This window comes from Hibiscus syriacus, unplaced genomic scaffold (genome assembly GCF_006381635.1).
Source record: "Hibiscus syriacus cultivar Baekdansim isolate YM2019G1 unplaced genomic scaffold, ASM638163v2 tig00111208_pilon, whole genome shotgun sequence".
NCBI lineage: Eukaryota > Viridiplantae > Streptophyta > Magnoliopsida > Malvales > Malvaceae > Hibiscus > Hibiscus syriacus.
This window is the reverse complement of record NW_024063020.1, coordinates 3918-76006: the sequence shown is the minus strand read 5'-3', so window position 1 is coordinate 76006 and position 72089 is coordinate 3918. Positions and strand designations below refer to the sequence as shown.

The 72089-nt window shown below is 34.8% G+C and overlaps 1 protein-coding gene and 6 pseudogenes across 1 annotated transcript; 4 read left to right on the top strand and 3 right to left on the bottom strand.

Annotated features, from left to right (window-relative positions):
• Nucleotides 1-915, top strand: part of LOC120155820 — a 2912-nt pseudogene extending 1997 nt beyond the window's left edge.
• Nucleotides 916-3134: 2219 nt separating this feature from the next.
• Nucleotides 3135-5589, top strand: LOC120155843 (annotated as a pseudogene).
• A 14481-nt stretch (nucleotides 5590-20070) lies between these two features.
• Nucleotides 20071-23437, top strand: LOC120155839 (annotated as a pseudogene).
• Nucleotides 23438-24210: 773 nt separating this feature from the next.
• On the bottom strand, nucleotides 24211-26121 carry LOC120155781 (dynein light chain 1, cytoplasmic-like). The gene is made up of 3 exons (XM_039167243.1): nucleotides 25840-26121; nucleotides 25569-25674; nucleotides 24211-24478 (listed from the first exon to the last, which is right to left on the bottom strand). The coding sequence occupies exons 1-3, from the start codon at nucleotides 26023-26025 to the stop codon at nucleotides 24396-24398; spliced, it is 375 nt and encodes a 124-aa protein (XP_039023174.1). The 5' UTR covers nucleotides 26026-26121; the 3' UTR covers nucleotides 24211-24395.
• An 8360-nt stretch (nucleotides 26122-34481) lies between these two features.
• Nucleotides 34482-35887, bottom strand: LOC120155880 (annotated as a pseudogene).
• A 34791-nt stretch (nucleotides 35888-70678) lies between these two features.
• Nucleotides 70679-71822, top strand: LOC120155826 (annotated as a pseudogene).
• The window catches only part of LOC120155827, a 2706-nt pseudogene continuing 2430 nt past the window's right edge, over nucleotides 71814-72089 (bottom strand).

Sequence of the window (72089 nt, the reverse complement as noted above, 5' to 3'; positions counted from 1 at the left end):
GATCCTAGTGGGTTGCCATCAATACGACCGTAGTTGCTAGCTGGCAGGTGGTTTGCAATATTACACAGCCGAAGAATGAAAGCCCAAGTGCTGCGTATCCTTTCCGCATACTTCAACGAATCAGTCATCCCATGCCCGACTTGCGCATGTGGGTGCCCTAGCAACACTGGCAACACTTGTAGAACTAATGCAACGGCTGTTCTTGTTCCACCGGAGGCACTTCTTGTTCCATTTGAGAACCGAACTGCTATAACCAGGGCATGGGCCGATCTTAAACACCTAACAGTGCCGAATCCTATGCCGTGGTGACAACTGCGAGTCAACATAAACTGGCATGTTTACTTGGACTTCTCTCGAGGATGGAGTGCTAGGATCACAATCTTCAACTGGGACGAAATCGCCTTCCCAGATTGGTTTGCTGCGGTACAATTGGATAAAGCAACCCCGGTTTCAAAAGATGTATTCCTTCAATGGAACTGCCTGGAATTGGATGGTGTTACAATACTATATTCATGCAAGGACTTCCCGGATTAAACTATAGTTGCAGAAACCGACGGAGCGAACCCGGAGAGAGATCCTAGGGTGCCCGGAAAACAACAATCGGTTATCTCATTCACCAAGAAAATTACCCCTTCCATTAACATTGCTGCGAGGGATGGATTCCCCTCGAAAGTGTTCTTCAACGGCGAGGAGTTGCACTCCCTTTGATGTTTCCGACAAACGGCGGTCATCGGAAGGGTTCGACGGCGGTAATCTCAATCTTCCTAGCTGTTCTTGTGTTCATCTTGGTTTCAACAATAGAGAAATTAACCATTACTTGGTTTTTAGTTGTCCTTTTCTGCTGCTTCTTCTCTTTTGTTCATGTATGAATAGCTTGGACAACACGTGGATTTACATATAGGGCAATGTGGGTAAATTTTCCCCGGCTGATTTTTTTTTTGGTATTATGTAATTATTTACAACCGAATTTTTAATCTTTCTTGTTTAATTAATAATATTATTTTTATATAATTATATAATATGATCTATCGATTGATTAGTCTAAATTGAATATTATAGTAGTCTATCTTCTCAAGTATATTTTGCTTAAAACTGACAATTAATTATTTAATTAATATTATTTAAAATTGAAAATCAATTTAAAATTTAAATAATTAAGAAATAAATGATAGTGAATAAAATATATTTTTTAAAAATTTGAGTTTATAAAGAATTTGGTTTAATTAATTACATTTGCAGTGTTGAGTTTAAAATAGATTTTCTTTTATAAAATTCGTTTAAATTTTTTGCATGCTTTTGGGTTTTTTATAATATAGATAAGACTTATATATCATGCTTATGGTGTTCATTTTGGATACGGATGTTATCCTATTGAAATTTCAGATATCCGAAAAATTTTAGATTATTAAAATTGTAATCAAAAAAACCGTATTTTGAATATCCGAATCTAATCTGAATAAAAATTTTAATTATAAAAAATAAAAATAAAATTAATAATTTATAAATTTATACAACATATTAAATACCTTTATTATATTATTAAAATATATTTAAATAAATCTAAAACAAATTTTTAATAAAAAATAATAAATATTTACCAAAAATATTTATCAACCCACGTATACTTAGCAACCACAAGAAGAAAGTAAAGAAATATTAAAATTATTTGGAAAAATTAAAATTAAAAGCAGATTAAGGCTGCAAGGCAAAACAAAGGCTGGACTAGATCGAATTTTTTTACACACTTCTATGCTTACGTATATACATCTTATTAATATGATTATCCAAACCCAAATCTTTAGAAAGAATATTATTTTTTTAGAATTATATTACTAAACTCAATATTTTTAAAATCGGACCGAACATTGAACCGGTGAAAGTACTGATTCATTGGTTCAACCGCGGTTAAATCGGATTTTATATAGAATAATATTTTTTTAATTTTACATAATAATCAAAGTAATATATATATGTAACATTTTTTTTAAGTTTACAATATTAAAAGGTATAAAAATATCACAAGTCATACATATATAAATTAAAACCATAAAATCAAGTGAAACAAATGATTCAAATCAACTACAACATAATATTTAAGGTAAAACATTAAATAATAATATAATTATATAATAAAAAATAAAATTGGGGCTTAAAAAATCATAACAAATGATGTCATTTAGTTTAATTTTTTTTTTTTAAAAATAATCTCACATGGCTAAGAAACATAGAAGCATCCCAAAAGTTTAAAGAGTAAAAAATATGAGAACAAAATCCACATGGCTAAGAAACATATAAGAGCATCCCAACTTACTTCTATAAATAATAGAATAATTTGACATTCAAAATCATACATATTTTTGTGAGCACAAAGCGAACTATTCTTTCGCTTCAATTGAGCTCAAATTTTAGGCTTCAATCGAACTTCTAAATTTTTTTGAGTTCGAGCCTTTTCGAGTTCAAGTTTTAATATTATATTTCGAGTTCGAGTTGAACTTGATAAATTTTAGCTCGTGATTTTTTGAGTTGAGTTGAACTTACTTTTAAAGTTTTTGAGCTCGAGTCGAGCTCAGCAATACTCGAATTTGACTTGGCTCGTTGAACAAACCGTCGTTTGGCTTAATTTTTTTAAAAGAAAAAAAGTGAACCGGCGGTTTAAACCGTTGTCGATTTTCAACCGGTTCTATCGTTTTCAGCTGGTTCATTGTCAGGCCGGTTTTGTGAGGTAACCGGACCGGACAGATCACCGATTCACAGTTCAACCGGTTGAACCAACCGTTCCGGTACGATTTTGATAACCATGCTAAAACTATTTGATGAGTTGGTATTTTTAAGGTTACATAACATAAATTCATTCAATTATTCATTTCTTTCAAGAATTGTGTCATGGATGTTAAAACATGCCAAATTAGTCACCTTGAATTTCAACTAAAATACCTAATTGTGACAAATAATTAAAAATGAGCGGTACTATTTTGATATTAATCTTTAAAAATAATATATTGAGTAAAAATTCCGAAGAAGGGGAGGACCGTTTCCACAATTTAGGAATACTTAATGGTAAGTTTGTAAAAAAGCAAATAAAATAAAATAAAGTAAACAACGTGTTTATAAAAAAGCTGAACGCCTGCATGACTCTTATACCCGAAGTTCGGTGGAGAGTCTCTGCCCTATATTTTCTTCCTCTTCCTTCTCTCTTTTAATTTCTTCGCTTTTAGGGGTTTTTTTGACAATTAAACTACCAGTTTATGACTCTTTAGGGACTTGATTCAATAAATTCACAATCCGCAACTACTTGGATCGAAACTCTAACGAGGGGAAAACGTAGCGTTCTTTTCTCAACAAAAAGGGGGAAATGGAGTCAAGGTCTTGGAGATCTCGATTTTCCAATTCTCTTCTTCGTCTTCCTCTAGGCGTCATCAACCCCGATCTGGTTTGTATTTTTCTTGTATTTGGGGGAAAATAAGGAATTAAATGATTTTTTCGGAATTTTTTTATCAATTTTGATTTTGTTGTGTTTTAGATCGTTTCTGGGAGGAGGATATGAAGAATTTGATGGAGGAGGATTTCAAGGCGGAGTTTTTATGTCCTTTCTGCGCTGAGGATTTCGATATTGTTGGACTTTGTTGTCACATGGACGAGGAGCATCCCCTTGAAGTGAAAAATGGGGTAACCTTTTCCTACTTTCTCATGAGAGTTTATTTCTATTGATTAAATTTGTTTTTTCTCTTACTGAATTTGTCAGGAATCAATATGAACTATTTTTAGGTAGTTTGCATGTTGATGGAGGAGTATTTTTTAACTTTATACAAGTAATAGAAATGCGTATGTTGTTCATAATTGGGAAAAACGAATTGAAATGGGAATGGGTTTACAGCTGAGTTGATGTTGATGTTGTTGTTCATAATTTTGCTGATTATGTGTCTTTCATTGTGAATTTTACTGCTGCTAGAGCTACAGATGTTGCTTGCTATATCATTCTCATTTCTGGTGATTATGTGTCTTTCATTGTGAATTTTACTGCTGCTAGAGCTACAGATGTTGCTTGCTATATCATTCTCATTTCTGGTGTATAACGTGAAGCTGCTTAGGTTTAAACTCTAAAATCAATTGGATGAATTATGTGATTCTTCTTGCATTTGTACTTTCTTTGTTTTTTCACTTCGAAACTAAATGTGCTTTTGGTCTCTTAGACACTACATTGCTTGAGAGTTAAATTTGAATTTTTCTTTATGGGCGTTTGGTGGAATGTTACCTTTTCAGGTGTGCCCAGTTTGCGTGAAGAGGGTAGGGATGGTATTGTTAGCCACATTACCATGCAACATGGGAATTTTCTTAAGATATCCTTTTTAATATGCTTTGTCTGGGTTTAATTCGTTTTGACGTCAAGGCTGTTATATAATATGTGCTACTCTAAGAATGCTACCACTTCAATTTGATTTGATGTTTACCATGGTGTTTAACGACATTTTCCATGGCGATGCAATGCATGCAAAACTTGAATACATTTTGGCTCACAATTGCCAAGCTTATATTTTGGCTACGTAAAAGCCTCTTCTTTTTTATAGTTTGATTTTTTTGGTATGTTTAACACTCTTTGTTTGTTTGTGAGTTGGAATGTCTTGATGAAAGGTTCAGGTTATTCCTTGACTGGATTTACGTACAGCGCAGGCGAAGTTTACGAAAGGGTGGATCGAATTTGAAATTTTCTATGTTGAGAAAAACTACGAGAAGGAAACTTGCATGACCTTCTTGGGGGATCTTCGTGCAGTGTTTCTTCCTCCAATGTTGAAGCCGATCCATTATTGTCATCCTTTATGTTCAATCCACCCACAGCCGATGAGCCTTTATGTTTTTCAGTCTCTTTCAATTGCTGAACCAAGCACAGAGAAGGAAAGCTCAGATAAAGAATCTCTAGAAAGGTAAAATTACTGTCATTTATTCTTGTGATACGAGTCATTTTGTTTCTTTATCTGGTCCTGTAAAAACGACATAGCTGTTGGTAGTCCACTATGCCCTCGATATATGAATGACTTTGAGCAAGTAGCCAATGTTATGAATGTTGTGGCTTAGGCAAAAATTACTTTGCTTTTATAATTGGTCTCGCTGGCCCATAGGTAGATACGAGTACTTCAGTCTTACTAAGGTTGTTTGATTGTACTCGTACTTCCCTTGTTGGAAAGGCCTATGAAGGCAGCATTGTCGTTGATTGAGGAAATTTAAACAGCGGTGGATGTTCAGGGTTTGCATGCATTTCACTTTCCTGTCGATACATACTTGTGTTTCTAACAAATAGTTTATCATGACAGAAAACCTCAACAGCCACTGTCGGACAAGGAGCACGAGGAGAAGACTAGAAGGTGAATTCGTCCGAGGACTTTTGATATCGACTATACTCGAGAATTTTTAAGTTAATGAGGTATTTTAGTCTGGGAAAATATAATAATAGGTCTGAGATTAAAGCATGAAGAGGAAGATGTTCACTCTACCTCAGAATAGCAATCGGTTGGTTAAAGATCGAACAACACTTTGTATTCCTATTGGACGTAGGGCTTTTGTGCATTATGGAAAGATGGAATGACTTTTATCCTATATATATATGTATGCATGCTTGGAATTAGTTGCTTTATTAAGTATCTATTTTCGAAATAATTATATTTAAAATTTCAGTCTTTGTAGTTAGTGTTCAATAACAAATGAATTCACATGGCCACCTCTGCAGAAAAAAACATTGTTTCGAAGTTAGTTTAGCATTATTTTTTTGAGACATATACGAAAATGGATTAAGAATAAAAAGAAGTATATTGAAAATAATAAAAGTTCAGAAATGCGAGAATAATAACATTCATCTGATAAAGAAATGGTTGTTTGAAGTTTGTTTTGGAGTTTCATGGCACAAGATTTACCTGTAAATTGAAGATGTGGATAATAAAAGATGGCAATATAACCCAAGTCAGATGAGTTCCGGTCCGACACGATATCGGATTTTTTTTTTAAAAAAAAAATTAGATTCGGGTCGAGTCATATTTTTTAAGGGGTGAGATTAAGTCGGTTTCGGGTGGAGGGTAAAAATTTCGACCCGACTCGAGAATAATAATACAGTTTTCTTAATTTTTTATTATTTTAATTAAGTCCTTATTTATATCATGTTGGGTTGGATTTATTTTCTAAAAATTCGAATCAGGTCGAAGTCTGGTGGAAGGTATATATTTTTCGTGTCGAGTCGGGTGGAGGGTATAAAATTTTTGGGTCGGGTCGAGTTCGGGTGGATGGTGTATATTTTCGAGTCGGGTTTGATTGACAAAAAAAGACCTTAACCCGACCCGTTGCAATATCTAGATAATAGTCCCACATCCCACATTTGGAAGGCATAGTTTATTGGGCTAATTTTTACCCGAAACGTTGCACTAAAGCTTGGGGTGAAAAGGTTGGGCCTGGCGCACCCCACCCAATCTCAGTTTAAGTTGCTTCTTAAGTTGTTTGCTACTTTTCTATAACTTTACTAAATAATGAAAAGATATATGATGATTTTTCCTAATTATACTTGTAACTAGGTCTTTTATTAGTACTATTGTTTAATATTTCAAATCTATTAAATTATTTTGTATTATTTTTTTGCATTTTAATTTGTTTTACAAAATAAGTATTGATAAAATAATGTATGTGATTAATTATTTGACCCAATAGGCTAACGCAAACATTAATTTGTAATCTACGACATTTGCTACAAGTGTAGGGCTGTAGGGAAACCTCGGTGACAAGTTTACCCAGATAATATTTTTTAATGGACCTAGGTTTGTGGGTCCTGTCCGACCTAATTATTTAATATTTTTTCGAACTCGTCATGCCCACACGATGAATTACTTTAATATATATATATATTGAAATTAAAATAATATAATAATTATAAATTTTATTTTTTAAATCATAGAACTTGTCATGTGGCGTGACGAGTTTCGTTTAAATTTAAAAATTATAGTCTTTAACTAAATGTTAGACAATGAGCAGATTTTTTTTTGTTGAAAATTTCATTGGACCTCTTCATGTGGGGATAACGAGTTCCAACAGGCTTTTACTAATTAAAAATTATTTTATTTATTTTGTAAACATTTTCATGTTCATATCATTTAAAAAAATCATGTTCATCCTTTAAAATTTATTCATCGCCAGGAATGATTTTTTTATAAATAAATATTTTCATATTCATATCTTTTAAAAAATTCCTAAATAATAGTTAAAAATAAATATTAAGATTTGACAAATTTAATAATTTTATTTATCTTGTAAATATTTTATCACGAGTTAATATTTCAAATTTATTTTACTAAATACAATCACTAATAATAATAATAAAGTTTGCATATATTTTCTTAATTCTTGACATTGTCGAGGAATGGTTGACTTTGATTTTCATCTTCGGGTGATAATGATAGAGTATTTAAGGTATTTCACGCCATCATTAGCGTCATTGACTCAAAATGTACACCAAAATCACTAGATGATTGAGCATATAGAAAGTGATCCCATGGACTCGCAGCTTCTGTCGAAGGTGGTTGAAAGGGTGGCATTACATCCCATTTCGAATGGCTCTCCATTGAAGCATGATATGGAGGATATACACCATAACTTGCTTGGGATGCGAAATAATCCGTAGAAGCACAAGAAGAAGATGTTGATGCTACTGATGATTTATTGGCGTTTGCATATTTTGCCTTCATTTCGTTTCATTTGGTCCTATCTCCCGACGTTGTTAAATATGATTTCCTAATTGTTTCATAATTTTGGAGGTAGGGAGATATTGTGAAATTAAGATCATCTGGTACAAACTCAGAACTAATAGATACATATAAATGCCTCTCATTTCATTGTTGTATGTATGCAACATGCTTCCCAATATGAACATAGGGTCTCATGCTAACTAACTTTCCATGCTTGGAAACCCTAGTGGCCTCACTTATAACTATGTGAGCTTGGGTGAGGTTAACAATAGCGGTGGAACCATAGCCGGTGTTAGTAATGACATGATGATGGTGTTTTTGCATAACAACGATGGCGATAATGAAGAGATAATTGACAATGTTGCAATAATAACAACATCAGAAGTGACCGGCATGACATCGGACACGGTGTAGAATAAATATGTGATTCATTATTAATTTTCTAGTTATTTAGTTTTTTATTATCTCAAGGTATTTAACTTTTTTTTCTTTCTAAATAAATGCATTGTTAGACTGTTTAGTTTGTGTGAAAGATATTTTCAATTAGCTAAAAATAACCCCCAAGACAATGGGAGTAGAGAGTAAATCTCACCACTCATTTTTCAAGCAAAACCCAAAATTTTAGGTCGAAACCAAAGATCAACGCCGTTCAAGCCCAACTATTCACCGCCGGTGTGTTCTTACGTGGTACGGAGTGGGTCGAGACATCCGGGGTGCCTTATTGCTGGCATGATCCCCGGTCTATAGAGATTCCGAACAGAATACATATGAAAACAATTAATTATGCATCTACGTACTTGCAACGTTGGCGGATATTAAGATCAAACGTTGATTAGAAGAATGAGAATAAAAGGACAGTAAGGTTATTGTTTATAGACTAGAAAATGGATCTAAGTGTTAGGGTCTGGCTAAGTTCACTTAGTAGGTTAAGAAGAATAAACGTAGAAGATAGACAGGAATTTTGTGCACCTTTGGTAATTTTCATTGAACCAAAGTGTCGGATTCACCAAAGTGTCGGATTCCTAGAAAATTTACTGTTCTATTCTACAAAAATTTTGATTTTATTAAATTTAATTTTAATATATAAAGATAGAGAAAATAATCTCAGTGACCAAAAATCCCAGATAATATACGATTTTGACCAACTATTTTTGGATTTGCGAAAATGACCAACTATCGCAACGCGAAATGGAAAATCGCAACGCGATTTTCAACTATCGCAACGCGAAATGGAAAACGCAACGCGATTTTCAACTATCGCAATGCGAAATGCAACGTGAATTTGCGATAGTGGAGATCGCAATGCGAATTAGAGATCGCATTGCGATTTTGTTGGTCATTTTCGCAAATCTAAAAAAAGTTGGTCAAAATCGTATACTATCTAGGATTTTTGGTCACTGAGGTTATTTTCTCATAAAGATATTGTGTTAAACCCGATTTAAAACTTATTTGAGGAAGATGATGTAATAATATAATAAAAAGAATGATGAATTGAGGATTATCTCTTCACAATGGTGAATTGAGGATTACTTATAATTTTTTTTTATAGAAATAACTAATTTTATTCAAAATAGGAAGGCTTAATGCCCTAATAAGTGTCCAAATTATGTCTTTTTTGTCAAATAAGTGTATACAATTTTTTACACCCATCAGGGTGCCTAACGTTACAAACGTTTCCCTTTTAGGCACCCTAACGCTACAAACGTTATCCTTTTAGGTATTCAAGTCGTCAACGCCGTTAGTTTTTCCCGTTAAGTGCCATGTGTCAACACCTGATAATTTTGAAATTTATTTTTTTATAAAAAATATTAAAATTTTATTTAAAAACCCTAACTTTCTTATATTATAAAACAACCCCAAAATACTAAATCTTAACCTTAATCTGCCGCCAGCTTCTTCTCCGATCACCACCGCCTTCGCCAACGTAGTCTTTGACATCATCCTAGTTACATGTCGTCGTAGTTGTAACCGATTCACCGTCAAAATCGCGTGGGATCACGATTTTCATCCTAGGGTGTGAGATTTAAAACGACGATTTGGGTCGATTGATTTTCAACCTATCACAATTTCAGAGGGGTTACGGTCACCGGGGAGAGGGGAGGTCGGGTGGAGCTTATTCGATGGTAAAGGGCGGCGATCGATGTGGGTTTAGGGGTTGAAATGAAAGTTTTCAAAGTTTAGGGGTTATTTCAAAATTTTTGCTTTTTCTTTTTTTTAAACATATAATTTTATTTTTTAAAAATTTTATATATATTTTTTAAAATTACTAGGTGTTGACATGTGTCACATAATAGGGAAAACTAAAGGCGTTGACGACCTGGGCACCTAAAATTGTAATGTTTGGAACCCGGATGGGCCATAAAAAATTGTAGGCACTTATTTGACACAAAAGGGATAGTTTGGGCACCTATTTGGGAATTAACCCAAATAGGAAATATCCCAAATTATAATAAAGATTTACAATCACAATTGTAAATTAAGCACATAATTAGGAAAATTTCCTATAATCATTGAAACAAAACTAGCAATTTAAGATCATAATGACCATATAAGGAGAGATTAAAAATCCAACCAAGAAACTCGAACAAAGATAGATACAAACAGATCTGATCGTATCGATAAATGAACCACAAAATGAGATCAAGCTATTGAAAGACCATCGATAAACATGAAATCAGACACAAGTGACGTGAAAAGCTATCCACGAACGCAAATCGGGTATCCAATTCCAATACGATGGTCCAAAGCAATGAAGATCAACAAGATATCAGATAAGCGTCATCTTGATCAGTTGCGATAGAAAAAATATAAATGAAAAATGGTCAAACAACCCAAAAACATGCCAAAAACATTAAAATGTATTATAAAGGCAGATGAAAACGTGTCATACAGGCAGACTTATTGAAAATAAAAAAAGAAAAGAAAACAGAGATACAATATAGAAAAAAGACAATAAAAAATATTGGTAGTAGGCAACCAATATTAAAGTTGGTATTACTGTCGATCAACAAAGACAAAAAAAACGATATAGCGTCACACCAATAAAAGAAAACTATATTTTTTTCATCAACGTTATTTTTACTTATAAATAATTAATGAATAAAAATAAAGAAGTTATGTATTGATAATGAAACCCTAATTTATTTATATTGTTTATGATTATAAAATATATTAGATGATATTTAATTTTAGGTTGATGTATGATGACACATGTATAAAATATCACCAAAGTATCTTAACTAAAAGTCTTCTAATCACGCACGGATTAAGTGGTCTCCGTGGTAAAGGAATTGTTGTTATTCATTGAAGATCCTGGTTCGAGCACTGAGAATGTCAAGAGTGTTAGCTTTCAATATCAAAAGGTTGAGAGTTATCTTTGAGCAGATATTATATTGTATTTACCCCAAATTAATTTTAAAAAAAGTTTCCTAATCACTAAAGGGGTCGATCTTATAACACTTAGGTGGCGTTTGGTTTGCATGAATCCCTTGAAATTGGTGGGAATTGAAATTCAATTCCATCACTTTCCCATGTTTGGTTCAAGTTTTCCAAGGGAATTGGAATCCCTGAGGGAAAGTGAATTCCATCCAAGAATGGATGTAATTCAATTCTCTTGTTGAAGGGAATTGAAATTTGACCATACTACCCTCATCAATCTTTTGGTAATTTATTCATATATTGAATAAAAATATTTTTTTATTATTTCGGGTCGGGTCGGGTTTCTAATTCATATATTCGGGGCGGGGCGGGTGAAACTTTATTTTGGTTGGGTCAGGTTGGTTTTTTTAAGTGTGATATTCGGGTCGGGTCGAGTTCGGGTTTAGGGTGAAAAATACCCTACCCAAAAATATATATAATTTTACCTTATATATTTAGGAATAATTACAATAATACCCATCTATATATAATTTTTTTCAATTAAGTCACTGTTTTTATTGAATAAAAATATATTTTTTTTAATTTCGGGTCGGTCGAATTTCTAATTCATATATTCGGGTCGGGTGAAACTTTATTTTGTTCGGGTCGGGTCGGGTTTAAGTGTGATATTCGGGTCGAGCGGGTTGGGTTTTTTTAAGTGTGATATTCGGGTCGGGTTTTTTTAAGTGTGATATTCGGGTCGGGTCGGGTTTGGATTTAGGGTAAAAAATCGGACCCGACCCAAAATATATATATAATTTTACCTTATATATTTAGGAATAATTATAATAATACCCCTCTATATATAATTTTTTTCAATTAAGTCAATGTTTTTATTGAATAAAAATATTTTTTTTTATTATTTCGTGTCGTGTCGGGTTTCTAATTCATATATTGAATAAAAATAGTTTTTGGTAACTAATTAACATACTCTGATTGGAATGTATCGCAATATTTCTATATCTTTTGGTAACTTATTAACATATTTTGATTGCGATGATTTTAACTTATGATGTTTATTAGCATGATTTTTAAAATTTATTGAAATAAATAATCAATCAATAAAATAAAAATTTAATATTTTTTTAATTTTTTATAATATATTACTACATGTACCTTGTAAAACAAAAAACAAAAAAGGGCAATTCTTCATTTTACATTATTGAAATCAAATTCATCTGATATGTCTGCGAACCAAACCGAATATGAAATTGAATTTCAATTTCATTTCTAGCCAACCAAATAGAATATGGAAATGGATTCTAATTCATGACATATTCCAATTCCTTCACAGATTCAAATTCTCTCATAAACATTTCAGCGAACCAAACGCTACCTTAGGATGATAATTAAACACCTCATGTTAAATAATTTTATCCAAAAGTCTAAAAAACATTCATCTAGATCACAAAGAGATAAGAGAATGAGGGTCTCCTACTTCATCCCTTAGTACCCTTGAAGTAGCACACCAGCCCACTATTTACGGATAATGAGAATCTAGATTCTCATTATCCTACTTATTATCGCTTGTTTCAAAACATCCAAAATAGCAGGAATGGAATTTTCAATCGACAGAATCAAAAGCCTTTTGTAAATCAATCTTAAGAGTACATCTTAAAAAAGAGTAAAAACCTACCAAAAAATTTGCATGGTGTTTGTGTAAAAAAAATAGATTTTGAAAAATATTTTTTCGAAATAATATATAAAAGAATAAAAATAATTTAGACAATATCATCTTAACACTAAAAATATTTTCTTAAAAATATTTTTTTAAAAATAAAATTTATTTTCTAAAATTATTTTTGATGAAACAAATAAATCATAAATATAATTTTTTGTTGACGATTAAATTCAAATAACTACAAATTCTTATTTTAAAATATATATTACATTGATTACATTTTTGTAAAAAATATGAAAAATTTATTTATTTATTTTAAATTTATGAATTTTATTTTATAATAAATTAAAGAAAATTAAAAATTAGATCACATGTCAAATATTTATTAGTTGATTGATTTTTCATAAATTTTTTAATGATTGTGATAGGTGTCGGATTACACACTTAAAATGATAAAAAAAAGTTAACATTCCAATATTTCTAGGGGTTAAATTTAGAATATTTTGATGTTTTGGTATCATATTGTAAGCTCTTAAAGGTTAAGGGATTTTTCACATAATTTACCCATTAATGGTTTGAAAACCATTTTCCCTCATTTTCCCCTATACGTGCAAAAACTTTCCCCAACTTTTTCTCTTTTTTTTCCTTCTCTCCTAACCGTTCTTATGCTTTTTCTCCGTTTTGCCGCAATCCGTGCTGTCATGTCTCTCACCGTCGGCATCTTTATTTCCGCCTCATCGTCATCATTCACCTAGCACCTTCAGTTTGTTGTTTACCGTTACCGTTAGTGTCGGGTGAAGGAACTTGGTTTCAGGTTTCATTAAAAACCCATTTTCTGACGTTGTTTTCTTAAATCGACTCTGGTAAGTTATTCCCCGTTTTGACATCTGCATGGGATTAATTTCCCATTCTGACTTCTGTACGAAATAAATTTCCCGTTTTGACATTTGCATTAGATTAATTTCTCATTCTAACATCTGCATGGGATTGATTATACATTCTGACATCTGCATGAGATTATATCCTCGTTCTGTTTTGCTTGGGACTCTCATTTGATAGCTAAATCCCCATTCCGATTTCTGTTTTTGGTTGGGATCATCTTCAAAGGGAAAGTCCCCATTCTGTTTAACTGTACCAAAAGGTAAAGTAGTGTGCTATTGTTATTGTATTCTATTAATTTAATTCGGATTTAATGTTAAACTTTATTTTATTATTTTGTATATACTTGGATATCTGCTTTAATTTAGAGGACACACTGAGATTCATAGTTCACTTTCTAGTTTTTGTCTTTTCAGATTACTCAAACTTTTAGGATTTTTGATCGGTACTTGGAGGATCATTAGTAGCCATTTTCTTTCAGACATTGTATGAATGTTTTCTTTTTGGTCTTTTTATTATTTGTTTTCTGTTGATTATACATATATTTCTGTATTGTTTTTTATGGGAGTTGGGACATTAAAATAGTTTATTGGTTTTGGATTTAGAACTCGTGGAATATTTTAAGTATTATGAACTCCTGGATTTTGACAGTTTATTGACGATGCATGTTAAGATATGAGATTTTCTTGGTTGCTTTTAATCAAACGTTGTTGTGGTCTCTGAGATTCGACCGTAATATCTAGGCCATGTCTAGAGAGGTTACATTTAGTGGTATCAGAGCCAATGTTTAACTCTCGGACTGTGTTGCTCGTTAAATTTTATATTGTTCTGTAAAATGATTCTTACATGTATAAAAAAATTTGGGTACAAGAAATATTTTCTAAATTTTGTTTTGACCGTAAATTATGATTAATGATTTTAAACTTGTATATTCTTAATTATGAATATTTTATTTCGAGACTCCAGTACCATATCTGACTTTAGATTTTTTTACTCTTTTATTTCAGATATCTCACAGTAGTTAGTATGCATCCCCGTAAGAGTACATGTCATTCTGTAACTCCCCGCATATATGATAGTGCTTGAGGTCATGGAGGTTAGACGATTATTTCTGAAAGAGATCCTCTCATTCCTGAGGTCAAGTCGTCTGATGGGCGTACTCGAACATCTGATTCTTCTGACCTGACTAGACATACTCGAGTGTCTGATTCTTCTAATCCGACTGAGCGTACCAAGCATACTGAGCATACATCTGTCACTGGAGTCAGAGCTACTAATGAGTTAAATGATGTTGTTGATTGAGCAGTTTTGCATTTACTTTATAGATTTGCTGGGGTCTAGTCAGAGGATACTGCCACTACTGTCTTGTCGACGATATTACGTAATGGGGCAGAATTTTTCAAAGGGCTTTCTCGAGCATCCCGTCTGTTGAGGAATACTAGATTGAGGATATCGAGCATTTGTTGGATGAGATGGATTATCCGGTTGAACGAAGACTTCAGGCTGTTGTTTTACTACTGAAAGATGATGCCCGAAATTAGTGAAATTCTATGAAGATGATACTACGAGGGATAAGCTGACTTACGAGTTTTTATAGAGTTTTTCGAAGCCGATTTGTGGGTAGTCGTTATCTGAAAGAGTGAAAGCAAGAGTTATGTATCTGAAATTGGGTGATATAAATAATTTAGGAGTATGAGATGGAGTTTCTGCACCTCAGTAAGTATGCTCTGGACTTATCACTACCGAGGAAGATAAGTGCCTACTTTTTAATAGAGGTCTACGTATGGGGATTCGTAGCAAGATTGCTACCCTCCATGAAAGGGAATTTGTTAAGCTTCTGGACAAACTAAGACTGCTGAGGAGATGAACGATGTTAGTAGAGAGCATTACAATTGAAAATGAAACAATCAAGTTCTGAGGGTCCTTTTTGTTCTTCTGCTCATCTTGGAAAATGATTAAAAGATGATACAATGAGGGTTGATTTTGGGTTTTGATATGTTGCTTATTTTGGTCAGTCTGAGAGTAGGGGTGTTTCTTTTGCACAGCGGGTTGTTCCTACTTATACATTCTGTAGCAAGCAGTATGATGATGAGTACTTCAAGAAATAAGGAGCATGTTTCAGGTGTGGTTCCACTGAGCATTTTATGAGAGATTATCCGTAGTATACTTTGACTTATTAGACTCCTACTCAACTTATCAGACACATGTTCGTTCTTAGGGATCATCTCAGACCTCGAGGGGTCGAAGTCAAAACCGACATATCTCATCTAGTCATGCACCGGGTTCTTCAAGAAAGTGGAGATCTACCTGGGTAGAGGTTCTATGAGGTCCGAGTCTAGACAACATGCACTTGTTTATGCTATGCGGTGTCGTAAGGATCGGGATGAGCCATATGTTATTGCAGGTACTTTTACTGTTCATTATGCTTATTACTTTTCTTTTCTTGATGGTGGGTCTACCCAGTCTTATGTTGTGAGTTCCGTAGCCTATAATCTTGATATTCCAGTCTGGCACACTACCTGTCCTATTATCGTTCAGTTTTTTATTGGTCAATCTGTAGTAAATGACAAAATTACAGAAACTGTTCTCTCGAACTTTATGGAGAGACTTTCTGACAAATCTTATAAAATTTCCGTTTGATGAGTTTTATCTTATTTTAGGTATCAATTGGTTGAAGAAACATCGGTCGGATCTAAATTATGAACGCAAGAGAGCGGTTATGAGAACTCCTAATGATAAAGAGATTATTCTGATTCGTAAGTATCAGGGTTAACTTTCTAATGTTATACCAACCTTGACAATTGAGAAAATGATTCGGAAATATCTCGTGGCATGCGTTGCTTATGTTTTAGACTCGATAAAGTCTAATTCTGGAATTGATCAGATCCGCACTGTAAGAGACTTTCTGGAGGTATTCCCAGAAAAGTTACTAGTGTACCACCTGAGAAAGTAGTTGAGTTCAGAATTTAATTGTATCCGGGTACTGCACCGGTGTTCATGGCTTTTTATTGTATGTCACCTAAGGAATTGAGGGAACTCAAGGTTCACTTATATGAGATATTGGATCGGGGGGTTTATTCAGCCCAATACCTCTCCATGGGGAGCTCCCGTGCTCTTTGTTAAGAAAAAAGATGGACCATGCTTGTATATTGATTACAGGAAACTTAATAAGCTGACAGTTAAGAACAAATACCCGTTACCACGCATCGATGATTTGTTTGATCAATGGTATATTAATTTTTTTAAATCGATCTTTGGTATGGGTATTATCAGCTTCAGGTGAAAGATTTGGATGTTTTGAAAACGACTTCCATACTCAATATGGTAATTATGAGTTTTTAATGATGTCATTTGGATTGACTAATACTCTTGATGCTTTCATAGATATGAGGAATTGGGTCTTCCAACTGTATATGGATAAGTTTTTCGTTGTTTTCATTGACAATATCCTGATTTACTCAAAGTCTGAGAATGAACACGATGAGTATTTGAGGGTTGTTTTGTATACTTTGAAGGAAAACAACTCTATGCAAAGTTCAGTAAGTGTGAATTCTGGGTTAGCGATGTGATGTTCTTAGGTCACATTATTTCGGCTAAGGGTATTTCCGTTGATCCGAAAAAGATTGAGGATATTTTGAATTGGAAAAAATCAAAGAACGTGGTCGAGGTTCGTAGTTTTCTGGGCTTAGCGGATTATTTTCAGAGGTTCATTGAGGGGTTTTATATGATTTCAACTCCTTTGATAAAACTTCTGAGGAAGAATGTACCATTTTCCTATGATAAAGCTCAGCATACTACTTTCGAACAGTTGAAATTTGTTATTACCCAAGAACATGTTTTGATCCAACCCGAGTCTGGAAATGATTATACAATTTACAGTTATGTTTCACGTACTGGTTTGGGTTTTTTTTCCTGATACAGGATGATAAAGTGGTAGCTTATGCATATCGTCAGTTGATGTCATATAAGTGTAACTACCCTACGCATTATTTGGAGTTAGCTACAGTGGTCTTTGCATTGAAAATCTGGAGGCACTACCTTTATGGTGAAAAGTGTTATATCTACACCGATCACTAAATCCTAAAATATTTGTTGACTAAGAGGGATTTGAATTTGAGATAGCGTCGCTAGTTAGAGTTTCTGAAAGACTATGATTTTGAGATTAAGTATCACCCTGGGAATACTAATGTAGTTGCTAATGCTTTGAGTGTAAGGCGACTACTGATTTGAGGGCAATGTTCGTCAGTATGAGCCTATTTGATGATGGTACCATGTTAGTTGAACTCCAAATTAAACCTACTTTGGCAGTTGAGAATAATTCAAAATAATCTCTCGATGCATCTCTATTTCCATTTGCAAAACGAGTTGAGCAGGGTTCTGATTCTGAGTATACCTTCGATGAAGACGCTGTATTATGTTTTTGAGGACGTAACTGTGTTCCAAATAATCATGAATTATGGAATGCTATTTTATGAGAGGTTCACAATAGCCCCTATTATATGTATCCCGACAGTGTCAAGATGTATCATAATCTCAGAGAAAGGTATTTTTGGTCTAGTTTGGAAAGAGATGCCACTGAGGATGTGGCTAAGTGTCTGACCTGTCAGCAAGTAAAGGTTGAGCATCAGTTTTCATCTAGGTTACTTCAACTCATTCAAATTCCTGAGTGGAAATGGGAGCGAGTAACTATGGATTTTGTCAGTGGTGATACGATCCAAGAATGACTTGGTATGGGTTATTGTTGATCGTCTCACTAAATTTTCTCATTTTATTCCAGTTCAGACAGATTGCACTCTGGATAGATTAGCTCAGTTGTATTTTCTGATATTGTTCATCTTCATTGGGTTCCTTTATCTATTATTTCTGATCAAAATTTGAGGTTTACATCAATTCTAGAAGGCTCTTCATGGGGCCTTGGTTACCCGATTGAATTTCATTACGACTTATCAGTCGTAGTCTGATGGTCAGTATGAGCGGGTTATTCAGATTCTAGAGAGTATATTGAGAGGGTGTGTTATAGATTTTGGGGTAGTTGGGATATTCACTTGCCTTTGGCTGAGTTTGCCTACAACAATAGTTATCAGAATTGTATTCAGATGGTACCGTGTGAGGCTTTGTATGGTCATAGGTGTCTACATCGTTATGTTGGACTGAGTTATCAGAGAGGAGAATTGTAGGACCCGGTCTTATTAAGGAGACCGAGAGTACAATTAGATTGATTCAAGATAGGCTTAAGGTTACTTTTGATAGGCAAAACTCTTACACTGATCTAAAGAGATGGGATATTGAGTTCAGTGTAGGTGACATAGTCTTTTTGAAAGTATCTCCGTGGAAGAAGGTTATCAGGTTTGGTTGTAAAAGCAAGTTGAGTCTGAGGTTTATTGGACCTTATCATATTCTACGTCGAGTTGGTCCTGTTACTTATCAGGTTGAGTTACCACCTGAGCAAGAGTGCATCCATGTTATCTTCCATGTCTCTATGTTGAGACATTACCGTTCTAACCCGTCCGATATGATTTTTGTTGAGTATATCGTGTTGAGACCCGATTTGAGTTATGAGGAAGAGCATATTCAGATTCTTGCCTATGAGGATCGAGTTATGAGAAGTTGACGTATCTCGATGGTTAAGGTTCTTTGGAGTAACCGTGGTATTCTGGAGGCCACCTGGGAGACTGAGGAATCCATTCCAATTTCATCCTTATAACTCTCATTCTAAATTAGTCCTTATACTTTTGAACATTTCAATTTCACCCCAAACTATGAATCTCATTCTAAATTAGTCCCAAACTTTTGAATCTTCTAATTTCTTCCTGAAATTCATCCAAATGTATAGTCAATTCAACAATAGTTTAACCTATTTTTTTTAAAAAAAGCATATAATAATATAACTTGGCCTAACAATTTTATTAACAAGGGATTTGATTAATATATAGGTATAATTTGAGATGAAATTGAAATGTTCAAAAAGTTTGGGGGACTAATTTAGAATGAAGGTCATAGTTTGGTGATGAAAATAAATTATTCAAAAATTTGAAGACTAATGTATAATGATAGTTATAATTTAGATATGAAATTAAAATATTTAAAAGCTTAGGGAGAAATTTAAAATGTGGGTCATAATTGAAAGATGTGCGATGCAATTGACTCTTATTTATATTGTTTTAAATATATTTTTTATTATTTAGAAAAAACAATCAATATATATATATATAATTAAATTTAAATAAAAATTTTAATATTAAGTTATAACCCAAATCATACCGGTCCGCCATAGACACATCGCAAGTTTTACCCGGACCGGCCCGACCCAATTCTTACCATCTCTCACGAAACAGCGAAAGCAAACTTCTCGACTAAGCGGGAAAACATCCCTAGAAAGTTTTTGAAATCTCTCTCTCTCTTCTCCATATCCAGTGTTCTTTTGCTGTTCCAAAGTCCCAAACTTTCCTTCTGTTTCTCTCAAAATTTTCTCGGAAAACAAACAGGAGAAATCCCCCCCCCCCCCAAATTCGCCCACCCCTAAACTCCGGGTTTCCCCCCAGATGATTTCGACTCACGGTCAACGCCGAAACAAACCCTAACTACGGGCGAAATAAGATGACCGGCCACCAGAACAACCCCCAAGGAGGAACTTCCGGCGGTGTCAATTTTGGGAAGTTCCATGGAGTCCAGCCGGAGCGTGATTTGGAAGCTAATTGGGAAGTCGATCTTGCCAAAAAGCTTGAGGACTACCTCTTAAAGATTTGCTCCGGTGAAATTACTGGCTCCCAAGACGATGACGGTCACAGCTCAGTGAATTTCGGCGAAGGTTCTGCCTTAATTTTCGATTCACCCTAAAAATGAATCTTTTTTTCCTTTTAAATTCTTTCTGGGTTTTCTAATTAATATATATTTATGCATTATTTTTTTGTGTAGCTGCATTGCTGCTTCAGGGTTCAGTTCAAGTGTATAGCCGGAAAGTAGAGTATCTATACAACTTGGTTTTGCAGGCTTTGGAGTTTCTCTCTCAAAAGAGGTTTCTTAAAGTTCCCAAATTCTTTGTTTTTTGATATTTTTATTTTCCATTTCAGTAAGGGTTACTCCTTAAATGAAGCAATTTTTTCCCTTAAAAATGGTGCGTATGTTTTAACAGGCAACAAGACCAACCCGATGGCGCATCGGATCTGGCCGAACAAAGTGCTGCACATGCTGCTTCGGACGAAGACAAATTTTGGGACTTAGATGACATCCCAGGTGACCTTTAAACCAATGACTTTTTTCCTTTTGGATTGAAATTATACTGATAGTATCAGCTGAAATGAGTGCTTACATTTGCAGTGGAAGCGAAGATTAGCTTAGATAGTTCGTCCAACAAAGACACTCTGGTTAACCACTTTGTGAAGCCCCCTGCAAATTTAGTTGTCCTTGAATGTGATTGCTTAGACACTTCTGGTGATGGCAGCGAGTTAGAGTCCTATCTGGTATTTATAGTTGCTTCACTCAATAGTATGATGAAGTTTTCAGAACTATGTTGCCTAACTCTTTGTTTGGTATGCACATATTTGTGGTTGTAGTTGGCAACAAATGATCTCTACCGGGATTTTATTCTATTAGATCCATATGATTCGGTGGCAGTCGATGATTATTTGAAGGTCAATGAAGCTGGTCAAGGTGAAAATGGCACTAATAAGGGCAGTTCAAGGCGCAAGACCTTTCAGTCTCCAACAAGGCATTCAGCGGGGACTGGACGTAAATCATCTCACCGAATGAGTAAAGATACTAGTGTTAATCAAGCTCCTAGGGTTGATTGCGATTTTGATGTTGATGGCCGTAATATGGGACGTGATCCATATGCCGCTGATGACTTTGGAAATGTAGATCATGGATTTGATATGGATGATAGGCATTCAGAACCTAGAGACTTGGATGATTCAGATGATGATGATAATGATCCATGGAAACCTCTGAATCCCCATGAACCCGGAAACTTGAAAGTGAGGCCTTTCAGAAAAGGTAGTTAAATTTGGTTTCTTGCATGCTTTTTGTCTACCTATATAATTTTGGTCGGTACCTAATAGTCTTTTCTTTTTCCTTCACAAGCAGTAAAAGCTTCCAGAAAGCACGCGGTAAATTTGACGAAGAGTAATCCTATAACTGCTTTGTTTCCACTTGCTAGATTGCATGGGACCATTAGTCCCGAACTTACAGAAATGTGGGAGAAGCAGCAGAATGCCTTTGAAAAACAAAGGGAATCCAAGTCTCCTCCATTATATGAAAAGGTATATTTACTAAAAGTTTTACTTAGGTGAAGGTGATGGACAGTTGATTTGTAAAACAAGTATGTTTATTTCAGCTTCGTCAATCACTAATTGGGCGAGGATCTGGAGCTGCTAATGCTTTTCCTAGTTTCGAAGAAGATAACGAGGACTATGGATATAATGATGAGAATGTTGATTTTGGTGGACCCGATTTTGGCAAGCCGGAGAACATGCCTATGGATGAAGATTTACCTTTCACGAACGAAAAGGTTAGATTTGTTGTTATATTTAGCCACTAGAAAGTGTGAGATTTTCTGTTGCTCATTTATTGATCTTTCATAGCATTGGGATGGGGATGCTGAGTTTGGAAAGAGTGAAATGTTTGACAATGGAGATCCGTGTTCTCAAGCAAGCCTGGAAGATCTCTGTCGCTCTCACCTGGTAAGCATACTCTGTCTTGTATCCAAGTGATGTTAGGGAAAGTGATCGGTGATTACTTCCAGTTAGCTTGGGCTTGGCACTATAAATTATGCATTGAACTATGGTTTGATGTTGAATTGTTGCTTGGATATCAATTGCTTGAATAAGTTGGATGTATTTTTTCCCGCAGGATGCTCTCCTTGCCAGTATAGCTGAAAACGAGAAGCAAACTGAACTGGCTGCTCGAGTTTCATCGTGGAAACAGAATATCGAGCACAACCTGGAAGAGCAGGTAAATAAAGTTAGCTTTAATTCCATTTCTTGATTTTGGTTTTACATCATTATAATCGCTTTGTTCTTTTCTCCTGGTGATTAAGACTAAGGACGCCATTTCGTTTTTAATAGGATTCACATCCTCCGTTTGATATTCATGAGTACGGTGAAAGGATTATTGAGAAATTCTCGCTTGTTTCCGACAAAGGAGATGTAATGTCGTACGGTGATCTTGTTGAGGGTCAAGAAAAGCATGATGTTGCTCGATCCTTTTCCGCACTCCTCCAATTGGTAATTCTTCCTCATTTATAAGCAGCTCCTTGTAGCCATTTCTTTCTAGGTTGAAGTTGGTTAGTAAATTGTTGTAGTAACACTTTCACGCGAAATTTCACTCTTCTCATACAGTTGAACAATGGAGATGTTGATTTAGATCGAAGCAGACTCGACAGAGAGTCTGTTTGTTATACGAACGTAATCCCTTTCCATGTCCGACTCCTCAAGCATGACAAGAGAAGAGTGGAACTTCGAATGCCCAAAAGAGAGTTAAATTGCCCTCGAGTAAAAACGTAGAAAAGGCGATAGAAACACGTCTTCACCCGAGAAACATCTACCGGTCAACTCGGATTCAGATTACGGTTCAGCAAAGTTGTCGTCACAACAGAACCACAAAGCTTCTGCAAAGCTTGGCAGTGTAAGGTGCACTCCAGAAAACAAGAGGAGACGAAGTTCTCGATTGGTTGAACCCGTGAACTTGCAATCGGCATTGTGACACAAAACATGGTATAGTTGTGGCAGCAATTCAACAGTTCAGCTGAATAGCTGTGAAGATTTATGACCATAGATTCTATAGATTATGTGACAATGTTAGGTATGAATTTATATTATTGGTGGTGTAACTCAGTCCTAGGATGTTTTATCTCTGTCCCAAATGGCTTGTATTAACAATACTGCTACCACTACTACTACATGTTTTCCTTGTAGATTTTGCACTCATTTTATGTAATAATAGTGTCAACTTGTTTACTTAACTAACACGTAAATTAGCCACGTGGCTAATACATTTTTGTCTAACGACATCAGTGTGAGTAAATTAAAAAATTTTAAAATTCAATGAGCCAAATAAGATAGAGAATAAATTTCAGTAATAAAATTTGTAGTTTACCCTTTTACATTAATATATTAAATTTTATGTAAATTGAAACTTCTTAAATATAAAACACTTATTTAATATTATGAAAATATAAATATAAATTAAATAAACATAAAATTCAATTCCAATAATCATTAATTTTAACATGTAAACCATAAACTATCAAAATATTACGATTGAATTCGATTAATTCGGTTTCTTTATCACACCCTATTTTTAACGTCCAGCAAAGGAAGGGTCGAGACAATGCATGCTAATTTAATGTATGCGCCCATCCCACTACATGCCATCCCTAACAGATTCGAATATGTCGAAACGAAAAAACCGTTGCTTTTGGTCGAACGCACGATGGCTGAAGTCACCGAAGTGCCTTAGCAACACCGTACCCCTCCAAAGGGCCCCTAACGAGGAATACCAATGCGCCATTATCACTCTCTCGGTAACAAGAAAACTACAACAGAAGATACCCTAACCGACGGAATGTAATTGACGTCCATGGTTCAAATTCGAGTTCAGGTGTAATGAAATATACAAGTTAGGCACAAGAACTTTAGGATATAGGATTGACAAACAAACAAACAAGCACGCTTCGGCTCAAAACATACCGTTTCTAACCGCAGCTGGGACATGTAAAAAACTCTTGATCTCGAGATCACCACTCTTCATCGTTATAACAAACACGATCAACCGGATTTGAAGAGCAAAACCGCTTTCTGATCTAAATAAAAATAAACAAAGTGGTTTGTCTCATGAGTTACGTACGAACCTGCATCAAAATAAAAGAAACAAATATTAATGCAACACGGTTTTGCAGCGTGGATGGAATTATCATTCTAATTTGTTTTCAACTAAACACGAGATCTAAAACTCTAAGGAAATATTCATCACATAAAGAAACCTGAAAGAAAATGTTCTAATCTATGCATATGGTACGATAACTATAACTCGATATTCGCCTTATGGTAGATTACCCAGAACTACTTTACAAATACGGTAGCACGATAACTAATAACTGAGGAAGTGTACCAATATCAGTCCAAGTTTATAAATAACGCTGTTTTACATAGGCTGTATATCATGAGACAGCACACATCAATGATTATAATGTCTAGCATACAATCCACGAAATCCAGATGGAACACCAAAGAGTATGATTAGGGTAAACTACCAATGCATTCCCAAAATTATAGCAGATAAAATTCTGTGGTATGTAGGAAACATATCACATTAATTCCATGTTCCATAGAACAAGGTTGTTGGAGGTATCAATTAGGTTATTAAACACATTGATGAATTATTATTAGCCCGAGCTTTCCAACTCGTGTCTCGGGCTATATAGAGGTCTTGTCGCTTAGAGTGCGCCTAGTGCCCTTGATAACATTGGCAGTAAATCCACACAAGGCCAACGGCCACACACGCACCACAAATGGAACCAGGCTCTATGAAATCCAGTATAAACTAAAAAATAGTGAAATATAACAAGAAGAGACAAATCATGATTGGATGGCAGACGGATAAGACCATCCTCTTGACGAACGCCAAAGTTCTGAACCATTCATTGAAGAACAGATAAAGTTTGAGACCAAAAATCCGAGTATTCCCTTACGCCGAAAGCAATAAATCTACTAAATTAATTGTTGATCTTAACCCATATTTTCCATAGCAACGAAGAAACAATTACAATACAACACCAGAACTAGATAAAGTAAATGGAAATCTAAATTTCTTTTAAGCCTAGATCTGCTTTTGATTTCATCTAAAATACCAGCATTACTTGAACGAAACTAATTTGCATAAAAATCAAACTTGTGTATATCCATGTAGATAAATTAAATCTAAATGGGAATTTGGGTTACCAAAATTTCGACCAACGATGCAATGCCAAGTGGGTCCGTGTTTCTTATCGAATTCCTTCTTTATGTGCTCCGCCACATCTTTCTCTACATTGTTCTTCTCAAATGCCTAATCGAAAACCCAGAAGGAAAAAAACAGTAAAGAGTTATAAAATTTATAATAGTTTCTAATAAACCAAGATCAAGCGAACAAAACCCAGAAACCAAATCTAATCGAAAACCATTAAAATGGAAGTTCGAGAGAGAGAGAGAGAGAGAGAGAGATAGAGCTAACGGAGATGGCAATATTGACAGCTTCTTTTTGCACGTCGTCTCTCATGTCGGCGCTTTTGATGACGACTTTTCTGGCTCGTAAAGTAGTCGATTCCGCAGTAAGCGCCGGAGAATGTTTCCGTTCATCGGTTGTCGGTTTCACCGTCAGAGCTCCGGTGATGCTTCTCTTTGATTCTTCACTGCTCATTTTTGGAGTTTTTTCTTTCAAAAAAAAAATCTCAGAGCCAATATACGACAGGTAAGAGCAGAGAGGACAGAGATTCAATTTCTCTCTATTCTTTTACTATTGTTTTGTTTTGTTTTGTTTTGTTTGTAATCGTGAGCGGTAAGACAGTGTGTAACTGTACTCTTAGCTTTTTTTTGGGTAAAACTATTCTGCAGCCCCCAAACTTTGCAATTATATCTAATTGGTACCTGTATTTTATTAATCTAGCTAAGTACAAGATAATATATGTTCAAAGATAATTTTCAACCATATGACATTAAACTCTTACATCCTAACATTCTTGGTGCTTGAACCCGAGACTTCAAGAAATAACAACAATTTCTTTACTACTGAGGTCATTTGATTCGTGCCTAATTGGTAATTTTTACCTAAATAGTACTTGAATTACCAATTCCGTCAATAAACTTATTTTTTAATTATTATTTTTCAGTGATGACGTAACACTTTAAAAATATATAGGGTAAATTAAGTGTTTCACATCTAAATTATCAGTTTTGGTCTATTGTAATACCTAAACTTTTAATTTTTCAAAATCATATATAAAGTTTAACTTTTGTTTCATTTTAGTATCCACCGTTAAAAACTTTAGTTTTTGTTTCATCACGTACCCCATTCAAAATTTAACGTTAAATTTTACAAATATTGAAAATGTAGGTACTAACATAGATAAAAATTGATAGTTTAAGTACTAAATGCGTTAAATTTTTAACGATAGAGTACTAAAATTAAAATAAAAACTAAACGCCAGTTATAGTTTTAAAAAATTGAAAGTTTAGGTACTAAAACGGATCAAAACTGATAATTTAGGTACTAAATGCATAGTTTACCCAAATATATATTAAACCTATTGAGTAGTCTATGTAGGGAATGTTGTTTTCCTTTAGCGATCTTAGTTCGAGTACGTGCGTTGTCGATGACTAAAAATATTCTAAATAGATATTAACTTGTAATCATTCTAGTTTATTAAAAAATAAATATTTATTTTAATTTATTTTTATATTTAATAATTGTTAATATGTAAACCTCAAATGGAGCACCATTGACAATAGTTTTAGTAATTTGTAAATATCAAATTAAATTAAATTTATGTGCATAAATTATATAAATTTAAAATTCATATATTATATTCCACATTTTTTTATTAAAATCTAATTAAAATATATAAAAAATAATTAAATGTTATAATATTTTTTTATAAAATTTATGATTGAAATATATATATATATATATATATATATAAAATCTAACTTTGCTTTGAAGGTATGTTTGCTGGGTTGTCCCTGTAAAGGAGGCAGCTCAAATTCTTGTTTATATGTTATTTTCATGATTCACTAATTATGGAAATGATATAAATATTGACTTCTAGATGTGTGTTTAATAATATATATATATATATATAAATGATTGATTTTTTTTATCAAATGCCACATCTGTCAACAAATGAAATCCTCTTCATTACCTCCATGCGTATTACTTCAGCCACTTCCTTTATCATCTTTGGTTTTTGAAGGCATTTCAATGGATTTCATTACTGGTTTACCTCCTTCACAAGGTAAATCAGTCATTATGGTTGTTGTTGATCGTTTGTCAAAATATGGTCACTTCATTGCGTTACCCCCACACTTTACTAGCGCCACTGTGGCTACTGCTTTTGTGTCGGAAGTGGTTCGCCTTCATGGAATCCCAACTGAGATTGTTTCAGACCATGACAGTCGATTTATGACCCATTTTTGGTGCGACCAGCTTATCATCCACAAAGAGATGACCAAACCGAAGCTTTAAATCGTTGTTTAGAAATGTATCTTCGCTGCTATGTATCGGATTGTCTGAAAATTGGCTTACCATGCTGCCTTGGGCCGAGTATTGTTACAATACATCATTCCAAATGTCGGCGTAGATGACTCTATTTGAAGCTCTTTATGGACGGCCACCTCCGACTATTTCTCGTTATATTCGGGATTCTTTCGGTCACCCTCTTCTTGATGCTTTCTTGGTCCAAAGAGACGAGGTGTTGCGTACTCTTAAAATCAACTTGCTTAAGGCTCAAGCACGCATGAAAAGTTTTGCGGATCAACATCGTCGAGACGTAGTCTTCAATGAAGGTGATTGGGTTCATATTAAGTTGCAACCTTATCGGCAGAATTCTCTTCATCTTCAACGCCACAACAAGTTGGGTCTATTGTGGAATTCGGGTTAATTTCCACCAATAATAACAAATTCACCTTGAAAACTATTATCTAGGTGACTAGTGTGAAAACGATTGTATTAAAAATCACCCCAAGGTAGATTCCCAGAAAAGAGTGGAGGGGTCACAGTGATCTCTCTTAAAACCCACTCTCCTTAGACAGAACTACCAAGACAAGTAATTTTAATAGGACAATAATTAACAACAACTATACCCGACAATAGCTATTAAATAAACATAAAAGAGAACACCAAAATTTTAACGAGATTAGGCCAAAATTATGCATACATCCTCGAACACTACTAAAATAATATTTCACTAAAAGAGAGAAATAGCCTTTAATATAGAAGAAGGCTTATATTTGTGGGGATACTAAACTAAGGAGGAGGAGGGCTCTATTTATAACAAAAGAATTTCCCCTCCTCCTTATACAAAACCAATGTGGGATTCAAAATTTGCCAAAAAAAACCAACAAATCTTCACCTTGGCAAATTCCACACACATCTCTCAAAAAATTCAATCTTCAGTAGTGTCTGTAAATTCATCTTTCAATTTGTAACAATATTGACCAAGTCTAAACAATGTTTAAACTTGACCGCAGTTACCACTTTTGTCAACATATCAGCAGGATTCTCAGTGGTCCGAATCTTCTGGATTATGACTCCACCTTCTTCTAGAATCTCTCGTACAAAGTGATATCGAACATCGATTTGCTTCGTCCTTGCATGGTAAACCTGGTTCTTTGCTAAATGAATAGCACTCTGACTATCACAGTGCACTTTGATGTGTTTCTGTTCCATTTCCAATTCACCAAGCAATCATTAAAGCCAAATTGCCTCCTTCACAGCCTCTGTATCTGCCATATACTCTGCCTCTGTAGTAGACAAAGCCACTGTTGACTGTAAGGTGGACTTCCAACTGACTGGTGCTTTTGCAAATGTAAACACATAACCAGTAGTTGATCGACGCTTGTCTAAATCTCCTGCAGAGTCTGAATCACAATACCCAACTACACACTGATAATCTTGTTTGTCCCACTGAAAGACCAAACCAACATCTACGGTGTTCAGAATATACCACAGAATCCATTTCACAACTTGCCAATACTTATTTCCAGGATCATGCATATACCTGCTCACAACTCCAACTGCCTGTGAAATATCGGGTCTCGTACACACCATTGCATACATCAAGCTACCAACAACACTTGCATACGGAACCTTTGACATGTATTCCCGTTCTACATCATCCTTAGGTGACATGGATGCACTGAGCTTGAAATGAGGAGCAAGAGGTGTACTAACTGGTTTTGACTTCTCATTCATGCCAAAATGTTTTAGTACCTTCCTCAGATATTCTTTCTGAGACAAACAAAGCCTCCCCAATTTCTTATCCCTTGATATCTCTATGCCTAGAATCTTCTTCGCTTCACCAAGATCCTTCATCTCAAACTCCCTGTTCAATTGAGTCTTTAGTTTCACAATTTCTGTTTGTCTGCTGGAAGCTATCAACATATCATCAACAAAAATAAGAAGATATATATAGGATCCGTCTTGTAGCTTGCGTAAATACACACAATGATCATATTTGCTTCTTGTGTACTTCTGCCCTATCATAAACTTGTCAAATCGCTTATACCACTGCCTTGGAGATTGCTTCAATCCGTACAACGATTTTTCTAATTTGCACACAATCTCTTCTTTTTCAGCAACTTTGAATCCATCTGGCTGAGTCATGTAGATTTCCTCATCCAAGTCTCCATGTAAAAATGAAGTTTTTACATCCATCTGAACTAGTTCCAAATTCAACTGCGCTACCAAAGCCAACAAAATTCTGATGGAGGAATGTTTTACAACTGAAGAAAATAATTCATTATAATCAACTCCCTTCGTTTGAGCGTAGCCTTTAGCCACCAATCTTGCTTTGTAGCGGATGTTATTCTTGTCAGGAAATCCATCTTTCTTTGTATATACCCACTTGCACCCAATTGCCTTCTTTCCCTTCGGAAGACTAGCTAGTTTCCATGTCTGATTCTTTTGAAGGGATTGCATTTCTTCATTCATGGCGATCCTCCACTTTTTATGTTCTGAACTTTGGACTGCTTCATTAAAAGTGGCAGGAACGTCATCAATTGCAATTGGTGATGCAAAAGAGACCATATCAGCATAACGAGCAGGTTGTCTAATGGTCATCTTTCCCTTTCTGAGTACAATTGATTCATGTTGCTGTAGAGGTTCTTGGGTCTGAACCTCTTCTTCATCTAAATCTTCTTCTACCATAGGAAAGTCAACATCAGTTTCTTTACTGGCTGGGACAATTCTGCTTCTTTCAAACTCCACCTGTTTGGGAGTTCCATCTGTCTGCTCCAATTTTTCTGAAGTCACATTTCTCAACATGGTAGATTCATCAAAGGTAACATCCCTGCTGAAGATTATTTTCTTTGTTTCTGGACACCAAAGACGATAGCCTTTCACACCAGAGGTGATCCCCATAAAGATCACCTTCTTTGCTCTTGGATCCAGCTTTGACTCCTTAACATGGTAATATGTAGTGGAACCAAACACATGTAAGGAATCATAATCTGTAGCAAGTTCTCCAGACCATTTCTCTAATGGTGTTTTACCACCAATAGCAGTCGATGGTAATGGTTGACAAGGTGACAAGCATAGACCAAAGCCTCAGCCCAAAATTCTTTGTCTAACCCAACATTAGACAACATACACCGAATATTCTCCACTAATGTCCGGTTCATACGCTCTGCCACCCCATTTTGTTGTGGTGTATATCTGACAGTGAAGTGCCTGACAATATCTTATTCTTCACAGACTTTCAGAAATAGATCATTTTTGTACTCTCTACCATTATCTGTACGAAGACATTTGATTTTTCTGTCTGTTTGAGTCTCCACCATCTTTATCCATTTAAGGAAAAATCCTAGCACCTCATCATTTGTCTTCATTGTATACACCCAAACTCTCCGGGAAAAATCATTAACAAAGGTGACATAATAGTGTGTTCCTCCCAATGAAGTTGTCTTGGAAGACCCCCATACATCTGAATGAACATAATCCAAAATATCTTTAGTATCATGGATTGCTGTTCCAAATTCCACCCTCATCTTTTTACCTTTGATGCAATACTCACAAAAAACTAATTTGCAAGCCCGAGCACCCTTTAATAATCCTTGATCTATCAGCAATTTCAAGGATTTTTCACCAACATGCCCCAAGCGCATATGCCATAACCTGGTTGCTTCTGACTCCTGTTCATCAGTAGAAGTTGCCACTACTGTTGTCCCAATAATTGTACTACCCAGAAAGTAATACACATTGTTTCTTTTCTGGATTCCCTTCATTGTCACCAGTGCACCAGAGATAATCCTCATAATCCCATCTTTTGCCCTCATTTCTAAACCTTTTGACTCTAGGGTTCCCACAGAGATGAGATTTCTCATTAAATATGGTACATAATGGACACCTGTTAAGGTTCTGATTGATGCATCCTGATTCCTCAAGCAAATTGAACCAATCCCAAGTGTGTCAAGAGGGGAATTATTTGCTGTGTAGATAATTCCACCTTTTAGTTCTTTAAAATCAAAGAACCATTCTCTATTGGGGGTCATATGGTGGCTACAAGCTGAATCTAACAGCCATAAATTGGAACAGCTGGTTGATGGCGTAACACTGAATGCGAAATCTGAATCTGCATCATCATACTCGACCACATTTGACTCTGAGATAACTTTTCTCCTTTCAGGTTTGTCTTTATTCTTTAGTCTAGGATATTTTTTCTTCCAAAGCCCTTTTTCTCGACAAAAGGCACATTCATCTTTGCTCAATCTGGACTTTGACTTCGATCTCCCTCTCCTTCCTTTATTCTTACTCTTCGAACGACCTCTAACAACAAGTGCTTCTGCTTCGACACTTGTGTTTTCTTGTTTGTCTTCATTTCTCAATTCATAACTATACAAGGCAGCTGTTACTTCACTGAGAGACACATCAACCTTCCTATGAAGTAGAGTAGTTTCAAGATACTCAAACTCATCAGGAAATGATCCCATCAATATTAGAACCAGATCTTCGTCTTCAAAAGTCATGTACATATTCATCAGATCAGTCACCAGCTGATTAAAGCTAGTAATGTGATCATTCATAGTGGTACCTGGTACATAGTTGAAGCGGAACAATCTTTTTTTCATGTAGAGCTTGTTATGACCGCTTTTCTTCAAAAATTTCTCCTTCAGTGCCTTCCAGAATTTACTTGCAGAAGTTTCCTTAGAAAATGCATACTTCTACTCTCTAGAAAGACACGATCTAATAGTACCACATGTCAATATATTGATCATCTTCCATTCTTTCTCCTCAACATCATCTGGTTTCTCTCCTTCAATAACAATGTCTAGACCCTGCTGAAATAGGGCATCTAGAACCTTACTTTGCCACATGCCGAAATGACCGGTGCCATAAAAAATCTCCACTGCAAATCTAACATTTGTCACAGCATTTCTTGCCGAAATTGAAGATGAAGAAGATGTTGACAACGATGTGGATGTCTTTGTGTCGTCTGTCATTTTTGCTACAAATTCTATTTAACAGCTGTCAATGCAGAATGTCAATTAGCCCAAGGAAATTTTTTTCTGATGTGGAAGATCAGCCTAAGCCGCAACCATAGAGCATACTAAAATAAACCAAGAGCTCTGATGCCAATTGTTGTAGAATTCGGGTTAATTTCCACCAATAATAACAAATTCACCTTGAAAACTATTATCTAGGTGACTAGTGTGAAACCGATTGTACTAAAAATCACCCCAAGGTAGATTCTCAGGAAAGAGTGGAGGGGTCACAATGGTCCCTCTTAAAACCCACTCCCCTTAGACAGAAATATCCTGACAATTAATTTTAATAGGACAATAATTAACAACAACTATACCCGACAATAGCTATTAAATAAACATAAAAGAAAACACCAAAATTTTAACGAGGTTAAGCCAAAATTATGCCTACGTTCTCGAACACTACTAAAATAATATTTCACTAATAGAGGAAATATTACAAAAAGAGAGAAATAGTACAAATAGCCTTTAATATAGAAGAAGACTTATATTTGTGGGGATAATAAACTAAGGAAGAGGAGGTCTCTATTTATAACAAAAGAATTTCCCCTCCTCCTTATACAAAACCAATGTGGGATTCAAAATTTGCCAAAAAACCAACAAGGTCATCGATATTTTGGTCCTTACAAAGTCCTTCGCTGCATTGGGTAGGTTGCTTACCATCTTGAATTACTAACGTCCGCACAGATTCATCATGTTTTTCATGTTTCTCAATTGATCAAATGTGTAGGTGTGTCGGACCACCAAGTTACTCCATTGCACTTAGTTGATTCATCCTCTACCATGGTAAAAACATGTTTCTCAATTGATCAAATGTGTAGGTGTGTCGGACCACCAAGTTACTCCATTGCACTTAGTTGATTCATCCTCTACCATGGTATTACAACCAGAATCGATTATTTCCACTCGCGTTATTTTTCGTATTGGCCGCTCAGTTGTGCAATGGTTACTTCGCAGGGAGGGGTTTGCTGTTGATGCTGTTACTTGGGAAGATAAGGATAATTTACTTAAGTCCACTATTAAAAACTTAACAAACTTAATGTGTTTAATACTTAAACTATCAGTTTTTACTCGTTTTAATACTTAAACTTTCAAAAAAAATCAAAACTTAAATTTAAATTTCGAACGGTGTTACTAAAATGAAAAAAAAAATTAACTTTAAGTATGATTTTAAAAAAAATTAAAAGTTTAGGTACTAAAACAAAACAAAAACTAATAAATTTACGTATTAATTTACCCTTAAACTAATATAGAAACTCGGCCAGCACTTTATTGAGCTTATTTGGGATGAAATTTACATGAAACAAATTAATTAGGGTTGATTCGAAGCTCTTCAAATTTAAAATGCGTATTTTTTTTAAAGAACCATAAACCCAAGTCCTTACATATCCTTTGCAATTATTTTGAGGGTTTGATGAAAATATGTATGATGTACCGATATAAATATAAGATAACCAAATTTTAATTTTTAAAAATATTTAATGCATTGTGTATGTCCAAATATGTGACAAAAGATAATACAGAAATGATTATATGTATTATTATTTTCTAAAAACAGTTAAAAAAAAGGGAGTGATATAGTAATATTTAATATTATAACTATGATCCAACATGTTTTGTCTAATAAAGAGTAATAATATTAAGCCATTGCACCACCTCCGACAACAAGTGTTTTAGGGTAGCCAAAGATCCTTTGCCTGAAATCATCACCATTAATGGAAGGCCTTTGTGTAGAGAAATGGTGGGTTCCCAACCAAGAAGCTGTTTGGCCTTGGAAATGTCCGGTTTCCTCTTGTGTGGATCATCTTACTTGTCTGGTCTGAATTCTATCTTTGCATTCGGATCTATTGCTTCCTGTACCACCTACAACGATGACAAATATCGAACTATCTTTAGTTTCTTCGAGTTATCCCGGTACGTGCCTAACATGAAGTATGTCTACAATCAAAGACGAAGTCAGAATTAAACAATAAGAATGACTAAATCGATTAACTTTAAAATAAAAAACTTAATTAAGTATTTCATCTAAAATTAACAAAGACTAAAATTGTCATTAGGCAAAAAATTAAGGGGCACGGGTCCCTTCAATGTCCATAAAAGTTTCGTCCCTATCTATACTTGTACAAAAAAAGCAATTATTGAATAATGTCGGGTACGAGTATTTTAATGAAAAATGAAAATTTTCGAGTATTTTTTTTTTATTTTGACCTCGGCGAGTTCGAGCATGGTGAGTTCTCTAGGATTTCCGAGATTAAAAGGACCTACGTGATGGCCTTCCATCAACCGCATTAGGCCCTCCACCCATGCATCATAAGTGAATCAAACGAAAACAAGATTTTAGGATTTTTATTTTGATAGTGAGATTAGAGTTTACCAAGTCCGAATCATATTGGAAACTCCTAATTTGTTTCCCATCACCATAGACAGTCATCGGCTATTTCCTCAATGCTTGGCCACAAAGTTGCTGACGACACGACCGTCGTCGATGTTCATTCGCAGTCCGTACGTGTTGAAAATCCGAGTAATCCTCACCTATTGGAACAACGGTTAACGGATTATGTTGCTCCAATTATTACACCCGTAATCGAGTCTGAGCTTCTTAAAATATATTACTAACCTCAATGCTAAGGCTTCGATGGTAGTCCATGGTCAAGGTCTCTGCAGTTCGTTTGCCCTCGTCTTAGCAACTCTGTACACCTACTGCCATATCAAAATGTGTTAAACAAACATATATAAACTCGATTTTAGGTAAATTGTACGAGTTCTGATAAATTTGATCCGAAATTATATATACCATTTTTCTTATTTTAAATGAAGTTTTTTTTTGTATAAATATACATAAAATGGGAATGAAATAACTAACCAATGGGATTGACATAGCCCCAATAGGTCTCAAACTGGGGATGCTGCAAAGGATCACCATAGACCTCACTGGGGCTGATTTGCAAGAAACGGGCACCAACTCTTTTTGCAAGCCCTAGCGTGTTCAATGTTCCCACCACATTGGTCTTGTGGATCCACCCCATAGCCCCCAATAATCAAAATCAGGGATTCCAAAAATTCAGTCTAAAACTCTTTAAATATAAAAAAAATTAGCAATTTAAATCTTTCGGACATAAATTGACTTGGATTCAAACCAATTCGAACCAGAAATGACCCAGATTTACAACAATCGAAGTATGAAATGATACGAGTTTGAAGTGATCAAATTCGAAATGATCTTAACCCACAATTGACTTGGATTCAAACCAATCCGAACCAGAAATGACCCAGATTTACAACAATCGAAGTATGAAATGATACGAGTTTGAAGTGATCAAAACTCGAAATGATCTTAACCCACAATGAATCGAACCAAAAATACAAAACCATATAGGCCTGTCGTTGAATAGTTGATTGAATAAGGATGCCTTTCGTTGGGTTGTGGGTGATGGTCGGTCGTTATTGTTTTGGGTGGATTATTGGTGCCATGATAGGCCTTTAAGATGTACTTTTCCAAGGTTGTTCAGGCTGGCGGTAAATAAAAAAGCATTACTAGTGGAAGTTGTGTCATTCTCAGGGTCGGACTATGTTAATTGGAAAGACTTATTTTGGAGGGATCTCTTAGATGGAGAGCTTTCGCTATTGAAAAGGCTCAAAGAGGCAGTGCAAGGAGTAAATTTAGTGGAGGGTGAAGATACTAAATTTTTTTATCCATATTATTATTATTAATATTATTATTATTATTATTATTATTATTACTATTATTATTATTATTATTATTATTATTATTATTATTATTATTATTATTATTATTATTATTATTATTATTATTATTATTATTATTATTACTATTATTATTAATATATTAAATACATATAAATATTATTAAAAATAAATAAATAATAAAAAATATAATTACAGGCCCAATTACAATTGGACCGGCCCAGTTACAAACCAACCAGAGCCGGTCCAAATCCAACCAGAAACCCTAAATATTTGGGTTTCCAATTAGGGTTTCCTAACCCTAATCTAGCCAGCCGCCATCTTCAATCTCAACCGTTGGATCTGGTTTGATCCAACGGTCCACCATTTGCCAGAGGAAACCCTAGGGTATCTATACCCTAGGGACACGTCCAGCGCCGCCGCTGCTGCTTCCAGAAGCCCTCACCGCCTCCGCCGCTGCCACGTCCCGAATGATGCTTCCAGAAGATCAACGCCAGCCGTCCATGCAAGGCTACGGGGTGAGTCACCACTGGTAGTCCGGTGACTCACCGAGGCCCCCTCTTCGGACCGGTCTGAGACGAACACCGGTGGTGGCTATAAAAGCCACCACCCATCTGCGAAAAAAAAAGAGAAGAAAAGGGAGACAAAAAACCAGGGACAGAGACAGAACCAAAAAGAAAAAAAAAGGGAAATAGAGAGATATAAAACTACCAACGATCCCAACAGAGCAAAAACAAAAACAGAAGGAAAAAGAGAGGAGAGAAGCTTACCAAGGAAGCCTTGACCGTCGCCGGAAACACTGAACATCGCCGGAGAACCGAAAATACCGAAGGTATATTTATAGATCTGCTCCGATTGGGAGCCATTTAAGGAAAAAGAACATCGGAACCGTCCTTAGGACGGTCCGATCTATCCAATAGTATAAAAATAAATTTTCCGGCCACCGGATGCGGTGGCCGGCGGGGACACTCGCGGCGGCAGACGGCTGCCGGATTCCCTCCGGTGAGGGAATCTAGAGAGAGGCCAGAGAGAATTCTCTCTCTCTCTCTCTCTTTCTGCTTAAAGAAAAAAAAAGAAGAAATGAAATGGCTGGCCCTTCGGGCCAGCCGGTTTGGACCATTTATAGTCCTTCCCGAACGACGTCGTTTCGGGAAGGACTATGCGCGTAATTACAAAATAGTTAAATCCCGTCCGTAGTCCTCCCAACTTGTAAATTTTATATTTTGGTCACTAAACTGAATTTATAATAATTTTAATTCAGTCTTCGAATTTTAATTTCTTTTATTTTAGTCCTTCATATTAAAATAAATATATTTAGGATAAATTACAGATTTAATCCATTATTTTTAATAAATAATATTTTAATCCTTAGTTTATATTTTTAATTTATTTTATTATAATATCCGAATTTTAGATCATTTTATTTTAGTCACTAAATTATTAAATAAAGAAATAACATATTTAATCCCTATAATTTTGATTAATTATGAATTAGATTTTTAATTTTATTTTTACTATAATTTAGTCCGTTATTTTATATGTCTTCATTTATTTTATTGTTTTTAAATATATTGTTTTAATAGTATTTTATTTTTATTTTATTTTATTATATTATATTATTAAATATTTTTATATATTCATAAATATATATATAATAAATAGTAATTTTTAAATATTTATTTTTAATATCGAAGAAAAGGACAGTCTTAATACAACTGGATGTCCTATTCTGATATTTTAAAATTAAAAAGTAAACAATATTATTTAAATTAATATTTATCAATATCAAAGAAAAGAGCTGTCTTAAGGCACCTAGAAGTTCTTTTCTGATATTTTTAAAATATTTTTTTAATTTTGAAATAATAGAATTATAAATTAAATATATTTTTGAATTTTTAAAAAATTTTAATAATAGAGACAATTTATAAATAAAAAAAGTACCAATTTTGGGCGTTGTAGGGGTGCTAATCCTTCCCTAAACGTAACCGACCACGAATCCCTTTTATTATTAAAAAGAACGAATTTTTGGTTAAAACGCAGATCAGTTTATCTTTTAATTGATGTTTTCTTAAAAACTCTTTTAAAAGATATTTTTTTTAGGTATTCGACCTACCTGACCCAAAAGGCCGATGGCGACTCCCAAATTATTTTCAAAACCATTTATTCACATCAATTTCCCCGCCAAAATTAATATTTCGTGCCCGGACGAAAACCGGTTACGACAGCTTGGCGACTCCGCTGGGGACTTGGTCAAACTTTTAAAAAATTAATTATAAATTGTCTCTATTAGTTAAAAATTAAAAATTTATATATTTAATTTTTAAATTCTTTCTTTTCAAATTTTTTATTTATTTATTATTTTTATAATATTTATATGTTTTATTTGCAAGTATTTTATTTTAGTATTTTATTTTTATGTCAAAGGTTTGAACATTTCTCCTCACACACAACACTTGCATCGCATTACATAAAGCTCTATAATTGAGTTGTCCCTTTTAAGTGGGAGTGAAAGCGACGTCTTCGTGAGAATTTATTCTCCGTGTCAGACCTAGCAAGTAACTTTCGGGGTTCATATGCTCTATGTCTTCGTGAGAATTTATTCTCCGTGTCAGGCATAGAGAAATGTATCCCCTCGAATTGAACTTGATCCACTTTAGTCTGTAATGGATTAGGATTGAGGGTTAGCAACCCAAGGGGGCACTAACATGGACAATTCGAGTACCTTTATTCCTAGATCTGAAACCCTGCATATAAAAAACCTTAGAAATTCTTCCAATCCGAAGTCATGCAAAAATTTTGTCTAAAATAGGTGTACACACAGGAGAAATGAATTCTGTCTTTTCTGTTAATTTATTTATTAAATTACATGTTTATTTAAATTATTTAAATTCAGAAAAGCATGTTTAAATAAAGAATATTTGTGTAAATGTTATTATTAAATTTCTTTATTATGTAAACTAATTTATTTTCTTTTTGTGTGTTCTTTATTTTTCTGTTTGCATTGCATCATACAGGATAAAAGACATTGATCCTTGTGTTAATTGTCTCATTGGAAAGCCTTCATTTATGGATAAAAAGTGTTCAAGTCAAGTAATTCTAAACTCAGAAGTAAGACAGTGGGCAGAAGATTTACAAAGACAAGAAGGAGACAGTCTGCAGGATGATTATGTATCTGACTTGGCCAGTTATGCTTCAGTTTCACTAAAAAGAAATGATATGCAAGATTTGCGAAGCATTTGGGAAAGTTGGGATTCAAACAAAAAATTGCAGTTTTATCAGACTTACGGAGACATCCCATATTTGCTCTATGTTGAAGTTGATGATGAATTACTCAGAGCCCTAGTTCAATTCTGGAATCCGGGGTACAATTGCTTTACTTTCAATAAGGAGGACTTGGTCCCTACTATTGAAGAATATACAACTTTGTTACATCTTGAAGGTGCTTTGGAGAATCGAATATATTCAAAGTCAATTAAAACTCAACCCTTTCGAGTTAAATTGGCAAAGATTGCCGGGGTACGAGAAGAATGGGTAGCATCCCGTACAAGACAAAAAGGCGAAAGCGAAGGCATTGCTTGGACCAACATCAGAGAACTTATTCAGAGCCATCCAGATATTAAAGTACGATTCGATCTATTTGCTCTGGGTATATATGGTATGGTCATATTCCCAAAAGTATTGGGATATATTGAAGCTGCAGTGGTAGACTTGTTTGAACAGCTACCGAAGAAGATTAATCCTGTTTCTGCCATCCTAGCAGAGACCTTCAGATCGTTAAATGCTTGCAGAAGGTTAGGAGGTGGACGATTCTCAGGGTGTACCCAGTTGCTATATGTTTGGATCCGTAGTCATTTCTGGAGGACGGAAAAGGTTTCATACCGACGCTTCAATACGGATTACTCACCATTAAAAGAATTTCTAGAGCAGGAATGGCCTAAAGAAATTAAGAAAGATATGTGGATTAATGCCTTTCGAAATCTGCAAAGCAATGACGTTGTTTGGCGAGCCCCGTGGCAAATACAAAGGGAATTCTTTTACAGGTGTGGTGATTACAACTGGATAATGCTGCTCGGATTATGGGGAGGAATTGGATATGCACCACTGCTGGTTATAAGACAGTATGAAGGTCGTCAATTTGTACCTGTCACTGCTGGACTACAGTCATCTGAGTTCGCATTTCACAGCAAAAATTATAAAAGAAATATCATGGAAGCCGTTACAGCTTGGAAAACAACTTTTTGTATTCGAGCTAAAGCAGCAAAAGAAATGCTAACTCCTGATTATGAAGATTGGAGATCTGTCAGAAAAAACGAAAATATTCCTTTACCAGATCAAAATGAGGATATCTCTATGGAAGATCGCATTAAGGTGGTTCCATCAGAGATTGAAATCTTGAAAGCTGAGTTTGAAGCAGAAAGAGATAGCTGGTCGAAAGAGTTAGAGCAAATGAGACAAGACAAAGCTATGTTGGGGGTTGACATTGACTTTCATTCATCACAATGTGCAATGTTGAGAAAAGATAAAGAAAAAGGTGAGGATGAGTACAGAGCCTTACAGAAAAATTACCAGGAGTTATATAAATCCCGAAAAGCATCAGGACCCGGCCAATCGACGGTACAAATGACCAGAGAATTAAACATTGAGAAAAGACGAGTTGAAGATCTGAAAGGAAAGAATAGCCGTCTACTCAAAAGCCTGGAAAAAGGAAAGCAAAAAATGGAAGATTTCGAGGTTGACAGAAGAGAGCGAATTATAAAACACAAGGCTGAACACCGCGAGATCATGAATGAAATGCAAAGAGAAAAGGATCGAGCCAAAGATTTAGAAGAGATGAAGAATGACATCTTTGATAAATTTGAAGGCGAGAAAAATATCATGTTCAAGGGATTTGAATCTGAAATGAACCATTTGATTGCTGAACTTGAAGTCAGAGGCCAAAAGATGGAAGAATCCAATGTTGAAAAAGAAAAATGGGAGCTAGAAAGAAAAAATTTCAACACCAGACTTGAGGTAGAGCAGGAGGTGGCTAGCAATTGGATGCAAAGATGCAGAAACAAAGATGTTCAAATCCAGAAGCTTAATCAAAGAACGCAAGAAGCACGAACAAAACTTGAAGAGGATCTGGATCAGTCTAGAAACAAAAACTCAGAGTTTAATGCTTACATTTTGCAACTTGAAGAATCATTGTTTCAAGAAAAGGTTCGTCTAGGACCTAATGATCTCAAAGAAAGTAATGAGGAAAATGCTTCACTACGAAGACGCATTAGAGATCTTGAAAAAATTCTGCACAATTGTCAAGTCAGAATCACTGAGTTAGAGCAAACTCTTGAAGGAACAACTGAACAATGGCAAAAGTCAACTGAGTTCTATGTCGAAAGAAGTGAAGAAAGAAGCAATATGGTGTTCGAGGCCATGGTTCAAATGAGCGAAGTTGCCAGATATGTTGGGGAATTAGCTGTTGAAGCCAAAATAATTGAGCATCAAGTTGATCCAGTTTCTAAGTATGGAAAGAAGGTGTCATGGTTAATGAAAGAAATTATAGAGCTTAATAGGAAAGCTACGCCCTATCTGTAGTTCTGAACTATTATAAAGAAACTTTTGTATGCCGATGAAAGTTGTTCTATGACAGTTAACTTTTTGGGATCAATTTTTTACATACATACATTTTGCATATATTCATCATTCATTTCATAATTTTCGCTATGAATTTATTTTATTAAGTTAAAATTCATTAATTAAAATTTGAAAAAAAATAATATTAAAAGATTTTTCAATCGCAGTTACTCTGGCCAAAAGAGAAATACTACATCGCTACGGTACTAGACAAGCTACTAAGAGAATTATGGAGGATAAAATACAGCGTATTGAGGAACAGCATCATAAAGAACAAGAAGAAATGAGAATGAAGTTGGAAAAAATTGAAGCCAGTATTGCAAATTCACAAGACAGTATGATGAAGAAGATAGAGGACATGTTTAAAAGGCAGGCTATCAGTGGAAAAATGCATGAATATCCTGTATCTTTCGACCAAGAACCCATATATCCTCTAGGTTTTTCACCAGAACCAATTTATCACTCTGGTACTACCCCTATACAAATCAATGCTCGTACATCTGCATTACAAGAAGCCAAACCACATGAAGATCAACAAGTGGATCCTGCCTCTTCAAGCAAAATTCCGCTTATATCAGATGTGAAAATAGGGGATCTTAATACTGATCATTTGATCCCGGATTTGAATGATCTGAATGAGAAACAAAAAGTAAATGAAGAACTGACCAGACAGATCAAGAGCTTAGAAGAACGAATGAAATCCGTGGAAATAACTGAATCGTTCTATGGGTTTGATGCTAGTGAGTTGAGTTTGGTTCCAGACTTAATCCTTCCCATCAAGTTCAAAGCTCCCGAATTTGATAAATATGATGGTACTACATGCCCTTCATCCCACATTACTATGTTTTGTCGAAGAATGGCAGGATATGTGAAGGACGAGAAATTGTTAATTCACTGCTTCAGGATAGTTTGACAGGACCGGCTTTAAAATGGTATACTCAATTGACCAAAGCCAACATTAGATCCTGGAAAGATTTGGCTAAAGCATTTTTAGAGCAGTATCGCCATGTGACAGACATGGTTCCTGATAGATGGACTCTCCAGAATTTGGAGAAAAAGAATAACGAAACATTCAGACAGTATGCCCAGAGATGGCGTGACACTGCAGCCCAAGTTCAACTACCTTTGTCAGAAAAAGAGGCCACAGTAATGTTTGTCCATACATTAAAGGCTCCTTATCTAAACCATCTAATGGGGAATGCAACCAGAAATTTTGCAGATTTGGTCATTTCTGGAGAATTAATTGAAAATGTCTTGAAAAGTGGCAAGATTGAATCAAATGATGGGTCTAGTTCCAAAAGTTCCAAAAGAGGATACCGGAAAAGGAAATGAAGTCAACAATGCAATTCTTACAGCAAGGATTCATCGAAAAGTGTTACAATAACCCAGCCAAGGGTTAAGAAAGAGGAAACAAACACTAATCGAGTAGAGTCCAGAGGATCTCGAAAGGAAAATGAAAGGTTATCTTTTACACCTTTACCAGTACCATATGCAGAGATCTATGATTCGCTGTTAAAAGCAGATGTTATAAGGCCTTATCCTTGGTTCCCATGCAACCACCATTCCCTCCTTGGTATGATACAAAGGCACACTGTGTTTACCATGAAGGAATTACGGGTCATTCCATTGAAAACTGTTTAGCATTCAAAAGGGTGGTTCAAAATTTGATCAACACTGGGAAGTTGGAATTCAATACACCATCTGTATCAAATCATCCATTGCCAAATCATGGAGATAAAAACGTAAATGCAATTCAGGAAGAGAACAGAAAGAAAGCAAAAACTGACATTTCTGAAATTAAATCTCCGTTTGTTTGGGTATTCCAACAACTCTCTGTAGCCGGTATAATTCCACAACAATTCAGCCAAAGCAGAATGAAGGCAAGAATTATTGTGAATATCATCAGGAGCAAGGGCATAAAATTCAATTATGTCCTGAGTTTAGGGATTTGGTGCAAAAATTGATGAACAACAGGGAAATAGAATTCTTTGAAAAGCCAGGAAGAAAAGAAGATAATGTTTGCTCATCAGAGGATTCTAAACCAAGTCAAGAATAAATGATCCTGTGATCATCAATGTAAAAACATCTACGGTGATTCCTGCACCAATAAAGCCGAAAGTAGTTATCACCACTCCTCTACCATTTCCATAAAGATACCCGCAGGGTACCTTGGAATTATACTACCAATGTTTCAATGGTAGGAGGATCTGTTTCTTTAGAAAAAACAGAAGAGAAAATACAAAGCCTGAGTACAACATCGACGTCTGAAGCAGTGAGCGAGGTCGGTTTCTTTACAAGAAGTGGGAGATGTTACTCTCCCAAGACATCCAATGCTTCAGAACAAGTGAAAGCAAAAGGAAAAGCCATGGCAATACCTCAGAAGGTATTTGAGGATGAATCCCTTCCAGCATTAATGAGCCTGTGACAGAAAAACAAGCCCAAGAATTTTTGAAATTTTTGAAACATAGTGAGTATAGTGTGGTTGAACAACTACACAAACAACAAGCGAGAATTTCTATTCTTGATCTCTTGATGAATTCAGAAGCACATAGAATGCTTTGATGAAAATCCTCAATCAAACATTTATCCCCGAAGATATATCCCTCAATAAACTTGACAGAATTGTGGGACATATAGCCGCTGACAATTACATAACGTTCACAGATGATGAAATACCGGAAGGCGGAATGGGGTCAGTAAAAGCTTTGAACATCACGACACATTGTCATGGTCATGTGTTGCCAGGAGTATTGATTGACAATGGATCCGCTCTCAACTTGATGCCCCTAGTTACACTTCAAAGAATGCCTCTGGATCAATCACACATGAAGAGTTATCAGAATGTGGTACGAGCATTTGATGGTACTCAAAAAGAAGTGCTTGGGAAAATGGAAATACCTTTGTTAATCGGCCCAGTCGTGTACAATATTGACTTTGTGGTGATGGACATCCACCCCACATATAATTGTCTATTAGGGAGGCCATGGATTCATTCAGCAGGAGCCGTTCCTTCTTCATTACATCAAAAATTGAAATTTGTTGTTGATGGACAACTAATATGCGTTAGTGCTGAAGAAGAAATCATTGCGTCTGTAACAAGCGATGTTCCATATATCGACACCAATGATGAGGCTCTTGAATGCTCTTTTCGAGCTCTTGAATTTGTAAATGCAACCTATATTGCAGAAGGAAGCAAAATTCCATATCCCAGATTGTCTGATTGCACCAAGATGACGCTACAACAAACTTTAGGAATCGGAGCTAAAGCTGGGAAAGGTCTAGGAAAGAATCTTCAAGGGATTTCAGTTCCTATCAGTATAAAGATGAAAAAAGACCGTTTTGGGCTGGGATTTAAGCCCAATCTTCAGCAAAAGAACAAAGAGATGAAAAGAAGATGTGAAGACAGAAAGGCAAAATTGAAAGGGGGAGAAATCCTTTGGAAATACATGTCTTTCCCACAGTTGAAGACCATATTCAGATCAGGGGGAACAATTAATGTGGAACAGCAGCTTGTTGAAGCCTTTAAAGAAGAAAAGTTGACGAAAGATCAAGACATAGTTGAAGAAGCTATGAATGGATTATTATCAACATGATCATAAATGACAACAAGACTGGCAAGTACTTGGATAGGATTCGACCATGTCTTCCTGGAGAAACCCTCACCAATTGGACCACTGAAGATCTTCCTATAGTTTTAATATTAATGTAGAGTAATATTCAGAACTAATCTTTATGTTTAGCTCAAAAATATGAAAACTTTTTGTTATCTTGTAAAAGAAATTATGTTAAATATAAGAAATTTTCTTTAAAATTTTTAGATGGCAATCATTCTTTACATTTTCCTACATTTTTACATTTATTTATTTTCATAAATTTACTATATTCTTTCGGAAATGTTCTGACTTAAATTTGCAGGTGTCACCGTGTTAATAGCATGTTTATTCCTAGATTTAATCCAGTGATAAATTTAGAGCAGCCTATATGTCTGGAAGAAATCAATGGTTGTGAAGATGAACTAGAATGTGATGTTCCTACTGAACTATTAAGATTGGTAGAAAAAGAAGACAAACAAATTCTACCCCACAAAGAAGAGGTTAAGACTGTGAATTTGGGAACAGATGAAGAAAGAAAAGAGGTGAAAATTGGTACTACTCTGACAGTCCAGATAAAACAAGAATTGATAAATCTCCTTCAAGAATTTAAAGATATCTTTGCATGGTCTTATCAAGATATGCCTGGTTTGAGCACAGATATAGTGATACACAAGCTTCCAATCAATCCAGAATATAAACCGGTTCAACAAAAGCTCAGAAGAATGAGGCCAGAAATGTTGTTGCAAATCAAAGAAGAAGTGATGAAACAAATCAATGCAGGTTTCCTACAGGCATCTAAATACCCAGAATGGGTAGCCAACATTGTTCCCGTACCTAAAAAAAATGGAAAAGTTCGAATGTGCGTGGATTACAGAGATCTCAACAAAGCTAGTCCGAAAGATAGTTTTCCCTTACCCCACATAGACACATTGGTGGATAATACTGCAGGACATGCATGGTTTTCATTTATGGATGGATTTTCAGGATATAATCAGATAAAAATGAATCCTGAAGACATGGAAAAAACAACATTTATAACCATGTGGGGCACATTCTGTTATAAAGTGATGCCATTTGGATTGAAAAATGCAGGGGCAACGTATCAAAGAGCCATGGTAACTTTGTTTCATGACATGATGCACAAAGAGATTGAAGTATATGTAGATGACATGATTGCCAAATCCCGAACTGAAAAAGAACATATTCAAAATTTGAGGAAGCTTTTCCAGAGATTGAGGAAGTATCAATTAAAGCTCAACCCCGCTAAATGCACTTTGGAGTAACTTCTGGGAAACTTTTGGGATTTGTGGTCAGCAAAAAAGGAATTGAGATTGATCCAGATAAAGTCAAAGCAATTCAAGATCTTCCACCACCCAATACAAAAAAGAAGTTCGAGGCTTTTTGGGAAGATTAAATTATATCTCGGTTCATTTCTCAATTAACTGATAAATGTGATCCAGTGTTCAAATTACTTCGAAAGAACAATCCTGAAGTCTGGAATGAAGAATGTCAAGAAACTTTGGATATTATTAAGAAATATTTATCCAATGCCCCCATTTTAGTATCACCAATGCCAGATAGACCATTAATTCTCTACTTGACGGTCTTCGAAAATTCGATGGGATGTGTACTAGGACAGCATGATGAATCTGGAAGAAAAGAAAAAGCTATATTATCTGAGCAAGAAATTTACTGATTGTGAAGTTCGATATCCACCAATACAAAAATTATGTTGTGCCCTGGTGTGGGCTACTCGAAGACTCAGACATATATGTTATACCATACTACTTGGTTGATATCAAAACTTGATCCTTTAAAGTTCTTAATGGAATCACCAGCTTTGACAGGCAGAATGGCTAGATGGCAGATGTTATTATCCGAGTTTGATATTATATATGTCAACCAAAAAGCGGTAAAAGGAAGTGTCATAGCTGATTTTCTGGCCAGTCGTGTATCAAATGATTATCAGCCTTTGAACTTCAATTTTCCCGATGAAGATCTGTTGTGCATATCCATGAATGAAGAAGTCAGAACAAATGATGAATTTGCAACTTGGAAGCTTTATTTTGACGGAGCATCTAATGCTTTGGGACGAGGAATTGGGGCAGTGTTAATTTCTCCAGAAAATGTTTATTATCCCTTTACAAGTAGACTGGAGTTCTTTTGCACCAATAACATAGCAGAATATGAAGCTTGTGTCATGGGATTGAAAGCAGCTATAGAAAGAAAAATCAAATTTCTCAAGATATATGGAGATTCATCTTTAGTGGTGTATCAATTGCGAGGAGAATGGGAAACAAAAGATCCCAAATTGTTGGAATACCGAAATTTTACACTCAAATTAGTGAAAGGATTTGAAAGAGTCACCTTCAATTATTTACCTCGAGAAGAAAATCAAATGGCAGATGCTTTGGCTACATTAGCTGCTATGTTTCAGGCCACTAAAAAAGTTGATATGATGCCAATCAAAATGCAAGTGTATGAAATTCCTGCACATTGTTATAGTGTGGAAGAAGAGGTAGATGGTAAACCATGGTATCATGATATCTTGCAATATATCAAAAATCAAAGTTATCCACCAAATGCATCAGAAATTGATAAAAGAACCTTGAGAAGAATGGCTGCTGGATATTTTCTTGATGGAGAGATTATGTATAGAAAAAGCAATGATCAAATGCTATTGAGATGTTTAAATACCAGCGAAGCTCGAAACGTCATTGAAGAAGTACACAGTGGAATATGTGGATCACATGCAAATGGTCTTTCCATGGCCAGAAAAATAATGAGATATGGATACTATTGGGCTACTATGTACACAGATTGCATTAATTATGCAAGGAAATGTCATAAATGCCAGATATATGCAGACAAGATTCATGTACCCCCATCTCCTCTACATGTAATGACAGCACCCTGGCCATTTTCTATGTGGGGAATAGATGTCATTGGGGCAATCACACCAAAAGCATCAAATGGACATTGTTTCATCCTTGTGGCAATTGATTATTTTACTAAATGGGTTGAAGCTGCTTCATACACCAATATTAAGAGGTCCACAGTCTGCAAATTCATAAAGAAAGAGATAGTTTGCCGATATGGCCTACCAGAAAGGATCATTACAGATAATGCTCTGAACCTGAACAACAAAATGATGACCGAACTTTGTGCACAGTTCAAGATCAAACATGCAAACTCAGTGGCATATCGTCCAAAGATGAATGGGGCAGTTGAAGCAGCAAATAAGAACATCAAGAGAATCATTACAAAGACTACTGAAACTTACAAAGATTGGCACGAGAAGTTACCTTTTGCTCTATATGCATACCGAACTACTGTTCGAACATCTACTGGGGCAACACCGTTTTCTTTAGTCTACGGGATGGAAGCAGTCTTACCAATTGAAGTTGAGATTCCATCGCTCCGAATATTGAGAGAAACAAAATTGGATGAATCTGAATGGATCCAAGCTAGAGTTGATCAATTGAACCTTGTTGAGGAGAAAAGATTGAAAGCTATTTGCCATGGACAGATGTATCAAAAACGGATGATGAAGTCTCATGATAAAAAGTACATCCAAGAGAATTCCAAGAGGGTGATCTAGTACTAAAAAAGATCTTGCCTATACATAAAGATTTCCGTGGGAAATGGATGCCTAATTGGGAATGGCCATACATTGTGAAAAAGGCTTTTTCTGGAGGAGCGTTGATCTTGGCAGAAATGGATGGAAAAATTCTGAAAAATCCAATAAACTCGGATTCTGTCAAGAAATATTATGCTTGAAGAGAAAAAAGAAGAAAAAAGAAAAAAAATAGAAAATGAAAAAAGAAAAAAAAAAGAGAAGAAAAAAAAAGGAAAAAAGAAAAAGGGGGTCAAGGTGAAAACCCGCAAAGGGCATCTTGTAATCAAAGGAAGGATTTGAGTTGAAAACCTGAAAAGGCGGCTCAAATGCAGGTTGATATTAGGCATCCGGCAATTGAATTCTTAAGATTTTGACAGTTTGGAAGAAACTTCACATCTACAAGCATTTCAACAACGTTTGAGATCTTCCAGACAAAAGCTTACATCATCTCTAAATTGTGTCAACTTGATTAATTTAGAAATACTTATGCTTATAATTTGTTGAGACATTTGAATTTTTATCATTCTTATGTTTTCCATGACTTTGAATACAATTCTATCTATTTCAAGTTCAATTTATTTGAGAGACAATTTATTTTTGGAAATTCAATTTATTCTAATTTAAAGATTTCTGAATATCACTTTATGTTAATACTTTTGAATACATGGAATACAAAGTAGGCAAATCATCACTAGCTTAAAGCCATGAACATTAAGATTGTTACAAGTGGTGCTACCGACAACAAGGTCGAATCCGCCAAATCTACTCATCAATGGCTCCAACCGATCACCATTCAGTTCTTGCACATCTGTTTTCAAAGATATACTAAGACAATAGAAGGCGATCTTTGCAATACTGATTCCAGCAAAAAAGAAACAAGACATTGATATCACTGGGAAACATGTCTCTAAACAGATCCTTATGTATAGTTTTTAAAGAAACCTAGAAGTATTTCCACCTCATCAGGTTCAAGTGGAGCAACTTTATTCCTTCCAACCCATACTAGATTCCATTTTCAGCATTCATTAAGAACATACTTCTGGACACTCTAAGGTGGCTCATTGTCATAAGCTTCAAGAACCTTACAGATCCTTTCTGTCAATTTGGCACTTCCTGTACATGTTTATAAACAGTTTAATTTTATTCTTGGATTCCAAGAAGGCCATCATTTCTTTGTCAATGGAAAAGCATCAGCACATGAAAGAAGCAGAATAAGAGAAACTCTGTTGGCAGATTATGAATATAGCCTTTTTTAGTGTAGCAGCATGGAAATGCTTCAAATCTACAAATTCTGGCTTTACATCGAATAAGTACTGTGATATCCCAGTCCAAGCATTGAATTTGGAAGATGAATTTACCAATAGCATCTTCTGGAAGTGTTCTTTGAGTTATCTGACCTGGTTTAACAGAACCAATCATTGAATTTGGAAGATGAATTTACCAATAGCATCTTCTGGAAGTGTTCTTTGAGTTATCTGACCTGGTTTAGCAGTCCAAGCATTGAATTTGGAAGATGAATTTACCAATAGCATCTTCTGGAAGTGTTCTTTGAGTTATTTGATCTGATTTAACAGAACCAATCATTGAATTTGGAAGATGAATTTACCAATAGCATCTTCTGGAAGTGTTCTTTGAGTTATCTGACCTGGTTTAACAGAACCAATCATTGAATTTGGAAGATGAATTTGCCAATAGCATCTTCTGGAAGTGTTCTTTGAGTTATTTGATCTGATATATAGAATCAATCATTGAATTTGGAAGATGAATTTACCAATAGCATCTTCTGGAAGTGTTCTTTGAGTTATTGATCTGATTATATAGAACCAAGCATTGAATTTGGAAGATGAATTTGCCAATAGCATCTTCTGGAAGTGTTCTTTGAGTTATCTGATTTGGTTGGACAGAACAATCATTGAATTTGGAAGATGAATTTACCAATAGCATCTTCTGGAAGTGTTCTTTGAGTTATTTGATCTGAAGAAGTGCATCAGCAGCCTTAGTCATTTGAGCAGCATATAAATTTGCCAATTCTGCAATTAATGAATTTGGACCACACATCTCTACATGGCTATTGAAGCTTCAGCCTTGAGAATCCCATTTTTGTCAAGTATAACAGTTTATTTCCTCATCAGAATCAGAATTCAAGATTTCTCGGTATTAGAAGAACTATCGATATCTGTGAAATCATCTTGAAAAGTTACTTCATAATCAGATGAGTTGTTATCAGACTCAACATGTTGCCTGAATGCAAGCTTTTCAAGAGCCTATACTATTGAGTTTTATTCTCAAGAGATTTTTGTGACATTATATCTACATTTGTCAAAGATGATAGATTTCTTTCATTTGAAGAAGAAAAATCTATTGGGTTTTTACAAATTGAAGAAATATTCAATTCACCAATCTGAAATCAAACAACTCAACATTCATGCATCATATTTTAAGTGTTTACAAAAATAGGTGCATTTTCATTCATTTTCATCTATGTTGAATTTTTAACAGGAATTTCAAAGATTTTAGCAAAGATTCAAATCCATCATTTGATGGATCATCTTTGCCAGAGAAGGTTCATAATGAGAAGAACTCATTTGAAGAAGGAAGAAGAAGTTCATAATAAGAAGAATTTGTTCAACCTTTTACCTGAATCCATCATTTGGTGGATCATCTTTTCCAGAGAAAGTTCATAATGAGAAGAACTCATCTGAAGAAGGAAGAAGAAGTTCATAATGAGAAGAATTTGTTCAACCTTTTACCTGAATTCATCACTTGATGGATCATTTTTTCCAGAAAAAGTTCATAATGAGAAGAACTCATCTGAAGAAGGAAGAAGAAGTTCATAATGAGAAGAATTTGTTCAACCTTTTACCTGAATTCATCACTTGATGGATCATTTTTTCCAGAAAAAGTTCATAATGAGAAGAACTCATCTGAAGAAGGAAGAAGAAGTTCATAATGAGAAGAATTTGTTCAACCTTTTACCTGAATTCATCATTTGATGGATCAACATTGCCAGGTAGAGTTCAACCTTTTACCTGAATTCATCACTTGATGGATCATTTTTTCCAGAAAAAGTTCATAATGAGAAGAACTCATCTGAAGAAGGAAGAAGAAGTTCATAATGAGAAGAATTTGTTCAACCTTTTACCTGAATCCATCAATTGATGGATTATCTTTTCCGGAGAAGTTCATAATGAGAAGAACTCATCTGAAGAAGAAAGAAGAAGTTCATAATAAGAAGAACTTGTTCAACTTTTGGCATAATTCTATCACAGAAGGAGATAGATTAACATCAGCATTTCTAGAGAAAGTTCATAATGAGGAGAACTCATCAAGAGCTTATTCAACCTTTTGAATGACTCTATCACAGAAAGGAGGTTATCATTATCCCCAGCAGAAAGTTCATAATAAGAAGAACTTATTTGGAGAGAGAGAAGATTTTATTCAATATCTCCATTATGATCAAAGTAAAGTCAAATGGATAAAAAATTTTTATTATCTTTTCATCTTTGCCCTATTCTTGTTAATACAAGAATGAGCAAAGAGGGCAGCTGAAGATACTAATTTTTTTATCCATATTATTATATTATATTATTATTATTATTATTATTACTATTATCATTATTATTATTATTATTATTATTATTATATTATTATTATTACTATTATTATTAAATATATTAAATACATATAAATATTATTAAAAATAAATAAATAATAAAAAAATATAATTACAGGCCCAATTACAATTGGACCGGCCCAGTTACAAACCAACCAGAGCCGGTCCAAATCCAACCAGAAACCCTAAATATTTGGGTCTCCAGTTAGGGTTTCCTAACCCTAATCTAGACAGCCGCCATCTTCAATCTCAACCGTTGGATCTGGTTTGATCCAACGGTCCACCATTTGCCAGAGGAAACCCTAGGGTATCTATACCCTAGGGACACGTCCCAGCGCCGCCGCTGCTGCTTCCAGAAGCCCTCACCGCCTCCGCCGCTGCCACGTCCCGAATGATGCTTCCAGAAGATCAACGCCAGCCGTCCATGCAAGGCTACGGGGTGAGTCACCACTGGTAGTCCGGTGACTCACCGAGGCCCCCTCTTCGGACCGGTCTGAGACGAACACCGGTGGTGGCTATAAAAGCCACCACCCATCTGCGAAAAAAAAAAGAAAAGGAAAGGGAGACAGAAGCCAGGGGACAGAGACAGAACCAAAAAGAAAAAAAAAAAGGAAAATAGAGAGAGATATAAAACTACCAACGATCCCAACAGAGCAAAAACAAAAACAGAAGGAAAAAGAGAGGAGAGAAGCTTACCAAGGAAGCCTTGACCGTCGCCGGAAGCACTGAACATCGCCGGAGAACCGAAAATACCGAAGGTATATTTATAGATCTGCTCCGATTGGGAGCCATTTAAGGAAAAAGAACATCGGAACCGTCCTTAGGACGGTCCGATCTATCCAATAGTATAAAAATAAATTTTCCGGCCACCAGATGCGGTGGCCGGCGGGGACACTCGCGGCGGCAGACGGCTGTCGGATTCCCTCCGGTGAGGGAATCTAGAGAGAGGCCAGAGAGAATTCTCTCTCTCTCTCTCTCTCTTTCTGCTTAAAGAAAAAAAAAATGAAATGGCTGGCCCTTCGGGCCAGCCGGTTTGGACCATTTATAGTCCTTCCCGAACGACGTCGTTTCGGGAAGGACTATGCGCGTAATTACAAAATAGTTAAATCCCGTCCGTAGTCCTCCCAACTTGTAAATTTTATATATTTTGGTCACTAAACTGAATTTATAATAATTTTAATTCAGTCTTTGAATTTTAATTTTATTTATTTTAGTCCTTTTTATTAAAATAATATATTTAGGATAAATAACAGATTTAATCCCTCAATTTTAATAAATAATATTTTAATCCTTAGTTTATATTTTAATTTATTTTATTATAATATCCGAATTTTAGATGATTTTATTTTAGTCACTAAATTATTAAATAAAAAAAATAACATATTTAATCCCTATAATTTTGATTAATTATGAATTAGACTTTTAATTTTATTTTTACTGTAATTTAGTCATTTATTTTATATGTTTTCATTTATTTTATTGTTTTTAAATATATTGTTTTAATAGTATTTTTATTTTTATTTTATTTTATGAATAAATATTTTTATATATTCATAAATATATATATATAATAAATAGTAATTTTTAAATATTTATTTTAATATCGAAGAAAAGGACAGTCTTAATACAACTGGATGTCCTATTCTGATATTTTAAAATTAAAAAGTAAACAATATTATTTAAATTAATATTTATCAATATCAAAGAAAAGAGCTGTCTTAAGGCACCTAGAAGTTCTTTTCTGATATTTTTAAATAAATAAATATTTTTTATATAATTTTGAAATAATAGAATTATAAATTAAATATATTTTTGTATTTTTAAATTTTAATAATAGAGACAATTTATAATTAAAAAGTACCAATTTTGGGCGTTGTAGGGGTGCTAATCCTTCCCTAAACGTAACCGACCACGAATCCCTTTTTATTATTAAAAAGAACGAATTTTTGGTTATAAACGCAGATCAGTTTAATTCTTTTAATTGATGTTTTCTTAAAATCTCTTTCAAAAGATATTTTTTAGGTATTCGACCTACCTGACCCAAAAGGCCGATGGAGACTCACAAATTATTTTCAAAACCATTTATTCACATCAATTTCCCCGCCAAATTTAACATTTCGTGCCCGGACGAAAACCGGTTACGACAGTGTTATCTTCCGATATACCCACAATAGCGTCCGCTATGGTCGCAATCGCATTATACGCGACATGACTGAAAACACGACAGCGATCGTGATTTGAATCATGATTTTGATCTTTTATGGAATGTTATTAATTAATATTTAAATATTAATTTAAAATAGACTTTAAAAGAAACTCAGACACGGTTAAGTAATATTTCTCAAAAATAACACACTATTAACTAATAATTCAATTTACAATTAAATTTTAAAAATATTTTTTTAAAAAATACTTTTAAATTATTTGTTTTAATATTTAAAGAATTGATATTATTGTTAAAAATTGTTTTTAAGAAGATACTTGATTTCAATTATATTTAATTTTTAATAGTATAATAAGAAATGGACCAAGAGCGTGTTTGGGGTGCGACCGCAATCCTTAAAAATTTTAAACTCTCTTATAATTTAAATTTTTTCTTTATATTTTTTATTGATTATTTAATTTCACACCCCTAAAATTTTTATAGCTGCACATCCCTTAAAATTTTTAATATAACTATTTAAATTTATACCACTGACATAAATTCTTGCGTTCGTTTATGATTATGATATAAAATATACCAACTTAAATAATGATAAAAATATATAAAAAAATAACGAAATTGTTGAATATCCACTTTAAAAACATTTTCGATGGTCTAAATAAGACGGGTTGAATTTAAATTAAATTAATGTAAATTCGACTTTTATTTTTTAAAATTTTTTAAGGAGGGTCGTTGGATAATGAAGACGGAGAGTATGGTTACTACTTACTATTTGTTTATATTATGATCCAGGGATGTCCTAGATTGCATTATGAACTGCTCAATCATGTAATTGTCTCACTTTATTCTATTAATCTGCTTAACTTTTCCTGCAAGCTATTTGCATATCGACAAAAATGCACAAGTGAACACAAACCAATGAAGGTCCCCCCCAAAAAAAGGTAAAGTACACAACTAGTACCCCCACTATATGGTGGTTTTTTTATTGAGTCACTGACTATTAAAAGTTACAAAATGATCTCACGGCTACTGCTTTGCTGAGTCCTCCGGCTATTAACAATTATAAAATGGTCATCTGACTATTTATATGTTTCAAACTCATCCTCTTCCGTTAAAATATTAACGATCATCTGAGCTGGACGTTAACTTGTTGATTGGAATATGATAAAATTTCATCCTGAAATTGTTTATGCTATATTTTGAGGATTAAGTCTTCGTTTATTTAGGGATGGCAATAAGTCCCGTTGGGTGGGTTATTCTAATTTAATTTGAGTATAATATTTTTTGTTTGCCATTTAATTTAATTAAGATTAAAAAACATTTAACTCAAAATTTAGTCTGATTTTAAAGTAAATTGTAATCGGTTTTACTTGATTTGTTATAAATATATATAAAAATTATTATTATTATTATTATTAGTTAAAATAAAGATTAATTAAAATATAAATAAGATGTATATTGCATCAATCTTTTCTAATTAAATACGTAGAATATTAATTATATTATTATTCTTGAATCGAGTATTTTTTATTCTAAATTTAAATTTCATTCAACTAGACCTTATACTTAAAATAGACAATTCAACTTAAATTTAAACTTTGGGAAAAAAATTAACCTTATAAAATTGGATCAAATGATAAATTCAGATAAAATACTCATGGATAAGGTTTTATATTATCCTCTTTAATCTAAACAACGAATCCAACCTGAAAGTAAAAAAAAACTCCCTCTGACAGAACAAAAGAACATGATAAGGTTGTATGTTTTTTAAGCAGAAAACAAAAGCATTTTCTTTAACCCCGACGATGCTTCACATGTTCTCTAATACTTCTTGTACGAATTTATAAACTCTATGTAGGACAAAAACTCCCATACCCCAGCATCGTTAGCCATTAGATCCCTCCTCCCTTATTAATAATGTCATTATTCCTTAATCCAGCTGTTAATCTCAAAGTAGTACACTCGAAGCTGTGCATCTGGAATAATAGTGAGCTTTTCCTATATTAATTATTACAATTTATGCCATTCATTTCTCTTTATTTTTAGGCAAAAAGGTTAACTTTTGCCCTCTAATAGACTCAATTTATCACTTTTGTCCCTATCGTATTTTCGCATTAATTTAGCCTTTGAACTTGCTCAATTGTATTTTTCTTTACTCTACCCCTAATTTAAAATCCTATATTATAAACCCTAAACCTTAATAACATGGACAAAAATAATAAACTAAGTCTACTGCATGAACGAATGTAGGCTTACTTTTATTATTGTTGTTTCACGTTTTGGTTTTCTCAGCTCAAGAAGCTGACAAATGCTGCTGAATTTTTAAATTTACTTGACAAAGATGTAAAATTAAAATAATAAATGAAAAGAAAATAGGTTTCGTTAGTACAATGAACCTGGTGAACTGTTGGAATGCACGAGAGTTTGCATTTAAATCATTTTCAATCTTTTGCTTTTATCTGCTGGACGCCTTACATTACATTTGACGATTTCGTATGTTACAACGTGTTACAATAGTACTTAAATTATTTTGCAAGGAATTATACTTCATGATAAGATACAGATATAGAGAGCATATTTTTAAGAGAAATAATTAAAACTTTCAAACATATTTTTATAAAATAGTTATGAAAAGTATCATTTTAATTTTATAAGTCAAATTATTGGGGGGGGGGGGAACTAGGCTATATAAAAATTGGTAGTAGTGACCTACTATAAATAAATTATAAGGGTAATTATGTCTCTAATTAATTATAGCTGTTGAAAATAAAATTGAGATTAAGAAACGGTCCCATAAGGTGGAGACCAAGTCCCGGTTTTACTATTACAACATTTAGTTTACAAACAAGCAACGACTTTACCTGTCGAACACTCGAACTATTCATGCGAACCATCAAAATTCAACCACTGTCATTTATCACCGAACAAAAAGGCAAAAAATAAAAAATCATTGGAAATTATATCTGCTTTACTTTTATCATACTGTGACACGAGCTTTTTAGGTACAAACAAATTCAGATGCATTGCATGATATCATTTAAAACATGGAGATGAAATTATTAAAATTTTCAAATAAAAGAACTGAAATGATATTAGAAAAGGGAGGGTCGTTTTCCATATGAAAGAATTTGGGAAGTGCTGTGGTAGCCAATGGGGTTGTCGTTTGATGGACTTTCCGCACATGGCGGTTAGGTATGGGTCGTGGGCGCACCAGTTGTGAACAAAGCGACAAAGCAGAGTCACCGTGCGGAGCCGAAAACACGAGCCATGTGTGCCGACGTTTCCACGACACTTGGCGTGTAGACCGTGCGTTGTGGCACATGCCAATGCTTCTCATCTGGAATCGCTAGGTCGCTCGTGCCTCACCTTACCGACTGCAACACTTGACCTGGACAAGTTGGACCCAAAAAATATCTAAAACTATAATTCACTTTTTGTGTTATGGACGTACTAACTCAACCAACATTTTTTAGATTTTTTTTCTGTTTATATCAGATTTTAATAAGGAATTTTATCTCTTGTCTCTTCATAATTAAGTAAATCATTCAAAAATACAAGTATTCATATCATCCTCTTTAGGATTGTATGAGATAAAATCTCAAGATTAAAACCAAGTACAATTATTTAAAAAGTATAATATTATTCGATTGTTGAAGATTTACTGTTGTTGAAAAAAACAAAACTTCATTGATTTTTCTAAAGAAAGTTAAATAAAATGGAAAAACATAATAATTATTTTGATAATCTTAGATTACAAAAATGAGGCATTAGAATATTAAAAGATGAAAAAAGAAGCATAAAATCTAAAAATAAATAAATACCTAAGATATTTATTTATGGCAAAAGGGTCACATTTACCTCCGTAGTAGACTTAATTTATTATTTTTCCCCTATAGTATTTTCGCATTAATATAGCTCTCGAAGTTACTCAATTGCATCATTTTATACCCTACTCTAACTTAAAATCCTAAATTATAAACCCAAAACGCTAAACCTTAACCATATTATCTCTAAACTCTAAACCCTAAACTCTAACTTATTATCTATAATTTAGGGTTTCAAGTTAGGGGAAGAGTATAAAATGATGTAATTAAACAACTTTGAGGGCTAAGTTGATGAGAAAATACGATAGGGATGAAAATGATAAATTATGTCTACTATAGGGGTGTGTATGGTTCATGGAATGTAAGATTACCAGTTGGAATATGATTACCAGCGGGAATAAGATTACTAGGAATGTTGTATTTTGTGTTTGGTTCGTTTAGCTGGAATGTAAGATTACATTGTTTGGTTAAAGGAATAAAAGATTATTAGAATGTATATATTACCAAATTGTCCTTATTATATATTTGTTTTTTTAACAAGTTGAATTCTACTATAATATTACTATAATTAATTTATATATATTTTCTTTAAAAATTTTAAATTTATAATATATATATATATATATTTACAAAATTGAAAAGATAAATAGGTTTAATGAAAGGGTAAAATTTTATTTTAACACCTTAACTTCATATAAAATTCTAATTATGGACTTTTGTAAATCTAAAATAATTTAAGGATAAATTAGTAATTTAACCTTCGTAGAAATTTTATTATTCAACGATAGAAGAATGATATTTGAAGGGGGGGGGGGAAATTAAGGGCATTTTAGTCCAAAACGCCAGTAATCCAACAATACCTAAGGGAAGGGGGCAATCATATTCCCCGTAATATACCCCCCAAAATACCACTGTTGAGAATAAAATATTACCGAAGAATAGGATTACTGACCAACCAAACAGGGGAATGACATTCCATTCCCCCGATAATCTCATATTACCTGAACCAAACACCCCAGGGGTAAAGGTATTCCTTAATCCTTTATTTATCAAATATTTTTTCTCATTCTTCTATGTTAATTAATTATTTTCATGATTAATTAAACTAAATTAATTTGAGTGAAATGGAATGATGAATATCCGAAAATGCAAAATTTGAAAACGGCATTGCATTGGTACTTTTTAGGGGTCAAGTCGAGTGTTTGGGCATTGTCTAACCCCATACATGGGTTGGCCTCCAAATGTAAACAAAACGACTACCTTTTGTTTTATACGGGGACCGTACCAGAAGGATTACATCTACTAGCCCATTTTCAAAGAGAGGAAAATTTTCATATACGACATGGAAATTCTATGGTAATGCATGCAAAATATAGCTACAGCTATGGCTATCCAATGGGCGTTTACTCCTCCAGGACGGATGAGGGTTAGACCTAAAATTTCCACATTTGTGCAATCCAACTAAACTTGTACTGTTAACGCTATACCTAATCTCATGCGCTTCACGAGCTTAATATCCACCAAAACAGTAAATTACTGGATTTTATCACACTCGATCATGATGTAAAAATATATATTTAACCCGACCCGATCCGACCTACAACATTCTAGATGTAATGGAAGTCGTGTTCTAAGCACATTCAAGAACATGGTGGCCATTGCCCTGTTAAACCAACCTATTACGGTCGACAAAAACTTATCAATTTCAAAACAGATTTGACCAAAGAAAGCAAAGGGGAGTGGAGATATGCAATAACAACATTCCCTTCCGGATCTTTCACTCGGCATTAATTAAATGGACTTTGAATAAAGTTAATGAAGTAGAAAAATTAATTGGAAAATTCTAAAAGCAGCAATCATTAATGAACAAACGCCATTAATTTAATTTATAAAATTTTAAACTCCAAATGATTCAATGTATAATTATAAATTAGTTAGAAATTTAAAGATACATTATTTAAAATAAAGGGTAAACTATACTAGTGTCCACCTAACTATTGTCCATTTTCATTTTGACCAATATTTTTGAAATTTTGTTAATATGGTCACTCAACTATTTAAATGCATCCAATTAAGCCACTTGTCGTTAATATTTAACGGAGAAACTGACGTGACAGTTAAAATATTTGGTATAATTCCACATTTGTTCACTATTACTTATATATTCGATCAATTTAGTCTTAATTTTAATAAACTAAAATAAATTTAATCTCAAATCTTTAATTTTAAAAGATTTTAAAAGTTACGACATATTATATATTTATAATAAAACAAATTTTTTACTAGAAATTTCGTTTATAATAAAACAAGAATTTTCTAAAGTGTGGGGCCCTTAAAATTTTAGGGTCCTGCGACATATCACATCCTACACATATAAAAGGACATGCTTAAATAGACACAAAATTTTATATGAAAAATCATTTAAAAAATCACGAGTATAAAAAGAGAAGTTTCATTGTCGAAAATAGAAGAATACAAAAGTATTTTTAGAATTCGACTTGACTTCTAACTTTGATCCCTATGTTTATTTCTATGAATAGTTACTTAATCATATGAAAATTTATGTATTATGAAAGCTACTAAAACTATGTTTCTTACTTTCAATCAACATAAAAATAGGATAGACTTCATACTTTCAATCAAACTAAGTTTCCCACTTTCATACTTTTCTCTTAGTTTGGTATCTTCATCAATTTGAGTCAAATCAAATTATAAATACTATATTGATGGTGAAGGTTTTTAATTACACAAATAAAATGAATAAGTCATCATGTGTCAAATATATTTATTAATTTATAAAATAATAATTAAAGATAGTAGATGATTTCCTAAAAATCAAGTACCATTAAAGGAAAGACTATAATTAAAGAATGTACATTCTATCCTCTTCCTCCAAGTAGCCACAGTGGTATTGTTATCCTCTTGAGCGCAATGAGATCCAAAAAATACCTTTCAGCGATTTTCTTTATTTAAAATTTTGATATTTTCTCTTTCACATCTGCATATTCATACCATCTGACCCATACTAATTAATATTTGCTCAACTTCACAATTATGATGGTCAAAAGTATGCGCTTTGATTATTGATCTGAATGCCGCCATGCAACCGCTTTATGGTCGAATTTAATAGAGGATGAGTGTGTCTTACCTTTTTGCTTTTAATTAGTTTTTATGCATAAACAGTGATAAGCATCACTAACGATAAATAATTATTAATTTAATTTAGAAAAATTTAAATTTTAAAAAACTCAACATATAATTATAAATTAGTTAAAAATTTAAAGATAAATTATTTAAAATAAAGGGTAAACTATACCAGTGATCACCTGACTATTATCGCTTTTCATTTTGACCAATATTTTTGAAATTTTGTCAATCAGGTCACTCAACTATTTAAATACATTCAATTAAGCCACGTGTAGTTAATATTTAACGAAGAAACTGATGTGACAGTTAAAATATTTGGTATAATTACACATTTGGTCATTGATACTTATATATTCTATCAATTTGGTCCTAATTTTAATAAATTAAAATAAACTTAACCCTCAAATCAAATAGTGTCATGTATAATGACCCAAAATTTAACTTTTTATTTTAATTTTAAAAGTTACGGCATATTCTATATTTATATAACAAAACAAAATTTATAACAAAACCTTTTTCTTAAAAAATGAACAACTCATTCAATAATTTATGATATTAAATTTAAAGTAAACTAAATTTATCGCCCTTTTGATATAGGTCAATCTTTTAGTGCAAACAATTTCATGCTAAGTCCACCGATAATCTTATCAGTATAAACTTTTATTAAGATTGACATAAAATTTTATGGTACCATAACCTACTTTGGTTTTACGGAAAATAAAGTTGATTAGCCCATGCATATAAAGTTCGTTGGACAAATTATTTTATCCTACTACTATTTGTAAATGACATTCTACTTTATATGCATGGGCTAATCAACTTTATTTTCCGTAAAACCAAAATAGGTTATGGTACTATTGACGAGATGCTTCAGAGAATCATAAATGAAATTTCTAATAAAAATTTTGTTTTTGAGGTTAAGTTTATTTTAGTGTATTAAAATTAAGACCAAATTGATAGAATATATAAGTATCAATGACCAAATGTGTAATTATACCAAATATTTTAACTGGCTCATCAGCTTATCCGTTAAATATTAACGACAAGTGGCTTAATTGAATGTATTTAAATAGTTGAGTGACCTGATTGAAAAAAAAATAAAAAATATTAGTTAAAATGAAAAGCGATAATAGTCAGATGGTCACTGGCATAATTTACCATTCATTTTAAATAATTTATCTTTAAATTTTTAATTAATTTATAAATATACGTTAAGTCCTTTAAAATTTAAATTTTTATAAATTAAATTAATAATGTTCGTCGTTAATGATGTTCATCGTTGCTCGTGCATAGAAGAATCATCCAAACTAATTAAAAGCAAAAAGGGAAGAGACACTCATCCTCTATTAAATTCGACCATAAAGCGGTTGCATGGCGGCATTCAGATCAATAATCAAAGCACATACTTTTGACCATTATAGTTGTGAAGTTGAGCAAATATTAATTAGTATGGGTCAGATGGTATGAATATGCAGATGTGAAAGAGAAAATATCAAAATTTTAAATAAAGAAAATCGCAGAAAGATATTTTTCGGATCTCATTGCGCTCAAGAGGATAACAATACCACTGTGGCTACTCGGAGGAAGAGGATAGAATGTACATTCTTTAATTATAGTCTTTCCTTTAATGGTACTTGATTTTTAGGAAATCATCTACTATCTTTAATTATTATTTTTATAAATTAATAAATATATTTGACACATGATGACTTATTCATTTTATTTGTGTAATTAAAAACCTTCACCATCAATATAGTATCTATATTTTTTAAACCCTGACACCTCTAATTATACCAAAATTTAAATAAGTGTTTGATTTCAATTATAGATGGTTAGGTCTTTATTTAGAAAATCACGAACATTTGAGTTTTTCAATTGTATTATCTTGGTCACACTAACTTTCCTTAAATTTATTAACGTTGTAAAATTTGTTTTGGTTAAAATTAAAAATTTATAAAACAATTATAAAAAATCTTACGGTTTTTGAACTTGTTCATCTATGTGAAATTTTGATATTTTGTTAAGTTTGAGTGTCTCAACAAATTTGAGATTTTATATCGAACTCTTTACACTTTCAGAATTCACGTCAATGTGGAGATTGTTAAAGTTTGACCTCAATTTGATCTGACTCAAATTGATGAAGATACCAAACTAAGAGAAAAGTAGGAAAATAGGAAACTTAGTTTGATTGAAAGTATGAAGCCTATCCCATTTTTATGTTGATTGAAAGTAAGAAACATAGTTTTAGTAGCTTTCATAATACATAAATTTTCATATGATTAAGTAATTATTCATATAAATAAACATAGGGATCAAAGTTAGAAGTAAGTCGAATTCTAAAAATACTTTCGTATTCTTCTATTTTAGACAATGAAAATTCTCTTTTTATGCTTGTGATTTTTTCTTAAAGGATTTTTCATATAACATTTTGTGTCTATTTAAGCCGACTTCCTCGCCCATGTAGGGCTTTGGAAAAAAAATTCCCCGTATAGGGCTCTATCCAAATTATTTCTTGAATTGGGGTGTTTGCTACAGTGACCTCATTGGTCGCCAAGTGTTCCATAGGTCGCCAAGTGCTCCTTGCGACAAAGTCTCCTCTGTTGCAGCAACTCTTCTCTCTTCCCTCACTGTTGCAGCTCCATAGGTCGCCAAGTGCTCCATAGGTCGCCGTGTGCTCCTGGAGACCTATGGAGGTCGCCATGTGCTCATGGAGACCTATGGTGGTCACTGTAGCAATCATCATATTTAAGCAAATAATTGTTCGACTGCACTATGTGAAGACTTTTTTTTTTCATTGCATTATTCAAACACTTTTTCCAAGTAAAAGCCCTTATTTTTCATATTTTTACTTTATAGAATAGTTTTAAAAACTCTAACTAGTGAATGATTTAAGGAAAGATCCTAAGATAGGTGGGGTTCAGTCTTTTTGCCGTCCAAAGAAGACAATTGGGCCTTCTTGGAACTTTACTTTTACAATTAATTTGGGCTTTCTGCATGCTCTCTCAAGTTTGGGTTGAGAGATTATCTATTTAAGGTTTACATTTTAATGTAATTGTTTGACTATCCAATGATTTACTTATACTTTCATCTCAACCGTAAACTTTATTGGATTTTATATTTCAAAGATATTCATGTGAATTAATTAAACTTAATTTTCGATTCATTTTATCCGAACCATCTTAGCTTAACCTAAGCTTACACATGAAGGTGAAAGCAAATCAACAAACAAAAGAATTTTTTTTATTAATATGAGTATTAAAAAAAATTAATGGATCCACAGTAGCACCAAAATAAGTCCACACCTACTCCATTGCAATACTGGATGTCGTTACATGTTCATTAGCACCACTTACCCAATGCATAAATCAGAGATTAAGTAGTGCATGACAATGAAGCCAGCTAAGCTAACCACCACGGTCCGCGTCACCACGATATAAACAATCCAAATGGTCGGTTTTCGCTAAAAGCACAACCACAAATCACAACGCAATGGGGCCCACTGCTACCACTTTTGGCCGGTGATCAGAAATCTCCACGCTCCGATCAGCCATCCAACTTCACTCCAACCGTACACGTGGCGAAATACTATTGATTCGGAGACCCTCGCCTGCCATTTTTTCCCGACAGTGACAAGTGGCCCCAAGAAAAAGGGTACCTTTTTGTGTTATTCTTCCTTGGACCCGTCTTGAACCCGGTTAGTAGTCGTTTTACTCGAGTATCGGACCTCTATTAGAGTTATATGTATGTATGCGTGCAAGTAATCTGTGTAAGTGGCAGTTAGCTGCTAGGAGTCTGTTAGGAGTTGGTTATGCTGTTAGTATGGTTGTAACTGCTTATATTTCTTGTATAAAGAGCCTGCATAATGAGCAGCTTAGGATATGCTTGTGTTGTTGAATATACTTGAGTTTAGTTAAAGAGTGATAACCCAAGATGGTATCAATCGCCGGTGGTTCTGGGTAATTCTTGAAGCATTTTTCTTTCCGCTGCTAGTAGAATTCTTGCGAGTATGGATCTTGCAATTGGTGGTGCGAAGAATTTCTTGAACAAGAAGGTTAGCATCGTCTTGGATGAAACCAACTTCTTGTTGTGGAAGCAGCAGATTTTGTTAACGATCTGGAGTCATCGTCTTGAACGGCTTTTAACCGGAGCCATGGTGCCTCCACCAGAAACTGTCGTAGATGATGATGGCGTGGAACGTATCAATGACAGTTATGAAGAGTTTATTGCACAAGACAATGTTGTAGCTTCTTGGCTGCTTTCGACCATCAGCCCTCACCTCCTTCCTCAGTTCGTGGGAGCAGAAACTGCTGCAGCAGTTTGGCGAACGGTGCTGCAATTCTTTGCAAACAGATCGACTACAGCCTTAATGAATCTGCATTACAAGCTTCACTCGTTGAAGAAGGGCGGGGACAACATGCGTGTCTACCTTACACGAGTAAAAGAGGTGTGTGATGTGCTTGCCTCGTGTGGGAGTGCTATCTCCCATGTTGAACACATTGTTACAATCTTGATAGGGCTGCCTCGTGAATACCAACCGTTCATGGCCATTATAACAACTATGAAAGAAACGTTGTCTTTAGATAGCGTTTATACAATGCTAATGGATGCAGAGTCCCAACTGGCAGGTTTTGATGAACAAACTGATTTACTACCAGTGAATGCGAATCTTTCACAGGGCAATACAAGTCGAGGACATTTCAATGGTTCTAACCGCCAAGACTACAGGCCAAGCCATTCTGCTCATGCATCTGGTATGAGAAACCATGGCAGGGGGCGTGGGCGAACCCGATTACAATGCCAACTTTGTGGCAAGCTTGGACATTTAGTCGATCGGTGCTGGCATCGATATGATGAGGAGTTCACATGTGTAGCAACTGATGGTTATGGTTCAACTAAAGAAGGCCCAGCAAGTGTGCACTATAATTCTGGGAAAACCAGTTCAGGTTGTGAATGCTGTTCTAATGGATGTGTGGATGGTGCTTCTCCTAGCACACAACCACAGGCAAATGTGGTTACTGCAGCTGCCGATCGATGGATAGTAGACTCGGGGACGACACCACGTTACTCCGGATGCATCCAATATGATAAGCCAATCTGAATTTCTTGGGCCAGGTAAGTTAACTGTTGGTAATGGAGTAGCACTTGGTATTGATAGCATTGGCAAAGCTGCTTTATCTTCTACTTCACGTGTATTGATGCTAAATGAACTCTTACATGTCCCGTATATAACCAAAAATCTTATCTCCGTCTCTAAGCTTGCTAGGGATAATAGAGTCTTTCTTGAGTTCCATGCAACGAAATGCTATGTTCGTGATGAAACAACTGGGCAAGTCTTGTTGAGTGGTAAAGAGGCAGATGGGTTATACTCTTTTGAGAAAGCATGTACAACAATCAAAGGTGATGTCAATATAGTTTCGAATTCCCTTCCAGTAGCTGAGTTGTGGCACAGGCGTCTAGGTCATCCCTCGTTTGACACTCTCAACAAAATAGCAAAGGTTCTTGAAGTAAAGCTCTCGTTTGATGTAAACAAAACTTGTGTTGCATGTCATGTAGGCAAAAGTCACAAACTCCCACTTGTACAATCTGTTACTGAATACAACTCTCATTTTCAACTTGTGCATACTGATTTGTGGGGGCCTCCTCATATTTCTTCAAATGGTTTTCGCTACTACATATCATTTGTTGATGCTTATACTCGATATACATGGATTTATCTACTTCGCACTAAATCCCAAGCTGTTATAGCGTTTCAGCTGTTTCAAAATGGTACATACACAATTTGGAGTGTCCATCAAAGCAGTCCAAAGTGACTGGGGAGGGGAGTTTAGATCGTTTTACTGATATTTTAGCCAAGGATGGAATTGTACACAGGTTAACATGCCCGCATACGTCTGAGCAAATGGAAAGGTCGAAAGGAGACATCGACATCTAGTTGAGCTGGCACTAGTGTTGTTGTCTCAAGCCTCAATGCCCATTAAATTCTGGTCATATGCTATGACTATTGCCGTAAGTGTCATCAACAAGCTACCAACAAAAGTTCTTCAAGGAGTTTCTCCCTTTGAGAAGTTGTATGGTAAGCAACCGGATTACAACATGCTTAAAGTTTTTGGGTGTTTATGTTTTCTCCATCTTCGGTCATTTCAGAGACATAAGCTGGACTTTCAATCTAAGCCCTGCACATACTGGGTGTGAGTCCACAACATAAAGGGTATCAATGTCTAGCTCAAGATGGCCGTGTATACATATCGAGGCACGTGGTGTTTGATGAATGGACATTCCCTTTTAAAGAAAAATGCAGCCTCTCAACAAATGCTGATAAAAATATGTACTGCCCCAGGAACTTGAAATCGTTTCAAATATCAGGTTGCTTCAAGATGTGCAAGGTGACAGCCAAGGTGGCAATAATCAAAGTGTTAATGAATTTCTGGAGAGTTCATCACCACCATATGAGGAGAATCCTAATTCACATGCAGAGTCTGGCCTACACATGGAAGACAATACTGACTTACAGGGGAGCAGTAGTGGTCATGTTGAGCAGCACTCGGAACAACTGAATAATGAGGATGTTGAACCTCTCGAAGAACATGGTGATGCAAGTAGCAGTAGCCAAACAGCAATGCAGGAATCTAGTGAACAAGCTGAAACACATCAGCTGCAGAATGCTCATCCCATGTTGACAAGGAGTAAATGTGGTGTTTTTAAACCAAAGGCATTCTCAAGTCACTTTGACAATGCAGTACCTACGAATATAAAGAAAGCAATGCAGTCTTCAGATTGGAAGAATGCTGTTCAGGCTGAAATCGATGCATTACAAAAGAATGAAACATGGACACTAGTTAAGCTTCCACCTGGGCGAACTGCAATTGGCTGCAAGTGGATGTTTAAGGTCAAACACAATCCTGATGGCTTAATTCTTCGGTACAAGGCTCGGTTAGTGGCTAAGGGATTCACACAAGTTCCTGGACATGATTTCTGCGATACCTTCAGTCCAGTGGTTAAATTCAGCACAGTGAATGTAATTCTCACCATGGTTGTGTCTAACGCATGGGAGCTGAGGCATATAGACATAAACAATGCCTTTCTCAACGGAGATCTTAAGGAGGACGTATTTATGCATCAACCGCCTGGCTTTGAGCAGATATCTGATGATGGTTCCATCGTGGTATGCAATCTGCAGAAGGCCCTGTATGGTTTGAAGCAGGCACCTCGCAATTGGCACTCCAAGTTAAAAGAAGCGTTACTGGAAATAGGATTTAACGTGTCACGGGCAGACTCATCCTTGTTCTTTAAAGGCAGCAGCAGTGATCGACTGTATTTGTTGGTGTATGTAGATGATATACTGATCACGGGAGGGTCGTCCAATGGGATTAAAACAGTTGTTGCTATGCTGCAAGACAGATTTTCCCTCAAGGATTTGGGTGCGTTAAGCTACTTCCTTGGCATTGAAGCACTAAGGACTAGCAACTCACTTGTTCTTAGCCAAAGAAAGTTTGCGTTAGAACTACTGGAGAAAGCTGGCATGAAAACAGCTGCTGCATGCTCTACGCCTATGACATTGGCTTGCAAATTGACTCGCGAAGAAGGAGATTTGTTAGAGGATGCGAGCGAGTATAGGAGCATAGTGGGCTCACTCTTTTATCTTTGTCATACTCGGCCTGATTTGTCCTTGAGTGTGGGCAAAGTAGCCCAGTTTATGCATGCTCCTCGAGTAACACATCTTGCTGCAGTGAAAAGAATTCTTCGGTACCTAGCAGATATTGTAAACTACGGGTTACGATTTTCTCCAGTTGACAACAGAGTGGTAATCTCAGCCTTTGCAGATGCTGACTGGGGTGCTAATCTGGATGATCGAAGGTTAGTGTCAGGCTATGGAGTGTTCATAGACAAGTGCCTTGTTGCATGGAATTCAAAGAAGCAACGTTCAGTGTCAAGAAGCACCATGGAAGCAGAATATAAAAGTGTGGCTGATGCTGCAGCTGAAGTCACATGGATCAGCACGTTGTTAACCGATCTAGGCATACAACAGCAAGGAAAATCTGTAATTTGGTGTGACAACACTAGTGCAGTGGCTATGAGTGCCAATCCAATATATCATGCACAATCCAAGCATGTAGAATTGGATGTGCACTTTGTAAGGGAAAGGTGGCTGCTGGGCATATTTGTGTCAATTATGTACCAGCTGCACATCAAGTGGTTGATGGGTTCACCAAACCCCTGTCAAAAGAAGCGTTTGAAGAATTTCGTGAGAAGGTATGCGTTGTGCAGCGATGAAGGAGGAAGGAGAAGATGTAGGGGGAATATTAGAGGTATATGTATGTATGCGTGCAAGTAATCTGTGTAAGTGGCAGTTAGCTGCTAGGAGTCTGTTAGGAGTTGGTTATGCTGTTAGTATGGTTGTAACTGCTTATATTTCTTGTATAAAGAGCCTGCATAATGAGCAGCTCAGGATATGCTTGTGTTGTTGAATATACTTGAGTTTAGTTAAAGAGTGATAACTCAAGAACCTCCATATAAGTACCTTATGACGATGTGAGAAACAAGAGAAAAAGAAAAAATAGTAGCTATTTTTTGTACAGAAGAAGAATCAGAATGCCGATTTCTCGAATTGCAGTAGGATCTCCAGCTGAGGCTGGCCAAGTTGACGCTCTCAAAGCAGGTTTGGCCGAGTTTATTTCAATGCTCATTTTGTTTCGCCGGTTCAGGCTCGGGCATGGCTTTCAGTACGTTTCAACTTTCCTTTCTCATCTCCTAAAGTTTAGCAATTCCCATTATTTTTTCTATCAAGTAATCTAACTGGTATATGTTTCTTTGGCAGACAAGCTCACTGACAACGGTGCCGCAACACCGGCCGGTATCGTATCTGCATGACTGGCCCATGCTTTGGCGCTGTTTGTGGCCGTTTCAGTTGGTGCTAAAATCTCCGGTGGACACGTAAACCCCGCTGTCACATTCGGTGCCTTTGTCGGTGGCCACATTACCTTGATCCGAAGTATTTTGTACTGGGTTGCTCAGTTGCTTGGATCCGTGGTCGCTTGCTTGCTTCTCAAATTTTCAACTGGTGGATTGGTAAGACTGAAAAGCGAAAGCAAGTTTAACCAATGGTTAACTAATATATGTTCTGAATTGTTTTCTTTTTATGATGCAGGAAACACCTGCATTTGCCTTGTCGTCTGGGTTGGGAGCATGGAACGCGGTGGTTTTTGAGATCGTGATGACCTTCGGTTTGGTTTACACAGTTTATGCCACCGCTGTCGACCCAAAGAAGGGTGACATCGGGATCATTGCACCCATTGCAATTGGTTTCATTGTGGGTGCCAACATCTTGGCAGGCGGTGCCTTTGATGGTGCATCCATGAACCCTGCAGTCTCCTTCGGACCTGCCGTAGTCAGCTGGACATGGGACAACCACTGGTCTACTGGCTCGGTCCATTCATCGGTTCTGCCATTGCTGCTATTGTCTATGAAGTCTTCTTCATCGCCACGGACACACACGAGCAGCTTCCCACTTCAGAATTTTAAGATTTCCGGTGTTATGTGTTCTATGTGATCCATTAATAAGGGTTTTAAGAAGTTTGGTGGGTCACTTTGGGTTCATAATTGTGGGTGCCTTTTATTCCCTGTTATTTGTATTTCTCTTTTGTTAATTGTTGATTCCAATGAAACTTGCTCACTTATCATATCAATCCCAGTAACTAAATGTTTCTGTTCATATAAGAAATACACTGCAAATTTCTAAAGTTCAACATATATTATCATGGAATATCGAAGTTTTTGTACTTTTTATTCCATAATTATTGAATTAAAAGGAGAAAAAAACCATAACTTCCTACCTTCAATTTTCTTCTTGTGACGTTTCCCCAGTTTCGACCGTCGTTGCTTAAACAAATGGAGGTAAAGATTCAACCAAAGGAAGGATAGATGAGAAGAACAACCTGAATCGAATCGAAACA

Coding starts and splice junctions, on each gene's coding strand:
- LOC120155781 (XM_039167243.1), bottom strand. CDS start 26,025: ATGAGCAGTGAAGAATCAAAGAGAAGCATCACCGGAGCTCTGACGGTG. Junction 25,675..25,839: donor CTGTCAATATTGCCATCTCC/GTTAGCTCTATC, acceptor GTTTTCGATTAG/GCATTTGAGAAGAACAATGT. Junction 24,479..25,568: donor CATCGTTGGTCGAAATTTTG/GTAACCCAAATT, acceptor ATTTTGATGCAG/GTTCGTACGTAACTCATGAG.